The following is a 71,029-nucleotide window of genomic DNA, read 5'->3' on the forward strand; positions in this document are numbered from 1 at the left end:
GGGTGACAGGCCTGAAATTACTAATAGAGCAGATATAAAAATGCTAGATGTTTTTACAAAGTGATATGACGAAAAATAAATGGGAAGTAAAAAATTGCTTCTGCTCAGAGAGCTATAGACAGAAAGTGCAGAGAATACTTGCCCCGACGGTGATGTTTAAATCACGCCCTGCAGGATGATTAGAAGTTTTCCTTGCAAACTTAGTTAAGGGGGAGATGCAGAGACAAGAAAGTGCGTAGTATGTTGGAAGGGTATGTGTAAATAGTCAAAGAAGAGCCTGAGGAAGGATGGTGGGACTAAATTTCCTAACATATACGTTACAAAAAGAAGTAAAGCAGCTACTGTGACTTCCCAGTCCCGCAAATTGCTTAAAATCTGTTGCTACAATAAATGATACGCATTTGCAAAAGTATATCATATCACTACTTAAAATTCTAGAGTTGGCACATATTACTAATATCACAAGAATATTGAATATTGAGTATCATAAGAAACTCCTCTTGTTTTAATTCAAAAGATTTAGGTCATTTTAACAAGAAGATAATTTTGGCGAGGGTAAAATGAAATCTGAAATGCTATGTACGTGTGTGTTTTATATTCCTCATTACTTTGAGAAATTCACTGAATGAGAGTGTTTTTCTTTCCTGATATTTTTAGAGGCAGTTAACCCTACCTGTTGGCTGTTGAAACAAGTCGATGAGCTTTTACAGTGAAAGAAAAATGTACTAAGATGTATAAAAGCCCAATAGATTGCTGAGAAACTGAATGTCCTTAAATTTTTTTTAAATTTCAGTTTTAAATTTGAATTCTTATTATACATGGCAGATATCCACTTGTGCTCGCCTAAGCCCAAAGAGGTAATTTATAATAAGGGTACTCCGGTACGTTGAGAATCCGAGGAGATGTGAACAATCAAGCCTCAGGATGAGTAAAAGCAAGGACTGAGTAAGAGTTCTGTGGTGTCTTCGTTCCAGTTGGCTCTCAGAAAGCCAAACGGCTAAGCCAGCCTGGCAGGGCTTGAGAACCCAGCAGCGGGGGCCCACTGCCCACTCGGCAAACACTCCTGGAAATAGACCATTCGGGAATGATTCTTCCTCCAGATAGATATTCTGAAGAAGTAAACATTTTGTTCTAGACACAGGCGAAGGAGTCTAAGGGTCTTACACACTCTATCTCACTAAATGTACACAACGTCTTTATCGTAGCACTTGGCTATAAAGTGAAAGGCATGCAAAGATAGCACAGGCGGAGTTCAGGCACTTTCTTTGTGTTTTGTTTGGGCAAATGTCTGACATACTGTTTGTCAGAAGCAAAAGGTAGAAGTTTCCAGGGAGCTGCCGTCCAGTGGCTATAAAAAGATTAGCACAAGCACTGTATTCGATGTGAACTCTTAGCCAACTAAAGCGAGTGGCAAATGAGAAGAATGTTCCAGACTAGATTCTGCGGAGGTTATGGTGAAAGTCACCTCTCTGGAGAAACCAAAGTCCCTGTTTGAATTTTAATGCAGGCTTTCTCTTTGGTGGTGTAGCAGAAGGAGAGGGATTTGAGTCACTGAGGGAGGTAGGGCCTCCAGAGTCGCTCTTCTGGCCGGGGAGGTACAGGGAGAGAGAGAGGGAGAGAGAGAGCGGGGGGGAGAACTCGGAGGGGCTGAGGAAACAGCCAAAAGTTGCATGGGGGAAGCGGGCCTGAAGCGCTACCCTAAGTACCGACACAAGAGCGTCCGATGAAAAGGCTCGTGTTTCCCAAGGGCTCTGGAATGCCCAGAGGAGAGAACACTGTACTTCTAACACAGGCTAATAGTAGCTAATGATAACTGACGTTTCACTTATCATGTGCCCGGCCTCACCGAATAACCTCCTGCTTTATTTCACTTAATTTTCAAAATCTCCTAATAAGATCCGTTCACTCAATTTGCAGTTGAAGACATTGAGGCCTCGAGAAATTAAGCAACTCGCTCAAATAAGCGGGAGAATCAGAATTTGAACGTGGAGTCTGTGCTGTCGGGTCCCTGCCCGCCCTGTCACCAGATAGCCTCTCCGGAGCTAGAGAGTGGCAGATGTCCTGTATTAGCTTATAGCTTCTACCTTGGAAGCTGATGGCAGAACAAGGAGCAAGCCACGGACAGGTGGCTCACAGAAAGCCCCAGCTTTGGGACCATTTGAATGGACTCCGATACTCCCTACAAACAGATGTCAGCATAAAGACTAGAAGAGCAAATCCAGTCCCTTCATCGGGAGAGGTTTACGCAGAAGTGTACTAAGTGATGACAGTTTCTCGGGCAGCACCATACCTTGGTGGAGCCCTGATTTGGTGCCATGTTAAAGACGTGGCAGCTTTACCGGGGTTATGAATTCCGATTTCTTCTAAATGGTTGGCAGTTTAGCAGGTCCTGTTTGCCAAAGCCATCGAGGCTTTTCTTGCAGTTAGTTATAAGAAAGAGTGCCCAGCCCTTTTGCAAGTGGGAATATTCTGCATTTGTGTGCCATCTACAATGAGATTAAAGCTATTTGTTCTTATTTCTCCTTTTATATGATAGGCTTAGCAAGGATACTCATTATTCTGAGCATGCATGACAAAATTATTAATTGAAATTAAGTAAGTTAATTTATAATATTTATAGAATTTATGTATTATGACTTTAAACAAATATGGCATTACTGTAAATAATTATTAATTATAATTAACAAACTTAATGATAACAGAAGGTAATTAAAGGTAACTAACACCGTAGAGCTGTGATTTCTCACATCCACGTGTATTTTTTTCTTCTTTTGGGCATTTTTTATTTCCCTACTTGTATTCTGGTTACTTATATATGTCCCCCACTGTATTTTTGGCACCATTAGTCAGGAACTATAACTTCACTGTACATCCAGAATTTGTATCTCAGTGGTATTTTCCCCAGTTATGTCGAGTTCGTTTTTTGTTCCTCAAGCACACCACTTCTAAAGAATTTTGGAGATACTTATTTTATGTGTCTGAGTTTCCCGATCATAGCAATGCCTTCTGTTGCTTGTTTCTATTTCAGGGCCTTGTAAATTTGCTTTAGAGCAGGGTTTCCTAAACCAGACACTGTGCCACCTCCACAATTTTTGCCAAATAGATCCCCTGTACCATTAATATTTTCCTTAAGTAAATTCAGGACTTTATTTTGTTAATATTTTATTTATTTATTTGACACAGAGAGACACAGCGAGAGAGGGAACACAAGCAGGGGGAGCGGGAGAGGGAGGAGCAGGGAGCCCGATGCAGGGCTCGATCCCGGGACCCTGGGATCATGACCAGAGCCGAAGGCGGACGCTTAACGACTGAGCCACCCAGGCGCCCCTAAATTCAGGACTTTTATCTAAAATTTCATTTCTGAAGGAACTATGTAACTATTGCAAATGGGAAACCAGAACCACTTGCTTTAAATTGTAGAAAATTTATACACTGCCAACAAACTCTGGCTTTATAGACTTACCTGCCGCCCTTAAGTGAAATAAGGAGAGAGAGAGGGAGAGAGTAGCAATTACTGGGGAAGCATTAATCTGAGCACCAGATTAATGGCACTGGCACCAATCGGAGACTTTATCCTTGATGTAATAAAATTAATTACAAAGAAGTTTTAGAGGGAATACTTTTCTTATGGTCTAATGCTGTCATTACTTAATGCCACTTTGTTTACTATCCATAATCCTCTCACTTACAGCCATGGACCACTTTGGGAACATTCCTTATAACATGGACCCCAAACAGAACACACCATCAGACCTAAATTCCTAATTGTTTGATTTTTGACAAGTTAGTTAATTCCCTTAAGCTTGATTCCTCCGTGTGAAAAAGGGATAATACATTGATATTCAAGATCACTTTGAGAATTATATGAGGTAATGTTCACAATGTGTCTAATCCTGTGCCTGGAGTTTATTAAAAAACATTAATACCTTAGGGTGCCTGGGTGGCTCAATCAGTTAAGCGTCCAACTCTTGATTTTGGCTCAGGTCATGATCTCAGGGTCATGAGATCAAGCCCTGTGTCGGGCTCCATGCTGAACGTGGAGCCTACTTAAGATTTTCTCTCTCCCTCTCTCTGCCCCTTCCCCCCACGCACATGTGCTTTCTCTCTCTAAACAAAAACAAAAACAAACACAAACCAAAGCATAAATACCTACTGTGTGCCAAGCACACCTCTGGGGGCTCAGGATCTAGAAGAGCACATGACAGAGAAGGACTCTGCTTTCATGGAACTTACATTCTGGTGAGGGACAAATTAACCATGAACAACTGAACAAAAGAGCAAGGTCATTCGAGGCAATATTGAGGAAAGCTCTGAAGTAAATAAAATGAAGCACTATGAAGGACAGTGACTGGTGTTTAGGGAATACTAATTTCCTTCCTAATTCTCAACTCTATATGGTTGGAATTCCATATATGTGGAAAAAGAGGAAGGCTATTGAGAATATGCTTGTCCACTGAGATAAGCAAAGGGCAAAAGACGGAGAATGAATAACAATTGCAGTTTAAAACATAATTAAATACATGGCCCAAATTTTGAATGTCTGTACTGCTCTAAAACTTGCCTTCTTAAATTATGTGCTATAGAACGTATGATCCTCTCTTAGAAACAGAGAACATTTCATTGTTCCATGACATTTCATTGTCATGGAAATGAAATGCAGTTGGGGCTTTATCACTTACTTTTGTCATGGTTGTGCTTTTAAAAAAAACACAACTTCAGGGGCGCCTGGGTGGCTCAGATGGTTGGGTGTCTGCCTTCGGCTCAGGTCGTGATCCCGGGGTCCTGGGATCGGGTCCTGGGATCGGGTCCCGCATCGGGCTCCCTGCTAGGCGGGGAGCCTGCTTCTCCCTCTGCCTCTGCCTCTCTCTCTCTCTGACTCTCATGAATAAATAAAACATTAAAAAAAAAAAAAAACACAACTTCAGAACTTAATGAATTGTGTGTGATGAGTTTGATTTTAGGGAAGTTAAGAACATTCTGCCACAAAGTTCAGGCCCCTAAATATACTTTCAGCCAGCAAATTCTGATTTGGGCAGGGCTCGGAAGTCCGCGAGCTGATGATGACAGAATGGGAATAATTAGGTTTTGAACCTAAAACAAAGGATGGATTTATATGGAGAGAATCCGTTCTGAGATTTCTGAGACCTATTATCTAGCTTGTGAATGATAAATGAACTCATTTGAGGCATTGCAGATTGACTTTGGAGGGCCAGGAAAAAAGTTTTCCTCTTTTCCAATTCCTTCATCTCTTTGCTCCTCTAGTCATTTGCAATGACTTTGAATCCTGTTGCTCTTACTGGACTCTGTTAACATCCTTCCGATGTCTACATGACTTAATTACTGAAATTAAGAATTTGAAGAATCAGTTAAGAGTATCTAGTTGGAGACAGGATACCCAATTAGGAAGTACAGAATGCAGCTACTCTGCTCCTAGCGTCCTTCATTTCAGTCCTAACTGAATTCTGCTTTTCCTTCTCAAGTAACAATAAATCTTTTGATCTCTGTGAAAGAAGCAAAGATCAAGCTGATCCTCAGAATGAATCTCCTCCTTCCTCCACTTCTTCAAAGATCTACTTAAATTTGAGTGGCACGTATTTTTTTTTAATGTTTTCCAATGCAATTACCAGTCACAAAAGAAAATTACTTCCTTTATTATCATAACTGAAAAACACCATTTCTTTTTTCTTCCAGCATTTTCATGTTACATTTTAAATCAATGAAATTCATGTAAACTTAACTTTTTTCTCTGATAATTCATAGTAAGGGGCTTTCACAGTAATGCCACAAGTAGTTGCTTTTTATTTTCCTGTGTAAGAACCCCTACCACTAAAACAAGTCGTTCAGTGCTGTTCATAATCTCCTTTAGAAACATAATGACTTTTATCTCCCAGAACAGCAATTAAGAATGTTTAACAGAGTAGATGATGTAGTGGAAAAAGCTGTGGTCTATCTACTTCTGACCCCAGTATTTACTATTTGTCCTTCAGCAAGTGAAATCGGAATTCTGAATCCCAAATTCCATATCTGTAGAACAATATTTTATCCATCATTCTATTTGTTTTTTTTTTTAAGATTTTATTTATTTATTTGACACAGAGAGAGAGAGAGAGAGAGCACAAGCAGGGGGAGCAGCAGAGGGAGAGGGAGAAGCAGGCTCCCCGCCGAGCAGGGAGCCCAATGCAGGACTCGATCCCAGGACCCCGAGATTATGACCTGAGCCGAAGGCAGATGCTTAACGACTGAGCCATCCAGGCGTTCCCCCCTCCCACCATCATGCTATTTGGAGGGAGAGTCAAATGTGGAAATACAAATGTGCTGCTTTTAAACTGCCAAGACCTCTACAAGTAAGTTTTATTATTACCACGGTGCTAGAAGAAAAACATGCTAGGGCTCATGAAGCCTAGCAGTGGTTAATCTCATTTTTTAGTGCTTACTTTATACAGCTACTTGCATTCATTTGAATGCATTCAAATGTCATTTTGAGAGCTCGAAATGTGCTGTATCAGTTCTGCTCTAAACAAATCCAGGAGATGACCACTGAGATTCCAAATGCAGCAGGAAAGAGCAGTTCAGATCCACCTTTACTTACCCACACTTCATCAGTCTTGACATATGTATCAAGGTACTCCTTTAAAGACTTCATGAAAATTTACTTCTAGAAATAATGACACAAGTGATACACCATCCATAAGGTCAATTCAGGGACAAATCTGTGTTAACATTTTGAGCTCAACCTGCCTCACATAATCCACTTCTTTCACTCATTGTCTCTTCCACCAAACCTACCATGCAGGAAAACCTCTGACACACAAAGCTCCTGGAGATTTGGTCTTTGTGGCTGTGTCATCTAGACAGCTCTCTGAAATCTTGATTAGTTCGGGGATTTCAGGTCTTTAGCAAATTGGAGACCCTTACAAGGCTGAAATCATGTTGCATTTTATTTGGTGGATTAAGGTGAAACTAAGTAGAGCTGAGTGAAGAAAAGATGTCAGAAAACAGAGCCTAATAGGTAATGAGACACTGTGATGGTTAATTTTTTATGTTAACTTGGCTATGCTATGGTGCCCAATAGTTTGGCCAAACACTAGTCTAGATGTTGCTGTGAATGTATTTTTTAGGTGTGATTAACATTTAAATTAGTAGGCTTTGAGTAAAGCAGATTACATTCCTTAGTGTGTGGGGGCCCCATCTAATCAGTTGAAGGCTTTAAGAGCAAAGACCAGTTTTCCATAGGAGAAGAAATACAGCCTCAAGACTGCAAAATAGAAACCTTGCCTAAATTTCTCATTTATCTGACCAGCCTGGAATTTGGGCTCAAGATTGTAACATCAACTCTTACCTGAATTTCAAGCCTGCCAGCGTGCCCTACAGATTTCAGACTTGCCAGCCTCCACAATTGTGTGAGCCCATTACTTTTTTAAGATTTTAATTAATTAATTAATTAATTAATTAATTAATAGAACATGCAAGCAGGGGGAAGGGAGAGAATCTCAAGCAGACTCAACACTGAGCATGGAGCCTGATGTGGGGCTCAATCTCATGACCTGCACCGAAATCAAGAGTTGGATGCTAAACTGACTGAGCCATCCAGGCACCCCAAGTGAGCCAGTTTCTTACAATAAAGTGTATGCTTGTTTTCTCTCTCACCCCCCCCAAATAAAAGGGGGAAAGTAGATAATGTAATTCATTCCCTGTGTAGTCTTTTCAAACTTCACCTACTTCTAGTTTTCCAACATTTGCTTCTTGCATCCAAACTAAGTATATAACTTGAAATTCTGCAGGAACAGAATTCTATGTTCGAGATAACAAGTTCCTAAATAAAAGTTGTGTTTTTTTCCTTCCAAATTCTAATATTATCTTAAGGGTAATACTTTCTGATCTTAAATTATAGCCATTTACAGATTTCCTTAAAACCCATGCATGTGTTTTGGAAAGAAATCTAAAACTTGCTGTGTATAAATACTAGAGCAATAATTCATGTTCATTCTGGGAGGCCTAAGACACCACTTTTTTAAGAAAATTAAGACACAGAAAGAAACTAACATTTAGGAGATTGGCACACAGTTGTTTGAAAAGATTAAGAGGAATGCTCACTGTGGATGTAGTCTGATGTTTGCACACAAACCAATCAAGAACAAGCTGACCCAATTATCTAGCTATAACTGCGCTAGTCCCTTTGGGTGCAGAAGCCTGTGTTCTAATGAGAGAGACAAATCTAAAACATACTACATATTTATACCAATATTTTCAGGTTCACAAAACCTTTTGCCTCAGACCCATAAATAAAATAATAAAGTCAAAAAGTACAAAAAAGAAAGAAAGAAAGAAAGAAAGTAAGAGGTGAGCTGCTTGTTCAAGGTTGTAAGAGTGACCAGAGCAGGGCTCCACTGGTTTACTTAACTTTCCCACTGCGTTAGCCCTGCTCTTGGTGGCTCTGGAAGGTGCCATGGAGGACCACCTGAGAACAATTGCGAAGTCAAGTTTCCTACTTCCTCATTTTCTAGAATCCATGGATTATGCATGTGTTATCCATTTAAAAGCATTTGAGGGCGGACAGAGAATTGCTAAAAAAAAAAAAAACATATATACACAGACAGGGGGGTACTTCAGTTTCAGAAAATGTAAAATTAAAAAAAAAAAAAAAGATGTGCCTTAAAGACTACCTGTCACAAACATTACACGAAAATGATTACAAGGCTATAGAAATTCACAAGAGAAAATGCCAACATGACTGAACAAATCAAGACAGACTTTGTTGGGAAGCTGACACTCTATAGGTTGCATTTGGACAGGAAGAGAACAGGAGGAACCATCTAGGGGCAGCAACAGCATGAGCACATGTGTTAGAGTAGAAATGACAAACTGATTTTGGAAAACTTGAGAATTTTCCACATCTTCAAGTCCTGATTTCCTTTTGCTTAATACCTGCCTCAACTCATTTCTCTCTTCTTGCATTTTACTATGAGCAATCAGGAAGAAACAAACTCCTTTAAAACTTCCCTGAGAAATCTCCTCAGGTAAATACCCAATCTTATAGCTTGCAAGTTCGACCTTCCAGAAAACACTAGAACACTAGTTAAGCCAAGTTCTTTGCTATTTCATAACAAGGATCTCCTTTCTTACAGTTTCCAACAGCATGTTCTTCATTTCCATCTGAGATCTCACCAGAAAGATGTTCAACATCCATATTTCTAACATTCTGTTTCTGATTAGTTACATACTCTCTAAGAAGATAGAGTCTATCCCTGAAGCTCTCGCTTTTATTTCTGAACACTTACCAGAATCACCTTCAACATCTATTATTTCTACCAACAGTCCCTTCACAGCAATGTGGACTTTTCCCAGCATGCCCCTCAAAACTCCTCCAACCTCTACCCCTTCCCCAATTCTAAAGCTGCTTTGACATTTTTAGGTATTTGTCACAGCAGCATCCTCCTTCTTGGTACCAAAATCAGAGAGGAAAATGAATGAAATGATGTTTATTTTTTTTTTAAAGATTATTTATTTATTTATTTGAGAGAGAGAGCCCACGAGTGAGAGAGAGCAGGGAGGAGCAGAGGGAGAGAGAGAGAATCTCAAGCAGACTACCTGCTGAGCGGGGAGCCTCAGTCGGGGATACATCTCAGGATCCTGAGATCATGACCTGAGCCAAAATCAAGAATCGTATCCTCAGCCCGGTGAGCCACCCAGGCGCCCCTGAAATGATCTTTATTGAAAAAATATAAAATTACATGAATAGGAAAAAGATCTGATTAGTAATCCCAGAAAACATATAGGCGTGAAAAAAAGACATGAAACTAAAAGAATTAACTCTAGAATGTCCAAAGTTAAAGAATTAATAAACTGGAAGAAAGAACTGAGAATTTTACTCAGGATGCAGTATAAAGAGAAAAATTGAAAGAGTTGTTTATATGGAGTGTCCTTTGAGAATCACCGTTTCATAAAATTTTAGTGGATTCTAGTAAAAGATAATAGAGGGATAGTGCAGCAAATTAGTCAAAGATATAATAGCTGAGAAATTTTAATATATATAAATAAAAATTGATAGAGAAAATACTAAACTTTAATTATCAATCCAACAAAAATTAGCCTGCATGAATAAACTAGGCAAGCCTCTAGAAAGTTTGATCAAGGTAGATGTGTACACACATAAAAATTAGGAAAGGAAGAAAAAAGAAACCAGGAGAAATCTCTGATGAAAGAAAAATACAAAATAAGGTGGTCAGTGTAACTCAAAGTACATTGTAACGACAATAAATGTAAATAGATTAAATCACTCTATTAAAAATCAGAAATTATCAGCATGGATATAAAAAAATCAGTTATATGCTGCTTATAAGGCACACTGCTATACACACATGCACACAAACACACTCTGAAACAGAAAATATAAAAAGGAAAAAAAAGAAATATACTAAGCATATATGAACCAAAAAAGAGCTGGTGCAACAATATCTGTCAAAATAGAATATGAAGTCAACACATTAATGTGAATAAAGCAAATAAGCTATACTTCATGAAAAGGCTATAGAAGTGATAAATTTGTATTTGCCTAACAATATAGAGTTAAACTCTAAAACACCAAAAGCCAACAACTACAAAAATTCAGAATTACAAAATAAAATTGAAAAGCTCATGTAAGCATAATGGCAAAATTTAACACCTCTTTCAGAAACCACATATTTGGAGAATATACAGAGAATCTGAGGAACGCATAGGACATAATTGTGAATTTACATATGCCTGCACCCAAAAGACAACACAACAGAGGATACACATTCTCCTAAAGCATGCATGCAACACATTAGATATGTATAAAATTAACTGTATACTCTCAGTCACAAAAAGTCATAGTTATTCAAACCATATTATCTAATTACTATGTAATTTATTTAGAAATTAACTACTACCACTAGTAATTAAAATCCTATAGGTTAGAAAATCTGAAAAAAACAAAAGCTTAAACAATGAGTAAGTGAAAAAATACTTCACAAAGAGAATCATAAACTGTAATGGTTTTATCAACAAACTAAAATATGAAAAATTTGTGAGATATAGATAAAGCAGTACTTAGAAGTTATGAATAGTCTTATTAAATATATTTACTAAATTTAAATGAGCTAGCATTTAATCCAAGAAGCTAGATGAAGAAGTGAAAACAGTAAGAAAGTTGAAGCAATAGAATGGTAAAAGCAAAACACAAATTAATAACCTAGGAAAAAACATTAATGGAGATGATTTTTAAAATCTATTTCTTTGAAAGCTAATAAACTAGGCAAGCCTCTAGAAAGTTTGATCAAGGTAGATGTGTACACACATAAATGCATTATCATATAATGGAATACTAGACGGAGTGAACCAGGTCATCCATACAGAGGAATCACAAAACCTATGGTAAAAAGATAAAATTGCTGAATGATAAGAATTTCTGTAGTTTACTTATTCATTTAACAATGTTTTGTATGTTTATATATACAAATTGTGTGTGTGTGTGTGTATGCATGGGTATGTTGTGGATATTTATGTAATAAAGTCACCTCTAACATTTTCTTAAGAAGTGTAAAGCACGTGGTGAAATGTTAGCATTTTTAAATCTTTCAAGAAATTAAATTAATATATGTGTGCTTGGAGTTTCTTTTTACCCCCTTTACTCAATCCCATTCTTTCCTTCCACAGAGGTAATCACTATCCTGAAGACGGTGTTGTTTTGTTTTTTCTTTCCCAACTAGTTTTATATTTTTACATTTTGGAAAAACTCCCATTCTTACAAAGCAGTTTCGCTTTTTCCATTTTAGGAAATTACAACTTTCCTTTGACAGTTTGGTTTTCTAGTTGTTTCTTTTATTTGACAAAGGAATGATACCATTTTTTAAAGATTAAGCCAACTAAATTAATACTGACATTTAGGCCAAGGACCATAAGGAAGCCAATTTTTTCTTAGCACCAATTATGTTGTGGGTAAGTAAAACAAAACAAAACTGGAAAATAGAGTCACCATCCACTATAAATCTTCAGAGTATTACTGGCCCATTCGGCTTAAGCATAGAAAGAATTACAGAAAAATATAAAAGGCATCGTTCAGTGCTCTCTGAAAAGAAGTGGCTTCTTGTACTAATATATATTCCATTCACCAAATTCTTACATGTTGCTTTTGTGGAATAAACATTGAGTGATTATATATATATCCCACTTAATTTATCATGGTAATTAATCCCAACCATCCATGATATTAATTTGCTGATATTGGTAGCCTGTGAGTCGCTTTCTTTCTGGAATAAAATAGGAGAGTCATTCTAAGTACCTTTATTTTACTTCTGGAGATGTTTAACCTTAACTACATCACTAAGTGCAGATTGACTGATGACTACACACATCTTACTCCCAGGTACGGTAAAGGCCAATATCAGAATGTCTAATTGCCTTTTATTCATTCTAGATTAGGCAATTAAGTTCTTTTACAGTTTATCAGAGTTCCTAGGATCTTTTCCTCAAATTTAAGAAATAAATTGTTATTCTCAAGGAGACATTATGCTTGAGTCTCCTGAAGGAAATACTAACATTTATTAACCATTTTCCTAGGTCAGGAATCTCTTGAGTTGCCATTGACAAATAAGTTCAATTTCAGCTTTTCTTTACCTTCTGGTATTTCTAGCTCCTCTTCTTTTCAATTTTTTTTTTTTTTAATATCTTCCTTGGCTTAAAAACTCACAGATGCATTGCCCAGCCATGTTTTTTTGCCCCTTTTATTCTGGATTGTTGATATTTAGAAGAAATTTAATACAAAAATGCAATTATTCCCAAATGCATCACACCGATATCAGATTTTTTACATAATGAATAAAAATAATATATCCCAGAACTTGTGAATAAGGCTGTGAAGTCATATCTAAAAAAATTGGTCAAACTGATGATGTCTTATTGCCACCCATTGAAATTCCATATGTGCTGTATTCTACCTCTTCAGTTTTAAAACTTGCAGTTGCTACCAATGTGTATAAAATCTCTACACCCTTCGAAAATTGAACATATTCATTCATATTTTTTTGAGTAGAAATTTAGCCAGGCATTAAAAGTAATATAAAACTAACACAAGATACAGTTGTTTACCACAGGAATTTGGATTTGCTGAATAATGTATGAACACACTGGCATAATTCCCGACGGTGCAAAGCAGCATACGAGCCAATGTCTAGTAGGGGCAAGCGCTCATGTAAAGAACAATTAATTTGAGATCAGGAAGGCTTTGTGAAATTCTGGGAGTGGAGAACCCAGATGGCTACCTAGTTAGTGGGTGGAAACGTAGAGACCAAGGAGAGGTGAGGATTATAGTTAGAAAAGTGAGTGTGACTTATTCAGGGGCCAGTAACGTTTCTGACCTAGCTAAAGCAAAGGATCTACAATGGGAAAGAGTGAAGACAAAATTGATTACTAGAGCAGGTTGCATTGTGGAGGATCTAAAAAAGGACATTTTTTTCTGAAAAAAAAAAAAATTCAAAGATCTATTGATGGCTTCTTAGCAGGTGAGTGAAATGGTAAAATCTGTGAGTTAAGAAGAAATAAATTCAGAGCGATGTTTATTAATGTATGTTCCCAGGATCATTAATTAATGGGGTTACTCCAAAAGGGCCAAGCAATGTCAAATAAGTGTGGAAAAAACTGGAGCATTTGACTTCAAAAGGAAAATACAGAATTTCCCTAACCTATTTGACCAGGGAACCCTTTCTAGGAAAACTGTGCTTGGATCATATATTCTATATATATTGATACCAACCTCAATGTATACATTGACATATGTAATAAATGTCCAATTCTGTGTTTTTAAATAGCTCGCTTGGTGTCTAGTTTGATTCTCTGTTCCCAGATTGGTAGAAATTCAGGATCTCTTAATTTCCCCCAGGAGTGTGTCTATGTTCTGGAGTCTTCTAGTGCCAGGGAGTTAGAAGGCTATGAAATGGCGAGGTGGCACTTATCTGCTGCTTTGGGTCATTGATGTATACTAGCATCTGCTGAGATGTCCTCACTGTTCTCTGGTCCTGGGGAATTGGTCAGTACTACTGTTGTTGAGACATGTCTTTCAAACCTGGTGGCTCTCTGTAGTTCTTCCATACTATTCTGGAATTGATGGGAATACTTTTCTTACTGATCTGTTCCATGCTGAGGTATAAGAAACTCTATGTGGACCCACAGGGGCCCCGTCTTTCTTAGACAAGTCAATTAGCTATTCTGTGAGGCCTTCCTGCTTTCTTTTGGCTTCTATCCAGGAAAAGGGGCAGATGTCCCATGTACCTAATGATTTTGGGCTTTTCCCATGAGATTTCCACCTAAATCTTCTACTCTATGCCATGAGTAAGTTTTGTTTCCTAGAAAGCTAAATTTTTAAAACTCATAAGCAACAAAGGGCTCCCTTTTCCTCATATTCTCCTATAGCTTCTATTCCCTGAGGAAGTGATTTAGTTGTCCGTAAGACAGCTTAAGACCGGGACAAGGATAGAGGCAAAGAATACCTGAGGTAAAAAATCAGTTACTATTTCAAAGATACTTCCTACCACACTTTGAATGCCTTTTAGGAAATGCTGATTATAATCCACTGAGGATTAAAAGCCGATGAATAAAAGGATGTGTGTAGTAGTGGTGCTGCCTTGAGCTTTGATTATCATGTGTGGTCTTAATAAATAATGAATGCCTCCTTGTCTTGTAAATCACTGTCTTTGGCATGGTGCTTTGCACAGTCCTCTCCCACATTAACTCTTGAAAAGCCTTTCTTGCTTCTGGCAACTCTTCCTCCACCATATGCAGGACAGGCTAGCTCGTTGAAGACATGGGGACCAGCTGAGAGCCAACACCAATAAACAGACTCCTAGGTTAGCTCCAGATGAGCTGCCAGCTGACTGCAGGTGCTCAAGTGACCTCAGCTGAGACCAGAACTGCTCAGATGAGCCTCCACTGAAGTGTTGATATGAATCATAAACAAGTAAAATGGTTGTCTAACCCACTGAGTGATGGAATTACTTTTATTGCATCAGTATAAAAATATGCAATACACTACAATGCAACAAAGTACATAATATGAGATGGTAGGTATTGAAGACAGAGGAGATACTTTGTGGGAAGATTTCCTCAATATGGATAATATGAGATGAGGCAAAAGAAAAATTCTAATGGGATGAGCAAGTTCCTTGGAAGGGGCTCATTTTTCATTCATTGGAAAAACAGTTCATTTTATTTTCTATTTTATAGGAACTAAAGAAAACGGAAGAGTCAAGTGTCATTATGTAGATGGTACTCTTCAGTGACTTAGAAAACTGTAGACAAGTAGCTGGGTGGAACCATGCCAGATGGGGTCTTCGTATCATTCTGCCGTTGTGCCTTTTTGTAAATCACTCTCACTCTCACTGGCTTGGATTCAAGAGGTGGATTTCCTGACACTACTGAAATGAAAAATAAACAGTTGTCTTATATAAGCATATTCTCAGACATTACACTAGATTTATCTTAATTCCTGATGACATGTATTTTCCTAAAGATTTCCTCAAAGCAATGACAAAACCGTCATAAAACCAAGAAATGTCAAAAATATAGAGGGATTGATGAGATGTGTCTCCAAGTTCTGAATCGAAAGTCTATTATAAGGTGGACTGCTACGAGTTAGCTGTGATTAGCTAGGCTCAAATATACTAGCTCTAGTCTCAGGGGCACTTCTCCTAGTCCTATTAATGGCTTTTTTTTGAAATTTATTTTACATCCATCACCTTATTTAATCTTTACAACAATTCTAAGATTTAGACAATATTTTTATCCACAATTTTAGAGAGAAAGAACTGATGCCAGTTCTTTTCAACCCAGTTCAAAGGACACTGGAATCCTGTGGTGCCTCAAGAGCCCCTGAGCCAAAAGAGGAGGGAGGGGAAGAAAGGCCACTTGCTCTGGCTTCAACCAGAGCACATCTAATATACATAACTATACACATTGTGTTTAAAAATTAGATATTCTAAATTTCTAATTATATATTATATATATAACTAAACATATATGTATGATATGACATATATATATGGCACCCATTCAAATTTGGTTAGAGAAATTCCCAAACACTGTAGCATACCATGATGAGTCCTAATGCCCTTATGATCTACACTAGAAACTTCTTGAAGTTAGAGACCTCATCTTATCCTTTCTTTGGTCTCACAACAGTGTGGAACCTCCCTTGACCTGTGAGCCAGCCTTCGGAAGAAGGAGCCCATGGAAATCCTTGCCCTGGCGATGCTCTGGGCTCCAGAACAGCTCTGTCTAAGCATCTCCCATGACCCCTGGCAACCTTGCTGTCTGCTTCTCACTAAAGCCAATTAAATTACTCCCGGTACCTGCAGCCTTCTCGCTGTTACCACGACTCATTGAGTTCTCGCCAAAGAGGGAAGTGATGTCTTCTCCAAATATCCTGAGGCAATTTTCAATGAGAAATTGTACAAGAGAAATCTGTAACACAAAAAGACAAGAATGGGGTGCTCTTTTCCATAGGGCATAGTTATAAATCACATTTTCTATACAGACCTTGGATCTAAGAAAAAATGGGAAGGACTTCCCAGTAAAATTCAGACTTGATAAAAATACGTAGAAACCAGGGGCACCTGGGTGGCTCAGTCGGTAAAGCGTCTGCCTTCGGCTCAGGTCATGAAAGCAGGGTGCTGGGATCAGCCCTACATCACGCTCCCTGCTCAGCGGGAACCCTGCTTCTCCCTCTCCCACTCCCCCTGCTTGTGTTCCCTCTCTCGCTGTGTCTCTCTCAGTCAAGTAAATAAATAAAAGCTTAAGAAAAAACCAAAAAAACAAAAACACATAGAAACCAGAGTTCTCTCAGAAATAACTTAGAAAGAGTGATACTTTCCCGTGTACTTTGGGTATACATTTTAAAATACTGCTCATCCGTGGGCTAAAGTTATAATGCGTGGCCTAGGTTAAGAGCTAACATTTTGGGATCAGTGGTTACATCTTTAAGCCTAGGATAAATTTGGGGGCCCATCAGTTGAGCGTCTGACTCTTGATTTCGGCTCAGATCACAATCTCATGGTGGTGAGATCCAGCTCCACATGGAGCCAACTTTGGGCTCCGTGCTCAGCAGGGAATCGGCTTGGGCTTCTCCCTCTCCCTCTCCCTCTTCTTCTGCCCCTGCCCCTCTCACACTCTCTCTTTCCCTCTCTCAAATAAATACATATCAAAAAAATAAATAAAACTAGGATAATTTTCAAAGTAGCCTACCTTATTAAAGTTTATTTATTTTTTGCTTTTAAATTTTGTTTCCAGTTTTACTGAGCTGTAACTGATGTATACCATCTTATGAAACTTTATAAAGTATGAACGACAACTTAAGAAAACCATTTCTTAAATGAAGAAGTATCATAAAGTTGGGAAGCAGGGATTTTGGTGGTGTTGTGAGGGAAAACCCACACAGCTGGAGAGAAAACGTATCTGTCTGTCTAACTTCAGTCCCTTCTCACGCATTGCTTTGCCTCATGCTGGCTCTCTCTGGGTGAGCTTGGGGAAGACCTGTCATCTTATTAGGATATTCTGGAATCTCTTGCTAGTTTCCATATGACGTAGCAGAGGTGAAATAGTAGCCGAGTACTTTTCTAGATGAGCCACAATTGGCAGAGGAAGGCCAATGTGTTTGGAGGCATGGGGGCTCATATTGCCCAAGCCACCCAGGATGTGCCAGTGATGACCGGAGGAGCTGGCTGTTGTCGCCATTGTGTAGTGAGGAAACCATGGCTTTGCCCAAGGTTACGAGTCCCTCAGGGATTAGGCTGAGAGTTGAACCTTGACTGGTGAAGTTCCAAAGCCCAGGTTCTTTCCTATCGTATCACACGACTCTTCTCTCTCTCGTTTAGTCAGTCTAGTGTTTAGTCTCCTGGAGGGGGAAGAAGTGACTCGACTGCTCCGAGTTTCCCGTTTAACGACACCCCTTCCCAGACCCCGCCAGAGTAGGATAAAGAACTCTGCCACTCCACAGGGGCCTAATGAAAATGTGCACTTCACAAAGTTCCATCCGTCAGAGTTACTACTGCACTTGTCTGGTTCAAAGTAGGGATTCTACCCCCTGGGGGACAAAAATGAGAGCTCTCATTACCTTTCTTATCAAGTTGTCTTCCAATTCCAAGCTGCCGGAATCAGGTGGGTAAAGAACACTTGGGGCTATACAAACGGATAAATTATAAGCTGTCATCTGATTGGATGAGGAATGTAGCTCAATGTTGTATAGCACTCCAAAAAGGTATCGCAAGAGAACAACATTTGCTCTTGGCAGCTGGCCTAAAAGCCTAAGGTCAGAAAAACACACTTTTAAATTAGGCAAGTAATTCCACTTAAGAGGTTGGAAAAACAGAGACAGGGAACAGGATACATCCTTGTATATCTAGCACACAACCCGCTCTAGCAGAGTTCCAGGCATGAAGGTATACAAAATTGTTGCACTGAATTCAGTTCCTGAGCCAGATAACAACTTCTCTGCTTAGTTAAATGTTTCACAGACTTTTAAGGTCATAGCCCTGGAAGTCAATGCTCTAGCATCTGTCTTGGACCAGGGAATTTCGTCTACCAGTTTCATGGATCCAGAAGGGGTAAAATGGCCAAGGAGTCCACATTAATAAGATCAGGAGAAGAACAATAATAGCCCTAAAGCATGCCTCTATTCTGAAGCTGGACCCCATGGGTGTGAAGAATTGAAACTCTTTGGCGTTGGTCATGATTTTAGTAGGCAAAGCTGCAAAACGTAAGCCAATGTTTTCCTGATAGTATGTTGGGTGTATTTTGGAGATGTGACCAGAGTAGAGTAATTATGGCATCATTACCTCTGGGCTGCAGTTATCTTCTCCTCTTTGTTGCCTTGATCAATAACACTGAGCCATTTGTCATAGAGATCGGATAAAAATATACTTCCTTGGATATTTCTAAGAAAGTCCTTATGGAGATAAAAAAATATGTATATATATTATAGAAAATATTTATTGGAAATATTCCAGAGAAAATATGTAGTTAAAAAATTCAGTTCAGCCCCCACTTCCTTCACAGATACCCAAACTGGGACCCACACGGAGCTCGGCTTCGACTTTCCATTGACTTGCTCACGCAGGAGCAGGTGCTTGGATTTTCTCCCGCTAAAACTTAGAGGCATAAAAGCAGAGCTTAGCCTGTGGTGGAAATGAAGATAAAGCTCCCTTCTATCATCTGGAACTTATTTTGTGTGAGTGCTTTTTTTTTTGCAAAGTACCACAAACTGACAGGGTCTGGCTATAGACCATCCTAAATCCTATTAGCTTCCTGGACAGAAATACACATACCCATGTTGCTTGTTTTAGACAAGGTGCTAGCTCTTAATTCTAGCAAGAAAAGTCCTGAAACAATCAAAACACAAACAGGTGGGCTCTTGCACACATATTAGGAAAGAACTAGGTCTTCTCACTCGGGGTAGGTGTGCTCCCTGGAAGAAAGCTACTCTCACAATTGCTTCATTCTTCCTTTTCTTAACTGTCTAAAAGTCGAGAGTCTAATGGCAGACTCACTGTGGTCCTGAGGATAGATTCATTTCTAGTTTAGGACAATTGTCCAGTTAGTTTGCCATGATATTATCAAGGCCAAGGTTGCAGAGTCTGATTCTCCACCAAGATCCGTCAACTTCAGGAAGAGAAAACTTTAGAAATGTCTAAGCACCATACCCACAAGTGCACACCCTCTTCCTAGTTGGTGCTGATAACACAGAATCAGGAAGGAACCTCCTAACTCTTGCTAAAAAATCGATTCCATGTGTGCACCTTACAGAGGGCAACACTCATCTTGCTACCTAGTGTATCATCATTCTTCTCCTGTCTCCCAATGCCTACATGTATATTACTACTGGATATCACTATGGCCCCAGAGTAGGAGTGGTTACCTAAGTCATTTGCTATTTATCACATCTTCGAACATTAACGGGGGACAAGGGAAGACCAAATGTGACTGAGATTCAAAGACTGTACTCATTACTACATTAACATAGGGTTGTTCAGAGCTGTTAATTAGTGCCAAGGTGGATGGATTAAATTTTTTCCCTGCTCCATTTCTTTTGGAAACTTTGCCATCATTAGCAGGGTGGTGAGGATGTCTGTTTCGGTAAACAGTGTGTTTGTGTCAGTGCGTATTTTGAAATTTATTATCATGACTAGTAGTCATTTCAGTATTAGTATTTTGCATGGAGTCTTCAGGAGTGGAGGTGGGGAGGGCGGTGTGTAGTGAAAACAGAAAGTATTTCTAACACATGGGGCTTTTAACTCCTAAAGTAGCTTCCTTAAATTTTGATTTTGTCAAGCATTTTCAGCTTGTCAGGTTCTTAATCTGTTATGTCCATTACAGTTCTTGAGCAGTCATGATGAAGGACACCAATCATAGCTTCAGTTACTCACGTGTGGATAATGCTAGAACCTTCCCCTACCTTGAAGACGGATGCGACCACATGAACAGATTCGCTGTACGGGTTCACTTTGACCCCAGAATTTAGTTTTTTCTTTAGGACTCTGCAGGATTTTATATTGGCTGATTTGCGGAAGACGCCTTCTGTGAGTGGCCCTTTTTGATTAATAAAGGAAAGCATATCCTGTAGGAAGAAAAGAAAAGTATATGGCATCTCATATCCACAAACGCAGAGCACAAGCTTGCCTCCGTTTTGAAAGAGGAGGGGAATGTAATGGTACACTGTTTTTGAGCTGGAAGGACTAAAGTCAATTTAGATTGTTTTTTTTTTTCAGTGTCTCTCTATATACTTTCTACCGAAATATCTATTTTACAGTCATACACTGAAACATTTTAAACACTTCTTTTAATCAGATTTTCCTTTCCACTGAGTTTCCACTTTTAAATCAAACTTCTCTGCTTCAAAGCCTTTGGGGAATCACCATCTGTTTCCTACTTTAGCATTTCTTTCTCATTATTCCCTACATAGATGCTCTTCCCCAAGTATGGAAGTCTATTTAGGAAATACTCATTTCCCATTTGTTTATTTCTCTTTAAGTGACTGTATACTCCTTTCCTACTTGTTCTATTTCCTTCCCTCTTTTAAAGTCAGGCTCAGGAACTCTCTTCTCCTTCTCTGATTACCCTCCCTTCTCATGAGTCTTTCATTGTCTTTTGCTGTATCTTCATGTCCTCTCCCTGCTGTGTAGAATCTTAATAAGGGCTGGACTCAGGGAATCCAACGGATCTGAAGTCTATTATGCTACTTATCTATTGTGTGAGCTGGGGCACACGCATCCTGTACTGAGGCTTTTCTGATTCGTTTAGGCAGTGCGGAGGATGATAATCCTAGCTAGCCCCTAAATTTGCTGTGATGCATGGACCTGGGGTAGTAGCTAGCAGGTAACATGCTAGCTAAGGTGATATATTTCTTCATAGCTAGCGGAACGTTCCCTACATCCTGTACAGTACTTGCAGAGATACCGAATACTCAGTGAATGTACACACTGACAATTCACTACAGCAGTTTGAGATAACACCGGCCAAACTCTGTGGCTTTCATTTGACATACTCTGTTAGGATTAACAGATTCCTATTTGCCAGAGGATGAGTCTATGCTCGTGTCAGATGTTTGCAGTTGTTAGACTGAGTAGACTCTGCTGAAGGAGACTTGAGACTCATGTGAGGAGGAAGGCAATGAAGGGAGAGTGTGAAGATGAGGTGGACTCTCAGAGATTCACATACACAGAGTCCATTTTGACTCATCTGAACAGGCCTCCATGGGTCTTTGTGGAAACAAGACAGAAGTGGAATGGACAAGAATGTCTTTTCCTTTTGTATTTGCCTCATGAGTCTGCTGGACCTAAATCAGATTCTGTTCTTTGAAATAACAGTAACAGAGCTCCTCTTCCAAAGCCAGGGACTATGTAATGACGTCTCCATTTGGGGATAGATTTGGATGAGGACGCTTGGCCTTTCAGTTTCCGCTCCTCAGGAGGGCTATAGAAGACCAAAAGGAGATGACCTACCAGAATTGGAAAGGGCAGGTTGTCTTTATCACAGATATCCATGAGGGAAACTCCAAAGAGCTGTCCTGGCTTTGCGGAAGGTGGGGCTGTGCACTGGGTGAGCTGGCAAGTGCGGGAGCCCCACCAAAAGGCCCTGTCTCTGAAAAAATGGCTTTTCACAGTCTTCCGGCCGGAGTCTAAGAAGAAGAGAGAGTACTAGTAGTAGTAGTTGTTGTGTAATACGCTGAACCTTCTTTTTCCTTTTTTTTTTTTTTTTTTTATAGATTTTATTCATATTTTGACAGAGGGAGAGAGACAACGAGAGAGGGAACACAAGCAGGGGGAGGGGGAGAGGGAGAAGCAGGCTTCCCTCAGAGCAGGGAGCCCAACGCGGGGGTCGATTCCAGGACCCCCGGATCATGACCTGAGCTGAAGGCAGACGCTTAACAACTGAGCCACCCATGTGCTCCAGGCTCATCTTAATTCCTAATGACTTGTATTTTCCTATAGATTTCCTCAAAGCAATGTGGTAAGCATCATAAAACCAAGAAATGTCAGAAATATGGAGGGATTGATGATACGTGTCTCCAGGTTCTGAATCGAAAGTCTACCTTCTAAGGTGGACTGCTGCCAGGTAGCTGTGATTAGCTAGGCTCAAATCATACTACCTCTGGTGTCAGGAGCAGTTCTGCTACTCCTATTAATGGGTTTTTCTTGGATTACATCCATCATCTTATAGAGTGTTTACCACAATTCTAAGATTTAGACATTATTTTTATCTACATTTTAGAGATGAATAAACTGATGCTGAGCTGGAATAACTGGCCAAATATAATATACCTGGTAAATGGGGGCATAGGAATTTACACTCTGGAGAGGTTGTTTGACATCAAGTCAAGTCCTTTTTTCTCAATGATGCCAGTTCTTTTCAACCCGTTTCAAAGGGCACTGGATTCCTGTGGTGCCTCAAGAGCCCCTGAGCCGAAAGAGGAGGGAGGGGAAGAAAGGCCCCTTGCTCTGGCTTCAACCAGAGCACATCTTATATACATAAATATATATATTATGATTATATATTTATATAGAATAAGTATCTAATTATATATTATGTATATATAACTACATATATATGTATGATGTTATATATATATGTGTGTGTATATATATATATATAGAACCCATTTAGAATTTTGTTAGAAAAAATTCCCAAACACTGTAGCATACCATGAAGTGTCCTAATGCCCTTATGATCTACACTAGAAACTTCTTTAAGTCAGACATCTCATCTTGTCCTTTCTTTGGTCTCACAACAGTGTGGAACGTCCCCTGACCAGTGAGCCAGCCTTCGGAAGAAGGAGCACATGGAAATCCTTGCCCTGGCGATGCTCTGGGCTCCAGAACATCTCCCATGACCCCTGGCAACATTGCTGTCTGCTTCTCACTAAAGCCAATTAAATTACTCCCGGTACCTGCAGCCTTCTCGCTGTTACCACGACTCATTGAGTTCTCGCCCAAGAGGGAAGTGATGTCTTCTCCAAATATCCTGAGGCAATTTTCAATGAGAAATTGTACAAGACAAATCTGTAACACAAAAAGACAAGAATGGGGTGCTCTTATCCATAGGGCATAGTTAGAAATCACATTTTGTATACAGACCTTGGATCTAAGAAAAAATGGGAAGGACTTCTCAGAAAAATTCAGAGTTGATAAAAATACGTAGAAACCAGGGGCGCCTGGGTGGCTCAGTCGGTTAAGCGTCTGCGTTCGGCTCAGGTCATAATCCCAGGGTGCTGGGATCAGCCCTACATCGGGCTCCCTGCTCAGCGGGAAGCCTGCTTCTCCCTCTCCCACTCCCCCTGCTTGTGTTCCCTCTCTCGCTGTGACTCTCTCAGTCAAGTAAATAAATAAAAGTTTAAAAAAAACACAAAGAAACAGAAACACATAGAAACCAGAGTTCTCTCAGAAATAACTTAGAAGGAGTGATACTTTCCTGTGTACTTTGGGTACACATTTTAAAATACTGCCCATCCGTGGTCTAAAGTTATAATGCGTGGCCTAGTTTAAGAGCTAACATTTTGGGATCAGTGGTTATGTCTTTAAGCCTAGGATAAATTTCGGGGCCCCTCAGTTGGGCGTCGACTCTTGATTGTGGCGCAGATCACGATCTCATGGTGGTGCGAAGCAGCCCCACATGGAGCCAACTTTGGGCTCCGTGCTCAGCGGGGAATGGGCTTGGGCTTCTCCCTCTCCCTCTCCCTCTTCTTCTGCCCCTGCCCCGCTCACGCTCTCTCTTTCCCTCTCTCAAATAAATACATATCAAAAAATAAATTAAACAAGGATAATTTTCAAAGTAGCCTACCTTATTAAAGTTTACTTATTTTTTGCTTTTAAATTTTGTTTTCAGTTTTACTGAGCTGTAACTGATGTATACCATCTTATGAAACTTTATAAAGTATGAACGACAACTTAAGAAAACCATTTCTTAAATGAAGAAGTATCATAAAGTTGGGAAGCAGGGATTTTGGTGGGGTCGTGAGGGAAAACCCACACAGCAGGAGAGAAAACGTATCTGTCTGTCTAACTTCAGTCCCTTCTCACGCATTGCTTTGCCTCATGCTGGCTCTCTCTGGGTGAGCTTGGGGAAGACCTGTCATCTTATTAGGATATTCTGGAATCTCTTGCTAGTTTCCATATGACGGAGCAGAGGTGAAATAGTAGCCGAGTACTTTTCTAGATGAGCCACAATTGGCAGAGGAAGGCCAATGTGTTTGGAGGCATGGGGGCTCATATTGCCCAAGCCACCCAGGATGTGCCAGTGATGACCGGAGGAGCTGGCTGTTGTCGCCATTGTGTAGTGAGGAAACCATGGCTTTGCCCAAGGTTACGAGTCCTCAGGGATTAGGCTGAGAGTTGAACCTTGACTGGTGAAGCTCCAAAACCCAGGTTCTTTCCTATCGTATTACATGACTCTTCTCTCTCTCGTTTAGTCAGTCTAGTGTTTAGTCTCCTGGAGGGGGAAGAAGTGACTCGACTGCTCCGAGTTTCCCGTTTAACGACACCCCTTCCCAGACCCCGCCAGAGTAGGATAAAGAACTCTGCCACTCCACAGGGGCCTAATGAAAATCTGCACTTCACAAAGTTCCATCCGTCAGAGTTACTACTGCACATGTCCGGTTCAAAGTAGGGATTCTACCCCCTGGGGGACAAAAATGAGAGCTTTCATTACCTTTTTTATCAAGTTGTCTTCCAATTCCAAGGTGCCGGAATCAGGTGGGTAAAGAACGCTTGGGGCTATAGAAACGGATAAATTATAAGCTGTCATCTGATTGGATGAGGAATGTTGCTCAATGTTGTATAGCACTCCAAAAAGGTATCGCAAGAGAACAACATTTGCTCTTGGCAGCTGGGCTAAAAGCCTAAGGTCAGAAAAACACACTTTTAAATTAGGCAAGTGATTCCACTTAGGAGGTTGGAAAAACAGAGACAGGGAACAGGATACATCCTTGTATATCTAGCACACAACCCGCTCTAGCAGAGTTCCAGGCATGAATGTAGACAAAATTGTTTCACTGAATTCAGTCCCTGAGCCAGATAAACACTTCTCTGGTTAGTTAAATGTTTGACAGACTTTTAAGGTCATAGCCCTGGCAGTTGATGCTCTTGCATGTGTCTTGAACCAGGGAATTTTGTCTACCAGTTTCAAGGATCCAGAAGGTGTCAAATGGCCAAGGAGTCCAGATTAATAAGATCAGGAGAAGAACAATCATAGCCCTAAAGCGTGCCTCTATTCTGAAGTTGGGCCCCATGGGTGTGAAGAATTGAAATTCTTTGGCGTTGGTCATGATTATAGTGGGCAAAGCTGCAAAACGTAAGCCAATGTTTTCCTAATAGTATGTTGGGTGTATTTTGGAGATGTGACCAGAGTAGAGTAATTATGGCATCATTACCTCTGGGCTGCAGTTATCTTCTCCTCTTTGTTGCCTTGATCAATAACACCGAGCCATTTGTCATAGAGTTCAGATAAAAATATACTTCCGTGGATATTTCTAAGAAAATCCTTAGGGAGATAAAAAAAAAATATATATATATACATAAATATAAACTATAGAAAGTATGTATTGGAAATATTCCAGAGAAAATATGTAGTTAAAAAATTCAGTTCAGCCCCCACTTCCTTCACAGATACCCAAACTGGGACCCACGCAGAGTTCGGCTCTGACTCTCCATTGACTTGCACATGCAGGAGCAGGTGCTTGGATTTTCTCCCGCTAAAACTTAGAGGCATAAAAGCAGAGCTTAGCCTGTGGTGGAAATGAAGATAAAGCTCCCTTCTATCATCTGGAACTTATTTTGTGTGAGTGCTTTTTTTTTTGCAAAGTACCACAAACTGACAGGGTCTGGCTATAGACCATCCTAAATCCTATTAGCTTCCTGGACAGAAATACACATACCCATGTTGCTTGTTTTAGACAAGGTGCTAGCTCTTAACTCTAGCAAGAAAAGGCCTGAAACAATCAAAACACAAACAGGTGGGCTCTTGCACACATATTAGGAAAGAACTAGGTCTTCTCACTCGGGGTATGTGTGCTCCCTGGAAGAAAGCTACTCGCACAATTGCTTCATTCTTCCTTTTCTTAACTGTCTAAAAGTCGAGAGTCTAATGGCAGACTCACTGTGGTCCTGAGGATAGATTCATTTCTAGTTTAGGACAATTGTCCAGTTAGTTTGCCATGATATTATCAAGGCCAAGGTTGCAGAGTCTGATTCTCCACCAAGATCCGTCAACTTCAGGAAGAGAAAACTTTAGAAATGTCTAAGCACTCTCCCCACAAGTGCTCACCCTCTCCCTAGTCAGTGCTTATAACACGGAATCAGGAAAGAACCTCCTAACTCTTGCTAGAAAATCGATTCCATGTGTGCACCTTACAGAGGGCAACACTCATCTTGCTACCTAGTGTAGCATCATTCTTCTCCTGTCTCCTGATGCCTGTATGTATATTACTACTGGATATCACTATGGCCCCAGTGTAGGAGTGGTTACCTAAGTCATTTCTGGACCTTGCTATTGATCACATCTTCGAACATTAACGGGGGACAAGGGAAGACCATATGCGACTGACATTCTATGACTGTAGTAATTACTATGTTAACATAGGGTTGTTCAGAGCTGTTCATAAGTGCCAAGGTGGATGGATTAAATTCTTTCCCTGTTGTATTTCTTTTGGAAAGTTTGCCTTCATTAGGAGGGTGGTGAGGATGTTTTCATGGGTAAACTGTGTATGTATCGGTGTGTATTTTGAAATTTATTATCATGACTAATAGTCATTTCAGTATTAGTATTTTGCATGGAGTCTTTAGGAGTGAAGGTGGGGAGGGCGGTGTGTAGTGAAAACAGAAAGTATTTCTAACACATGGGGCTTTTAACTCCTAAAGTCGCTTCCTTAAATTTTAATTTTGTTAAGCGTTTTTCAGCTTGTCAGGTTCTTAATCTATTATGCCCATTATTGTTCTTGAGCAGGCTTGATGAAGGACTCCAGTCATAGCTTCAGTTACTCGTGTGTAGACACTGCTAGAACCTTCCCTACCTTTAAGACGGATGCGACCACATGAACAGATTCGCTGTATGGGTTCACTTTGACCCCAGAATTCAGTTTTTCCTTTAGGACATGGCAGGATTTTATATTGGCTGAGTTTCTGAATATGCCTTCTGTGAGGGGCCCTTTTTCATTAATAAAGGAAAGCATACCCTGTAGGAAGAAAAGAAAAGTATATGGCATTTCATATCCACAAACGCAGAGCACAAGCTTGCCTCCGTTTTGAAAGAGGAGGGGAATGTACTGGTACACTGTTTTAGAGCGGGAAGGACCAAAGTCAATTTAGATTATTTTTTTTTCAGTGTCTCTCTATATACTTTCTACCGAAATATCCATTTTACAGTCATACACTGAAACAATTTAAACAGTTCTTTTAATCAGATTTTCCTTTCCATTGAGTTTCCACTCTTAAATCAAACTTCTATGCTTCAAGGCCTTTGCGGAATCACCGTCTGTTTCCTACTTTACCATTCTTTTCTCATTATTCCCTTATGTAGATGCTCTTCCCCAAATATGGAAGTCTATTTAGCGAATACTCATTTCCCATTTGTTTATTTTTCTTTAAGTGACTCTATACTCCTTTCCTACTTGTTCTATTTCCTTCCCTCTTTTAAAGTCAGGCCCAGAAACTCTCTTCTCTTTCTCTGATTACCCTCCCTTCTCATGAGTCTTAAATTCTCTTTTGCTCTATCTTCATGTCCTCTCTCTGCTGTGTAGAATCTTAATAAGGGCTGGACTCAGGGAATAAAATGGATCTGAAGTCTATTATGCTACTTATCTATTGTGTGAGCTGGGGCACATACATCCTGTACTGAGGCTTTTCTGAATCGGTTAGGAAGTGTGGAGGATGATAATCCTAGCTAGCTCCTAAATTTGCTGTGATGCATGGACCTGGGGTAGTAGCTAGCAGGTAACAAAGTAGCTAATATGATACATTTCTTCTTAGCTAGCAGAACGTTCCCTACATCCCGTACAGTGCTTGCAGAGACACCGAATACTCAGTGAAGGTCCACACTGACAATTCACTACAGCAGTTTGAGATAACACAGGCCAAACTCTGTGGCTTTCATTTGACATATTCTGTTAGGATTAACAGATTCCTATTTGCCAGAGGATGAGTCCATGCTCATGTCAGATGTTTGCAGTTGTTAGACTGAGTAGACTCCACTGAAGGAGACTTGAGACTCATGTGAGTGCAGGAAGGCAATGAAGGGAGAGTGTGAAGATGAGGTGGACTCTCAGAGACTCACATACACAGAGTCCTTTTTGACTGATCTGAACAGGCTTCGTTGGGTCTTTGTGGAAACAAGACCCATGTGGAATGGATAAGAAAGACTTTTCCTGTTGTATTAGCCTCACGACTCTGCTGGACCTAAGTCAGATTCTGTTCCTTGAAATAACGGTAACAGAGCTTCTCAGCCAAAGCCAAGGGCTGTCTAATGACTTCTCCATTTGGGGATAGATTTGGATGAGGACACGTGGCCTCTCAGAGTTCCCCCTCCTCAGGAGGGCTGTAGAAGACCAAAAGGAGATGACCTACCAGAATTGGGAAGGGCAAGTTGTCTTTATCACACACATCCATGAGGGAAACTCCAAAGAGCTGTCCTGGCTTTGCGGAAGGTGGGGCTGTGCACTGGGTGTGCTGGGAAGTGCCGGAGCCCCACCAAAAGGCCCTGTCTCTGAAAAAATGGTTTTTCACAGTCTTCCGACCGGAGTCTAAAGAAGAAGAGAGAGTACTAGTAGTAGTAGTTGTTTTAATACGCTGAACCTTCTTTTTCCTTTTTTTTTTTTTTTTACACATTTTATTTATATTTTGACAGAGGGAGAGAGACAGCGAGAGAGGGAACACAAACAGGGGGAGGGGCAGAGGGAGAAGCAGGCTTCCCTCGGAGCAGGGAGGGAAGCCACCCAGGCGCCCCAGACTCATCTTAATTCCTGATGACTTGTATTTTCGTAAAGATTTCCTCAAAGCAATGTGGTAAGCATCATAAAACCAAGAAATGTCAGAAATATGGAGGGATTGATGATACGTGTCTCCAGGTTCTGAATCGAAAGTCTACCTTCTAAGGTGGACTGCTGCCAGGTAGCTGTGATTAGCTAGGCTCAAATCGTACTAGCTCTAGTCTCAGGGGCACTTCTCCTAGTCCTATTAATGGCTTTTTTTGGATTCCATCCATCATCTTATTTAGTCTTTACCACAATTCTAAGATTTAGACATTATTTTATCTACATTTTAGAGATCAATAAACTGATGCTGAGCCAAAAAACTGATCAAAGGTAATATAGCTGGTAAATGGGGGCACAGGAATTTACACTCTGGAGAGGTTTTTTGACATCAAGTCAAGTCCTTTTTTCTCAATGATGCCAGTTCTTTTCAACCTGTTTCAAAGGGCACTGGAATCCTGTGGTGCCTCAAGAGCCCCTGAGCCAAAAGAGGAGGGAGGGGAAGAAAGGCCCCTTGCTCTGGCTTCAACCAGAGCACATCTAATATACATAAATATATATATTATTGTTATATTTATATAGTATAAGTATCTAATTATATATTATATATATATATATAACTACATATATATGTATGGTGTTGTATATATATATATAGATATATAGCACCCATTTAAAATTTTGTTAGAAAAAATTCCCAAACACTGTAGCATACCATGATGAGTCCTAATGCCCTTATGATCTACACTAGAAACTTCTTGAAGTCAGACACCTCATCTTATCCTTTCTTTGGTCTCACAACAGTGTGGAACCTCCCTTGAACTGTGAGCCAGCCTTCGGAAGAAGGAGCCCATGGAAATCCTTGCCCTGGCGATGCTCTGGGCTCCAGAACAGCTGTGTCTAAGCATCTCCCATGACCCCTGGCAACCTTGCTGTCTGCTTCTCACTAAAGCCAATTAAATTACTCCCGGTACCTGCAGCCTTCTCGCTGTTACCACGACTCATTGAGTTCTCGCCCAAGAGGGAAGTGATGTCTTCTCCAAATATCCTGAGGCAATTTTCAATGAGAAATTGTACAAGACAAATCTGTAACACAAAAAGACAAGAATGGGGTGCTCTTTTCCATAGGGCATAGTTATAAATCGCATTTTCTATACAGACCTTGGATCTAAGAAAAAATGGGAAGGACTTCTCAGAAAAATTCAGAGTTGATAAAAATATGTAGAAACCAGGGGCGCCTGGGTGGCTCAGTCGGTTAAGCGTCTGCGTTCGGCTCAGGTCATGATACCAGGGTGCTGGGATCAGCCGTACATCAGGCTCCCTGCTCAGCGTGAAGCCTGCTTCTCCGTCTCCCACTCCCCCTGCTTGTGTTCCGTTTCTCGCTGTGTCTCTCTCAGTCAAGTAAATAAATAAAAGTTTAAAGAAAAAACAAAAAAACCCCAAAACACATAGAAACCAGAGTTCTCTCTGAAATAACTTAGAAAGAGTGATACTTTCCCGTGTACTTTGGATACACATTTTAAAATACTGCTCATCAGTGGGCTAAAGTTATAATGCGTGGCCTAGTTTAAGAGCTAACATTTTGGGATCAGTGGTTACATCTTTAAGCCTAGGATAAATTTCTGGGCCCCTCAGTTGGGCGTCTGACTCTTGATTTCGGCGCAGATCACGATGTCATGGTGGTGAGATCCAGCCGCACATGGAGCTAACTTTGGGCTCCGTGTTCAGCGGGGAATCGGCTTGGGCTTCTCCCTCTCCCTCTTCCTCTGCCCCTGCCCCACTCATGCTCTCTCTTTCCATCTCTTAAATAAATACATATCAAAAAATAAATAAAACTGGGATAATTTTCAAAGTAGCCTACCTTATTAAAGTTTACTTATTTTTTGTTTTTAAATTTTGTTTCCAGTTTTATTGAGCTGTAACTGATGTATAACATCTTATGAAACTTAATGAAGTATGAACAAAAACTTAAAACCATTTCTTAAATGAAGAAGTATCTTAAAGTTGGGAAGCAGGGATTTCGGTGCGGTTGTGAGGGAAAACCCACACAGCTGGAGAGAAAATGTATCTGTCTGTCTAACGTCAGTCCATTCTCACGCATTGCTTTGCCTCATACTGTCTCTCTTGGTGAGCTTGGGGAAAACCTGTCATCTTATTAGGATATTCTGGAATCTCTTGCTAGTTTCCGTATGATGTAGCAGAGGTGAAATAGTATCCGAGTACTTTTCTAGATGAGCCACAATTGGCAGAGGAAGGCCAATGTGTTTGGAGGCATGGGGGCTCATATTGCCCAAGCCACCCAGGATGTGCCAGTGATGACCAGAGGAGCTGGCTGTTGTCGCCATTGTGCAGTGAGGAAACCATGGCTTTGCCCAAGGTTACGAGTCCCTCAGGGATTAGGCTGAGAGTTGAACCTTGACTGGTGAAGCTCCAAAGCCCAGGTTCTTTTCTATCGTATCACACGACTCTTCTATCTCTTTTTTAGTCAGTCTAGGTTTAGTCTCCTGGAGCGGGAAGAAGTGACTCGACCACTCTGAGTTTCCCGTTTAACGACACCCCTTTCCAGACCCTGCCAGAGTAGCATAAAGAACTCTGCCATTCCACAGGGGCCTAATGAAAATGTGCACTTCACAAAGTTCCATCCGTCAGAGTTACTACTGCACATGTCCGGTTCAAAGTAGGGATTCTACCCCCTGGGGGACAAGAATGAGACCTCTCATTACCTTTTTTATCAAGTTGTCTTCCAATTCCAAGCTTTCGGAATCAGGTGGGTAAAGAACGCATGGGGCTATACAAACGGATAAATTATAAGCTTTCATCTGATTGGATGACGAATGTTGCTCAATGTTGTATAGCACTCCAAAAAGGTATCGCAAGAGAACAACATTTGCTCTTGGCAGCTGGGCTAAAAGCCTAAGGTCAGAAAAACACACTTTTAAATTAGGCAAGTGATTCCACTTAGGAGGTTGGAAAAACAGAGACAGGGAACAGGATACATCCTTGTATATCTAGCACACAACCCGCTCTAGCAGCGTTCCAGGCATGGATGTACACAAAATTGTTGCACTGAATTCAGTTCCTGAGCCAGATACACACTTGCCTGGTTGGTTAAATGTCTGACAGACTTTTAAGGTCATAGCCCTGGCAGTTGTTGCTCTTGATCTGTCTTGGACCAGGGAATTTTGTCTACCAGTTTCATGGATCCAGAAGGTGTAAAACGGCCAAGGAGTCCAGATTAATAAGATCAGGAGAAGAACAATAATAGCCCTAAAGTGTGCCTCTATTCTGAGCTGGCCCCCTTGGGCGTGAAGAATTGAAACTCTTTGGCGTTGGTCATGATTATAGTGGGCAAAGCTGCAAAATGTAAGCCAATGTTTTCCTCATAGTATGTTGGGTGTTATTTCGAGATGTGACCAGAGTAGAGTAATTATGCATCGTTACCTCCGGGCTGCCGTTATCATCTCCTCTTTGTTGCCTTGATCAATAACACCGAGCCATTTGTCATAGAGATCAGATAAAAATATACTTCCTTGGATATTTCTCAGAAAGTCCTTAGGGAGATAAAAAAAAAACATGTGTATATATTATAGAAAATATGTATTGGAAATATTCTAGAGAAAATATGTAGTTAAAAAATTCAGTTCAGCCCCCACCTCCTTCACAGATACCCAAACTGGGACCCACACGGAGCTCGGCTCTGACTCTCCATTGACTTGCACACGCAGGAGCAGGTGCTTGGATTTTCTCCCGCTAAAACTTAGAGGCATAAAAGCAGAGCTTAGCCTGTGGTGGAAATGAAGATAAAGCTCCCTTGTATCATCTGGAACTTATTTTGTATGTGTGCTTTTTTTGCAAAGTACCACAAACTGACAGGGTCTGGCTATAGACCATCCTAAATCCTATTAGCTTTTTGGACAGAAATACACATACCCATGTTGCTTGTTTTAGGCACAGTGCTAGCTCTTAATTCTAGCAAGAAAAGGCCTGAAACAATCAAAACACAAACAGGTGGGCTCTTGCACACATATTAGGAAAGAACTAGGTCTTCTCACTCGGGGTATGCGTGCTCCCTGGAAGAAAGCTACTCTCACAATTGCTTCATTCTTCCTTTTCTTAACTGTCTAAAAGTCGAGAGTCTAATGGCAGACTCACTGTGGTCCTGAGGATAGATTCATTTCTAGTTTAGGACAATTGTCCAGTTAGTTTGCCATGATATTTTCAAGGCCAAGGTTGCAGAGTCTCATTCTCCACCAAGATCCGTCAACTTCAAGAAGAGAAAAGTTTAGAAATGTCTAAGCACTCTCCCCACAAGTGCTCACCCTCTTCCTAGTCGGTGCTTATAACACGGAATCAGGAAAGAACCTCCTAACTCTTGCTAGAAAATGGATTCCATGTGTACACCTTACAGAGGGCAACACTCATCTTGCTACCTAGTGTATTATCATTCCTCTCCTGTCTCCTGATGCCTATATGTATATTACTACTGGATATCACTATGACCGCAGTGTAGGAGTGGTTACCTAAGTCATTTCTGGACTTTGCTATTGATCACATCTTCGAACATTAACGGGGGACAAGGGAAGACCAAATGTGATTGAGATTCTACGACTGTAGTCATTACTACGTTAACATAGGGTTGTTCAGAGCTGTACATAAGTGCCAAGGTGGATGGATTAAATTCTTTCCCTGTTCTATTTCTTTTGGAAAGTTTGCCTTCATTAGGAGGGTGGTGAGGATGTTTGCATGGGTAAACTGTGTGTATGTATCGGTGCGTATTTTGAAATTTATTATCATGACTAGTAGTCATTTCAGTATTAGTATTTTGCATGGAGTCTTTAGGAGTGAAAGTGGGGAGGGCGGTGTGTAGTGAAAACAAAGTATTTCTAATACATGAGGCTTTTAACTCCTAAAGTAGCTTCGTTAAATTTTGATTTTCTCAAGGGTTTATTAGCTTGTCAGGTTCTTAATCTATTATGCCCTTTATGGTTCTTGAGGAGTCTCGTTGAAGGACTAAAGTGTGCCTCATAGCTTCAGTTACTCGTGTGTGGATAATGGTAGAACCTTCCCTACCTTTAAGACGGATGCGACCACATAAACAGATTCGCTGTACGGGTTCACTTTGACCCCAGAATTTAGTTTCTCCTTTAGGACCATGCAGGATTTTATATTGGCTGATTTGCTGAATATGCCTTCTGTGAGGGGCCCTTTTTGATTAATAAAGGAAAGCATATCCTGTAGGAAGAAAAGAAAAGTATATGGCATCTCATATCCACAAACGCAGAGCACAAGCTTGCCTGCATTTTGAAAGAGCACGGGAATATAATGGTACACTGTTTTAGAGTGGGAAGGAGTAAAGTCAATTTAGATTGGTTTCTTTTTTTCAGTGTCTTTCTATATAGTTTTCACCCAAATATCCATTTTACAATCATACAGTGAAACAGTTTAAAAACTTCTTTTAATCAGATTTTCCTGTCCACTGAGTTTCCACTTTTAAATCAAACTTCTCCGCTTCAAGGCCTTTGGGGAATCACGGTCTGTTTCCTAATTTAGCATTTCTTTCTCATTATTCCCTACATAGATGCTCTTCCCCAAGTATGGAAGTCTATTTAGGGAATACTCATTTCCCATTTGTTTATTTCTCTTTAAGTGACTGTATACTCCTTTCCTACTTGTTCTATTTCCTTCCCTCTTTTAAAGTCAGGCTCAGAAACTCTCTTCTCCTTCTCTGATTACCCTCCCTTCTCATGAGTCTTTCATTGTCTTTTGCTGTAACTTCATGTCCTTTCCCTGCTGTGTAGAAACTTAATAAGGGCTGGACTCAGGGAATCCAATGGATCTGAAGTCTATTATGCTACTTATCTATTGTGTGAGCTGGGGCACATGCATCCTGTACTGAGGCTTTTCTGATTCCTTTAGGCAGTGCGGAGGATGATAATCCTAGCTAGCCCCTAAATTTCCTGTGATGCAAGGACCTGGGGTAGTAGCTAGCAGGTAACATGCTAGCTAAAATGATACATTTCTTCATAGCTAGCAGAACGTTCCCTACATCCCGCACAGTGCTTGCAGAGACACCGAATACTCAGTGAAGGTCCACAATGACAATTCACTACAGCAGTTTGAGATAACACAGGCCAAACTCTGTGGCTTTCATTTGACATACTCTGTTAGGATTAACAGATTCCTATTTGCCAGAGGATGAGTCTATGCTTGTGTCAGATGTTTGCAGTTGTTAGACTGAGTAGACTCCGCTGAAGGAGACTTGAGACTCATGTGAGTGCAGGAAGGCAATGAAGGGAGAGTGTGAAGATGAGGTGGACTCTCAGAGACTCACATACACAGAGTCCATTTTGACTGATCTGAATAAGCCTCGGTGGGTCTTTGTGAAAACAAGACCCAGGTGGAATGGACAAGAATGTCTTTTCCTGTTGTATTTGCCTCATGACTCTGCTGGAACTAAGTCAGATTCTGTTCCTTGAAATAACAGTAACAGAGCTTCTCAGCCAAAACCAGGGGCTGTCTAATGACTACTCCATTTGAGGATAGATTTGGATGAGGACACGTGGCCTCTCAGAGTGTTCCCTCCTCAGGAGGGCTATAGAAGACCAAAGGAGATGACCTACCAGAATTGGGAAGGGAAGGTTGTCTTTATAACACATATCCATGAGCGAAACTCCAAAGAGCTGTACTGGCTTTGCGGAAGGTGGGGCTGTGCACTGGGTGTGCCTGCAAGTGCTGCAACCCCGACAAAAGGCCCTGGCTCTGAAAGAACGGCTTGTCACAGTCTTAGGGCCGGAGTCTAAGGAAGAAGAGAGAGTACTAGTAGTAGTTGTTGTTTAATACGCTGAGCCTTCATTTTCCTTTTTTTTTTTTTTTTACAGATTTTATTTACATTTTGACAGAGGGAGAGAGACAGCGAGAGAGGGAACACAAGCAGGGGGAGGGGCAGAGGGAGAAGCAGGCTTCCCTCGGAGCTGGGATCCCGTTGCGGGGCTCGATCCCAGGACCCCGGGATCAGGACCTGAGCTGAAGGCAGACGCTTAATGACTGAGCCACCCAGGCGCCCCAGACTCATCTTAATTCCTGATGACTTGTATTTTCCTAAAGATTTCCTCAAAGCAATGTGGTAAGCATCATAAAACCAAGAAATGTCAGAAATATGGAGGGATTGATGATACGTGTCTCCAGGTTCTGAATCAAAAGTCTACCTTCTACGGTGGACTGCTGCCAGGTAGCTGTGATTAGCTAGGCTCAAATCGTACTAGCTCTAGTCTCAGGGGCACTATTCCTAGTCCTATTAATGGCTTTTTGTGGATTCCATCCATCATCTTATTTAGTGTTTACCACAATTCTAATATTTAGACATTATTTTTATCCACATTTTAGAGATGTATAAACTGATGCAGAGCTGGAATAACTGGCGAAAGATAATATAGCTGGTAAATGGGGCACAGGACTTTACACTCTGGAGAGGTTTTTTGACATCAAGTCAAGTCCTTTTTTCTCAATGATGCCAGTTCTTTTCAACCCGCTTCAAAGGGCACTGGAATCCTGTGGTGCCTCAAGAGCCCCTGAGTCAAAAGAGGAGGGAGTGGAAGAAAGGCCCCTTGCTCTGGCTTCAACCAGAGCACATCTTATATACATAAATATATATATATCTTGATTACATATTTATATAGTATAAGTATCTAATTATATATATATAACTATATATATATGTATGATGTTATACCCATTTAGAATTTTGTTAGAAAAAATTCCCAAACACTGTAGCATACCATGATGAGTCCTAATGCCCTTATGATCTACACTAGAAACTTCTTGAAGTCAGACACCTCATCTTATCCTTTCTTTGGTCTCACAACAGTGTGGAACCTCCCTTGACCTGTGAGCCAGCCTTCGGAAGAAGGAGCCCATGGAAATCCTTGCCCTGGCGATGCTCTGGGCTCCAGAACAGCTCTGTCTAAGCATCTCCCATGACCCCTGGCAACCTTGCTGTCTGCTTCTCACTAAAGCCAATTAAATTACTCCCGGTACCTGCAGCCTTCTCGCTGTTACCACGACTCATTGAGTTCTCGCCCAAGAGGGAAGTGATGTCTTCTCCAAATATCCTGAGGCAATTTTCAATGAGAAATTGTACAAGACAAATCTGTAACACAAAAAGACGAGAATGGGGTGCTCTTTTCCATAGGGCATAGTTATAAATCACATTTTCTATACAGACCTTGGATCTAAGAAAAAATGGGAAGGACTTCTCAGAAAACTTCAGAGTTGATAAAAATATGTAGAAACCAGGGGCGCCTGGGTGGCTCAGTCGGTTAAGCGTCTGCGTTCGGCTCAGGTCATAATCCCAGGGTGCTGGGATCAGCCCTACATCGGGCTCCCTGCTCAGCGGGAAGCCTGCTTCTCCCTCTCCCACTCCCCCTGCTTGTGTTCCCTCTCTCGCTGTGACTCTCTCAGTCAAGTAAATAAATAAAAGTTAAAAAAAAAAAAAAAACAAAAAAACAGAAACACATAGAAACCAGAGTTCTCTCAGTAATAACTTAGAAAGAGTGATACTTTCCCGTGTACTTTGGGTACACATTTTAAAATACTGCCCATCCGTGGGCTAAAGTTATAATGCGTGGCCTACTTTAAGAGCTAACATTTTGGGATCAGTGGTTACGTCTTTAAGACTAGGATAAATTTCGGGGCCCCTCTGTTGGGCGTCTGACTCTTGATTTCGGCGCAGATCACGATCTCATGGTGGTGAGATCCAGCCCCACATGGAGCCAACTTTGGGCTCCGTGCTCAGCGGGGAATGGGCTTGGGCTTCTCCCTCTCCCTCTCCCTCTTCTTCTGCCCCTGCCCCGCTCACGCTCTCTCTTTCCCTCTCTCAAATAAATACATATCAAAATATAAATAAAACAAGGATAATTTTCAAAGTAGCCTACCTTATTAAAGTTTACTTATTTTTTGCTTTTAAATTTTGTTTCCAGTTTTACTGAGCTGTAACTGATGTATACCATCTTATGAAACTTTATAAAGTATGAACGACAACTTAAGAAAACCATTTCTTAAATGAAGAAGTATCATAAAGTTGGGAAGCAGGGATTTTGGTGGGGTTGTGAGGGAAAACCCACACAGCTGGAGAGAAAACGTATCTGTCTGTCTAACTTCAGTCCCTTCTCACGCATTGCTTTGCCTCATGCTGGCTCTCTCTGGGTGAGCTTGGGGAAGACCTGTCATCTTATTAGGATATTCTGGAATGTCTTGCTAGTTTCTATATGACGTAGCAGAGGTGAAATAGTAGCCGAGTACTTTTCTAGATGAGCCACAATTGGCAGAGGAAGGCCAATGTGTTTGGAGGCATGGGGGCTCATATTGCCCAAGCCACCCAGGATGTGCCAGTGATGACCGGAGGAGCTGGCTCTTGTCGCCATTGTGTAGTGAGGAAACCATGGCTTTGCCCAAGGTTACGAGTCCCTCAGGGATTAGGCTGAGAGTTGAACCTTGACTGGTGAAGCTCCAAAGCCCAGGTTCTTTTCTATCGTTATCACATGACTCTTCTCTCTCTCGTTTAGTCAGTCTAGTGTTTAGTCTCCTGGAGGGGGAAGAAGTGACTCGACTGCTCGGAGTTTCCCGTTTAACGACACCCCTTCCCAGACCCCGCCAGAGTAGGATAAAGAACTCTGCCACTCCACAGGGGCCTAATGAAAATGTGCACTTCACAAAGTTCCATCCGTCAGAGTTACTACTGCACATGTCCGGTTCAAAGTAGGGATTCTACACCCTGGGGGACAAAAATGAGAGCTCTCATTACCTTTCTTATCAAGTTGTCTTCCAATTCCAAGGTGCCGGAATCAGGTGGGTAAAGAATGTTTGGGGCCATACAAACGGATAAATTATAAGCTGTCATCTGATTGGATGAGGAATGTTGCTCAATGTTGTATAGCACTCCAAAAAGGTATCGCAAGAGAACAACATTTGCTCTTGGCAGCTGGGCTAAAAGCCTAAGGTCAGAAAACCACAGTTTTAAATTAGGAAAGTGATTCCACTTAGGAGGTTGGAAAAACAGAGACAGGGAACAGGATACATCCTTGTATATCTAGCACACAACCCGCTGTAGCAGAGTTCCAGGCATGAATGTAGACAAAATTGTTGCACTGAATTCAGTTCCTGAGCCAGATAAACACTTCTCTGGTTAGTTAAATGTTTGACAGACTTTTAAGGTCATACCCCTGGCAGTTGATGCTCTTGCATGTGTCTTGAACCAGGGAATTTCGTCTACAAGTTTCATGGATCCAGAAGGTGTCAAACGGCCAAGGAGTCCACATTAATAAGATCAGGAGAAGAACAATAATAGCCCTAAAGCGTGCCTCTATTCTGAAGTTGGGCCCCATGGGTGTGAAGAATTGAAACTCTTTGGCGTTGGTCATGATTATAGTGGGCAAAGCTGCAAAACGTAAGCCAATGTTTTCCTAATAGTATGTTGGGTGTATTTTGGAGATGTGACCAGAGTAGAGTAATTATGGCACCATTACCTCTGGGCTGCAGTTATCTTTTCCTCTTTGTTGCCTTGATCAATAACACCGAGCCATTTGTCATAGAGGTCAGATAAAAATATACTTCCTTGGATATTTCTTAGAAAGTCCTTAGGGAGATAAAAAAAATATATATATATCTGTATATACTATAGAAACTATGTATTGGAAATATTCCAGAGAAAATATGTAGTTAAAAAATTCAGTTCAGCCCCCACTTCCTTCACAGATACCCAAACTGGGACCCACACGGAGCTCGGCTCTGACTCTCCATTGACTTGCACACGCAGGAGCAGGTGCTTGGATTTTCTCCCGCTAAAACTTAGAGACAAAAAGCAGAGCTTAGCCTGTAGTGGAAATGAAGATAAAGCTCCCTTCTATCATCTCGAATTTATTTTGTGCGTGTGCTTTTTTTTTGCAAAGTACCACAAACTGACAGGGTCTGGCTATAGACCATCCTAAATCCTATTAGCTTCCTGGACAGAAATACACATACCCATGTTGCTTGTTTTAGACAAGGTGCTAGCTCTTAACTCTAGCAAGAAAAGGCCTGAAACAATCAAAACACAAACAGGTGGGCTCTTGCACACATATTAGGAAAGAACTAGGTCTTCTCACTCGGGGTATGCGTGCTCCCTGGAAGAAAGCTACTCTCACAATTGCTTCATTCTTCCTTTTCTTAACTGTCTAAAAGTCGAGAGTCTAATGGCAGACTCACTGTGGTCCTGAGGATAGATTCATTTCTAGTTTAGGACAATTGTCCAGTTAGGTTGCCATGATATTATCAAGGCCAAGGTTGCAGAGTCTGATTCTCCACCAAGATCCGTCAACTTCAGGAAGAGAAAACTTTAGAAATGTCTAAGCACTCTCCCCACAAGTGCTCACCCTCTTCCTAGTCGGTGCTTATAACACGGAATCAGGAAAGAACCTCCTAACTCTTGCTAGAAAATCGATTCCATGTGTGCACCTTACAGAGGGCAACACTCATCTTGCTACCTAGTGTATCATCATTCTTCTCCTGTCTCCTGATGCCTGTATGTATATTACTACTGGATATCACTATGGCCCCAGTGTAGGAGTGGTTACCTAAGTCATTTCTGGACCTTGCTATTGATCACATCTTCAAACATTAACGGGGGACAAGGGAAGAGCAAATGAGACTGAGATTCTACGACCGTAGTCATTACTACGTTAACATAGGGTTGTTCAGACCTGTACATAAGTGCCAAGGTGGATGGATTAAATTCTTTCCCTGTTCTATTTCTTTTGGAAAGTTTGCCTTCATTAGGAGGGTGGTGAGGATGTTTTCATGGGTAAACTGTGTGTATGTATCGGTGCGTATTTTGAAATTTATTATCATGACTAGTAGTCATTTCAGTATTAGTATTTTGCATGGAGTCTTCAGGAGTGAAGGTGGGGAGGGCGGTGTGTAGTCAAAACAGAAAGTATTTCTAACACATGGGGCTTTTAACTCCAAAAGTAGCTTCCTTAAATTTTGATTTTGTCAAACGTTTTTCAGCTTGTCAGGTTCTTAATCTATTATGCCCGTTATGGTTCTTGAGCAGTCATGATGAAGGACACCAATCATAGCTTCAGTTACTCGTGTGTGGATAATGCTAGGACCTTCCCTACCTTTAAGACGGATGCGACCACATGAACAGATTCGCTGTACGGGTTCACTTTGACCCCAGAATTTAGTTTCTCCTTTAGGACATGGCAGGATTTTATATTGGCTGAGTTTCTGAATATGCCTTCTGTGAGGGGCCCTTTTTGATTAATAAAGGAAAGCATAGCCTGTAGGAAGAAAAGAAAAGTATATGGCATCTCATATCCACAAACGCAGAGCATAAGCTTGCCTCCGTTTTGAAAGAGGAGGGGAATGTAATGGTACACTGTTTTAGAGCGGGAAGGACCAAAGTCAATTTAGAATGTTTTTTGTTTTTTTTTTTCAGTGTCTCTCTATATACTTTCTACCGAAATATCCATTTTACAGTCATACACTGAAACATTTTAAACACTTCTTTTAATCAGATTTTCCTTTCCATTGAGTTTCCACTCTTAAATCAAACTTCTCTGCTTCAAGGCCTTTGCGGAATCACCGTCTGTTTCCTACTTTACCATTCTTTTCTCATTATTCCCCTACGTAGATGCTCTTCCCCAAGTATGGAAGTCTATTTAGGGAATACTCATTTCCCATTTGTTTATTTCTCTTTAAGTGACTGTATACTCCTTTCCTACTTGTTCTATTTCCTTCCCTCTTTTAAAGTCAGGCTCAGAAACTCTCTTCTCCTTCTCTGATTACCCTCCCTTCTCATGAGTCTTAAATTGTCTTTTGCTCTATCTTCATGTCCTCTCTCTGCTGTGTAGAATCTTTATAAGGGCTGGACTCAGGGAATCCAACGGATCTGAAGTCTATTATGTTACTTATCTATTGTGTGAGCTGGGTCACTTACATCCTGTACTGAGGCTTCTCTGATTCGGTTAGGAAGTGTGGAGGATGATAATCCTAGCTAGCCCCTAAATTTGCTGCGATGCAAGGACCTGGGGTAGTAGCTAGCAGGTAACAAAGTAGCTAATATGATACATTTCTTCATAGCTAGGAGAACGTTCCCTACATCCCGTACAGTGCTTGCAGAGACACCGAATACTCAGTGAAGGTCCACGCTGACAATTCACTACAGCAGTTTGAGATAACACAGGCCAAACTCTGTGGCTTTCATTTGACATATTCTGTTAGGATTAACAGATTCCTATTTGCCAGAGGATGAGTCTATGCTCGTGTCAGATGTTTGCAGTTGTTAGACTGAGTAGACTCCGTTGAAGGAGACTTGAGACTCATGTGAGTGCAGGAAGGCAATGAAGGGAGAGTGTGAAGATGAGGTGGACTCTCAGAGACTCACATACACAGAGTCATTTTGACTGATCTGAACAGGCCTCGGTGGGTCTTTGCGGAAACAAAACCCAAGTGGAATGGACAAGAATGTCTTTTCCTGTTGTATTTGCCTCATGACTCTGCTGGACCTAAGTCAGATTCTGTTCCTTGAAATAACAGTAACAGAGCTTCTCAGCCAAAGCCAGGGGCCGTCTAATGACTTCTCCATTTGGGGATACATTTGGATGAGGACACGTGGCCTCTCAGAGTTTCCCCTCCTCAGGAGGGCTGTAGAAGACCAAAAGGAGATGACCTACCAGAATTGGGAAGGGCAAGTTGTCTTTATCACACACATCCATGAGGGGAACTCCAAAGAGCTGTCCTGGCTCTGCGGAAGGTGGGGCTGTGCACTGGTTGTGCTGACAAGTGCTGGAACCCTGACAAAAGGCCCTGTCACTGAGAGAACGGCTTGTCACAGTCTTACGGCCGGAGTCTAAGGAAGAAGAGAGCGTACTAGTACTAGTAGTTGTTGTTTAATACGCGGAACCTTCATTTTCCTTTTTTTTTTTTTTTTTTTTTTTACAGATTTTATTTATATTTTGAAAGAGGGAGAGAGACAGCGAGAGAGGGAACACAAGCAGGGGGAGGGGGAGAGGGAGAAGCAGGCTTCCCTCGGAGCAGGGAGCCCGATGCGGGGCTCGATCCCAGGACCCCGGCATCATGACCTGAGCTGAAGGCAGACGCTTAATGACTGAGCCACCCAGGCGTCCCAGACACATCTTAATTCCTGATGACTTGTATTTTCCTAAAGATTTCCTCAAAGCAATGTGGTAAGCATCATAAAACCAAGAAATGTCAGAAATATGGAGGGATTGATGATACGTGTCTCCAGGTTCTGAATCAAAAGTCTACCTTCTAAGGTGGACTGCTGCCAGGTAGCTGTGATTAGCTAGGCTCAAATCGTACTAGCTCTAGTCTCAGGGGCACTTCTCCTAGTCCTATTAATGGCTTTTTTTGGATTCCATCCATCATCTTATTTAGTGTTTACCACAATTCTAAGATTTAGACATTATTTTTATCCACATTTATAGATGAATAAACTGATGCTGAGCTAGAAAAACTGATCAAAGGTAATATAGCTGGTAAATGGGGGCACAGGACTTTACACTCTGGAGAGGTTTTTTGACATCAAGTCAAGTCCTTTTTTCTCAATGATGCCAGTTCTTTTCAACCTGTTTCAAAGGGCACTGGAATCCTGTGGTGCCTCAAGAGCCCCTGAGCCAAAAGAGGAGGGAGGGGAAGAAAGGCCCCTTGCTCTGGCTTCAACCAGAGCACATCTAATATACATAAATATATATACTATGGTTATATTTATATAGTATAAGTATCTAATTATATATTATATATCTATATAACTACATATATATGTATGATGTTGTATATATATATAGATATATAGCACCCACTTAGAATTTTGTTAGAAAAAATTCCCAAACACTGTAGCATACCATGATGAGTCCTAATGCCCTTATGATCTACACTAGAAACTTCTTGAAGTCAGACACCTCATCTTATCCTTTCTTTGGTCTCACAACAGTGTGGAACCTCCCTTGACCTGTGAGCCAGCCTTCGGAAGAAGGAGCCCATGGAAATCCTTGCCCTGGCGATGCTCTGGGCTCCAGAACAGCTCTGTCTAAGCATCTCCCATGACCCCTGGCAACCTTGCTGTCTGCTTCTCACTAAAGCCAATTAAATTACTCCCGGTACCTGCAGCCTTCTCGCTGTTACCACGACTCATTGAGTTCTCGCCCAAGAGGGAAGTGATGTCTTCTCCAAATATCCTGAGGCAATTTTCAATGAGAAATTGTACAAGACAAATCTGTAACACAAAAAGACGAGAATGGGGTGCTGTTTTCCATAGGGCATAGTTATAAATCACATTTTGTATACAGACCTTGGATCTAAGAAAAAATGGGAAGGACTTCCCAGTAAAATTCAGACTTGATAAAAATACGTAGAAACCAGGGGCGCCTGGGTGGCTCAGTCGGTTAAGCGTCTGCGTTCGGCTCAGGTCATAATCCCAGGGTGCTGGGATCAGCCCTACATCGGGCTCCCTGCTCAGCGGGAAGCCTGCTTCTCCCTCTCCCACTCCCCCTGCTTGTGTTCCCTCTCTCGCTGTGACTCTCTCAGTCAAGTAAATAAATAAAAGTTTTAAAAAAAAACACAAAAAAACAGAAACACATAGAAACCAGAGTTCCCTCAGTAATAACTTAGAAAGAGTGATACTTTCCCGTGTACTTTGGGTACACATTTTAAAATACTGCCCATCCGTGGGCTAAAGTTATAATGCGTGGCCTACTTTAAGAGCTAACATTTTGGGATCAGTGGTTACGTCTTTAAGACTAGGATAAATTTCGGGGCCCCTCTGTTGGGCGTCTGACTCTTGATTTCGGCGCAGATCACGATCTCATGGTGGTGAGATCCAGCCCCACATGGAGCCAACTTTGGGCTCCGTGCTCAGCGGGGAATGGGCTTGGGCTTCTCCCTCTCCCTCTCCCTCTTCTTCTGCCCCTGCCCCGCTCACGCTCTCTCTTTCCCTCTCTCAAATAAATACATATCAAAATATAAATAAAACAAGGATAATTTTCAAAGTAGCCTACCTTATTAAAGTTTACTTATTTTTTGCTTTTAAATTTTGTTTCCAGTTTTACTGAGCTGTAACTGATGTATACCATCTTATGAAACTTTATAAAGTATGAACGACAACTTAAGAAAACCATTTCTTAAATGAAGAAGTATCATAAAGTTGGGAAGCAGGGATTTTGGTGGGGTTGTGAGGGAAAACCCACACAGCTGGAGAGAAAACGTATCTGTCTGTCTAACTTCAGTCCCTTCTCACGCATTGCTTTGCCTCATGCTGGCTCTCTCTGGGTGAGCTTGGGGAAGACCTGTCATCTTATTAGGATATTCTGGAATCTCTTGTTAGTTTCCATATGATGTAGCAGAGGTGAAATAGTAGCCGAGTACTTTTCTAGATGAGCCACAATTGGCAGAGGAAGGCCAATGTGTTTGGAGGCATGGGGGCTCATATTGCCCAAGCCACCCAGGATGTGCCAGTGATGACCGGAGGAGCTGGCTGTTGTCGCCATTGTGTAGTGAGGAAACCATGGCTTTGCCCAAGGTTACGAGTCCCTCAGGGATTAGGCTGAGAGTTGAACCTTGACTGGTGAAGCTCCAAAACCCAGGTTCTTTCCTATCGTATCACACGACTCTTCTCTCTCTCGTTTAGTCAGTCTAGTGTTTAGTCTCCTGGAGGGGGAAGAAGTGACTCGACTGCTCCGAGTTTCCCGTTTAACGACAGCCCTTCCCAGACCCCGCCAGAGTAGCATAAAGAACTCTGCCACTCCACAGGGGCCTAATGAAAATGTGCACTTCACAAAGTTCCTTCTGTCAGAGTTACTACTGCACATGTCCGGGTCAAAGTAGGGATTCTACCCCCTGGGGGACAAAAATGAGAGCTCTCATTACCTTTCTTATCAAGTTGTCTTCCAATTCCAAGCTGCCGGAATCAGGTGGGTAAAGAACGCTTGGGGCTATACAAACGGATAAATTATAAGGTTTCATCTGATTGGATGAGGAATGTTGCTCAATGTTGTATAGCACTCCAAAAAGGTATCGCAAGAGAACAACATTTGCTCTTGGCAGCTGGGCTAAAAGCCTAAAGTCAAAAAAACACACTTTTAAATTAGGCAAGTGATTCCACTTAGGAGGTTGGAAAAACAGAGACAGGGAACAGGATACATCCTTGTATATCTAGCACACCACCCGCTGTAGCAGAGTTCCATGCATGAATGTAGACAAAATTGTTGCACTGAATTCAGTTCCTGAGCCAGATAAACACTTCTCTGGTTAGTTAAATGTCTGACAGACTTTTAAGGTCATAGCCCTGGCAGTTGTTGCTCTTGATCTGTCTCGGACCAGGGAATTTTGTCTACCAGTTTCAAGGATCCAGAAGGTGTAAAACGGCCAAGGAGTCCACATTAATAAGATCAGGAGAAGAACAATAATAGCCCTAAAGTGTGCCTCTATTCTGAAGCTGGGCCCCATGGGTGTGAAGACTCGAAATTCTTTGGTGTTGGTCATGATTATAGTGGGCAAAGCTGGAAAACGTAAGCCAATGTTTTCCTGATAGTATGTTGGGTGTATTTTGGAGATGTGACCAGAGTAGAGTAATTATTGCATCGTTACCTCCGAGCTGCAGTTATCATCTCCTCTTTGTTGCCTTGATCAATAACACCGAGCCATTTGTCATAGAGATCAGATAAAAATACACTTCCTGGGATGTTTCTTAGAAAGTCCTTAGGGAGATAAAAAAATATGTGTATATATTATAGAAAATATGTAGTGGAAATATTCCAGAGAAAATATATAGTTAAAAAATTCAGTTCAGCCCCCACTTCCTTCACAGATACCCAAACTGGGACCCACACGGAGCTCAGCTCTGACTCTCCATTGACTTGCACACGCAGGAGCAGGTGCTTGGATTTTCTCCCGCTAAAACTTAGAGGCAAAAAGCAGAGCTTAGCCTGTGGTGGAAATGAAGATAAAGCTCCTTTCTATCATCTGGAACTTATTTTGTGTGTGTGCTTTTTTTTTGCAAAGTACCATAAACTGACAGGGTCTGGCTATAGACCATCCTAAATCCTATTAGCTTCCTGGACAGAAATACACATACCCATGTTGCTTGTTTTAGACAAGGTGCTAGCTCTTAACTCTAGCAAGAAAAGGCCTGAAACAATCAAAACACAAACAGGTGGGCTCTTGCACACATATTAGGAAAGAACTAGGTCTTCTCACTCGGGGTATGCGTGCTCCCTGGAAGAAAGCTACTCTCACAATTGCTTCATTCTTCCTTTTCTTAACTGTCTAAAAGTCGAGAGTCTAATGGCAGACTCACTGTGGTCCTGAGGATAGATTCATTTCTAGTTTAGGACAATTGTCCAGTTAGTTTGCCATGATATTATCAAGGCCAAGGTTGCAGAGTCTGATTCTCCACCAAGATCCGTCAACTTCAGGAAGAGAAAACTTTAGAAATGTCTAAGCACTCTCCCCACAAGTGCTCACCCTCTTCCTAGTCGGTGCTTATAACACGGAATCAGGAAAGAACCTCCTAACTCTTGCTAGAAAATCGATTCCATGTGTGCACCTTACAGAGGGCAACACTCATCTTGCTACCTAGTGTATCATCATTCTTCTCCTGTCTCCTGATGCCTGTATGTATATTACTACTGGATATCACTATGGCCCCAGTGTAGGAGTGGTTACCTAAGTCATTTCTGGACCTTGCTATTGATCACATCTTCAAACATTAACGGGGGACAAGGGAAGAGCAAATGAGACTGAGATTCTACGACCGTAGTCATTACTACGTTAACATAGGGTTGTTCAGACCTGTTCATAAGTGCCAAGGTGGATGGATTAAATTCTTTCCCTGTTCTATTTCTTTTGGAAAGTTTGCCTTCATTAGGAGGGTGGTGAGGATGTTTTCATGGGTAAACTGTGTGTATGTATCGGTGCGTATTTTGAAATTTATTATCATGACTAGTAGTCATTTCAGTATTAGTATTTTGCATGGAGTCTTCAGGAGTGAAGGTGGGGAGGGCGGTGTGTAGTCAAAACAGAAAGTATTTCTAACACATGGGGCTTTTAACTCCAAAAGTAGCTTCCTTAAATTTTGATTTTGTCAAGCGTTTTTCAGCTTGTCAGGTTCTTAATCTATTATGCCCGTTATGGTTCTTGAGCAGTCATGATGAAGGACACCAATCATAGCTTCAGTTACTCGTGTGTGGATAATGCTAGGACCTTCCCTACCTTTAAGACGGATGCGACCACATGAACAGATTCGCTGTACGGGTTCACTTTGACCCCAGAATTTAGTTTCTCCTTTAGGACATGGCAGGATTTTATATTGGCTGAGTTTCTGAATATGCCTTCTGTGAGGGGCCCTTTTTGATTAATAAAGGAAAGCATAGCCTGTAGGAAGAAAAGAAAAGTATATGGCATCTCATATCCACACACGCAGAGCATAAGCTTGCCTCCGTTTTGAAAGAGGAGGGGAATGTAATGGTACACTGTTTTAGAGCGGGAAGGACCAAAGTCAATTTAGAATGTTTTTTGTTTTTTTTTTCAGTGTCTCTCTATATACTTTCTACCGAAATATCCATTTTACAGTCATACACTGAAACATTTTAAACACTTCTTTTAATCAGATTTTCCTTTCCATTGAGTTTCCACTCTTAAATCAAACTTCTCTGCTTCAAGGCCTTTGCGGAATCACCGTCTGTTTCCTACTTTACCATTCTTTTCTCATTATTCCCCTACGTAGATGCTCTTCCCCAAGTATGGAAGTCTATTTAGGGAATACTCATTTCCCATTTGTTTATTTCTCTTTAAGTGACTGTATACTCCTTTCCTACTTGTTCTATTTCCTTCCCTCTTTTAAAGTCAGGCTCAGAAACTCTCTTCTCCTTCTCTGATTACCCTCCCTTCTCATGAGTCTTAAATTGTCTTTTGCTCTATCTTCATGTCCTCTCTCTGCTGTGTAGAATCTTTATAAGGGCTGGACTCAGGGAATCCAACGGATCTGAAGTCTATTATGCTACTTATCTATTGTGTGAGCTGGGTCACTTACATCCTGTATTGAGGCTTCTCTGATTCGGTTAGGAAGTGTGGAGGATGATAATCCTAGCTAGCCCCTAAATTTGCTGCGATGCAAGGACCTGGGGTAGTAGCTAGCAGGTAACAAAGTAGCTAATATGATACATTTCTTCATAGATAGGAGAACGTTCCCTACATCCCGTACAGTGCTTGCAGAGACACCGAATACTCAGTGAAGGTCCACACTGACAATTCACTACAGCAGTTTGAGATAACACAGGCCAAACTCTGTGGCTTTCATTTGACATATTCTGTTAGGATTAACAGATTCCTATTTGCCAGAGGATGAGTCTATGCTCGTGTCAGATGTTTGCAGTTGTTAGACTGAGTAGACTCCGTTGAAGGAGACTTGAGACTCATGTGAGTGCAGGAAGGCAATGAAGGGAGAGTGTGAAGATGAGGTGGACTCTCAGAGACTCACATACACAGAGTCATTTTGACTGATCTGAACAGGCCTCGGTGGGTCTTTGCGGAAACAAAACCCAAGTGGAATGGACAAGAATGTCTTTTCCTGTTGTATTTGCCTCATGACTCTGCTGGACCTAAGTCAGATTCTGTTCCTTGAAATAACAGTAACAGAGCTTCTCAGCCAAAGCCAGGGGCCGTCTAATGACTTCTCCATTTGGGGATACATTTGGATGAGGACACGTGGCCTCTCAGAGTTTCCCCTCCTCAGGAGGGCTGTAGAAGACCAAAAGGAGATGACCTACCAGAATTGGGAAGGGCAAGTTGTCTTTATCACACACATCCATGAGGGGAACTCCAAAGAGCTGTCCTGGCTCTGCGGAAGGTGGGGCTGTGCACTGGTTGTGCTGACAAGTGCTGGAACCCTGACAAAAGGCCCTGTCACTGAGAGAACGGCTTGTCACAGTCTTACGGCCGGAGTCTAAGGAAGAAGAGAGCGTACTAGTAGTAGTAGTTGTTGTTTAATACGCGGAACCTTCATTTTCCTTTTTTTTTTTTTTTTTTTTTTTTTACAGATTTTATTTATATTTTGAAAGAGGGAGAGAGACAGCGAGAGAGGGAACACAAGCAGGGGGAGGGGGAGAGGGAGAAGCAGGCTTCCCTCGGAGCAGGGAGCCCGATGCGGGGCTCGATCCCAGGACCCCGGCATCATGACCTGAGCTGAAGGCAGACGCTTAATGACTGAGCCACCCAGGCGTCCCAGACACATCTTAATTCCTGATGACTTGTATTTTCCTAAAGATTTCCTCAAAGCAATGTGGTAAGCATCATAAAACCAAGAAATGTCAGAAATATGGAGGGATTGATGATACGTGTCTCCAGGTTCTGAATCAAAAGTCTACCTTCTAAGGTGGACTGCTGCCAGGTAGCTGTGATTAGCTAGGCTCAAATCGTACTAGCTCTAGTCTCAGGGGCACTTCTCCTAGTCCTATTAATGGCTTTTTTTGGATTCCATCCATCATCTTATTTAGTGTTTACCACAATTCTAAGATTTAGACATTATTTTTATCCACATTTATAGATGAATAAACTGATGCTGAGCTAGAAAAACTGATCAAAGGTAATATAGCTGGTAAATGGGGGCACAGGACTTTACACTCTGGAGAGGTTTTTTGACATCAAGTCAAGTCCTTTTTTCTCAATGATGCCAGTTCTTTTCAACCTGTTTCAAAGGGCACTGGAATCCTGTGGTGCCTCAAGAGCCCCTGAGCCAAAAGAGGAGGGAGGGGAAGAAAGGCCCCTTGCTCTGGCTTCAACCAGAGCACATCTAATATACATAAATATATATACTATGGTTATATTTATATAGTATAAGTATCTAATTATATATTATATATCTATATAACTACATATATATGTATGATGTTGTATATATATATAGATATATAGCACCCACTTAGAATTTTGTTAGAAAAAATTCCCAAACACTGTAGCATACCATGATGAGTCCTAATGCCCTTATGATCTACACTAGAAACTTCTTGAAGTCAGACACCTCATCTTATCCTTTCTTTGGTCTCACAACAGTGTGGAACCTCCCTTGACCTGTGAGCCAGCCTTCGGAAGAAGGAGCCCATGGAAATCCTTGCCCTGGCGATGCTCTGGGCTCCAGAACAGCTCTGTCTAAGCATCTCCCATGACCCCTGGCAACCTTGCTGTCTGCTTCTCACTAAAGCCAATTAAATTACTCCCGGTACCTGCAGCCTTCTCGCTGTTACCACGACTCATTGAGTTCTCGCCCAAGAGGGAAGTGATGTCTTCTCCAAATATCCTGAGGCAATTTTCAATGAGAAATTGTACAAGACAAATCTGTAACACAAAAAGACGAGAATGGGGTGCTGTTTTCCATAGGGCATAGTTATAAATCACATTTTGTATACAGACCTTGGATCTAAGAAAAAATGGGAAGGACTTCCCAGTAAAATTCAGACTTGATAAAAATACGTAGAAACCAGGGGCGCCTGGGTGGCTCAGTCGGTTAAGCGTCTGCGTTCGGCTCAGGTCATAATCCCAGGGTGCTGGGATCAGCCCTACATCGGGCTCCCTGCTCAGCGGGAAGCCTGCTTCTCCCTCTCCCACTCCCCCTGCTTGTGTTCCCTCTCTCGCTGTGACTCTCTCAGTCAAGTAAATAAATAAAAGTTTAAAAAAAAAAACACAAAAAAACAGAAACACATAGAAACCAGAGTTCTCTCAGTAATACCTTAGAAAGAGTGATACTTTCCCGTGTACTTTGGGTACACATTTTAAAATACTGCCCATCCGTGGGCTAAAGTTATAATGCGTGGCCTACTTTAAGAGCTAACATTTTGGGATCAGTGGTTACGTCTTTAAGACTAGGATAAATTTCGGGGCCCCTCTGTTGGGCGTCTGACTCTTGATTTCGGCGCAGATCACGATCTCATGGTGGTGAGATCCAGCCCCACATGGAGCCAACTTTGGGCTCCGTGCTCAGCGGGGAATGGGCTTGGGCTTCTCCCTCTCCCTCTCCCTCTTCTTCTGCCCCTGCCCCGCTCACGCTCTCTCTTTCCCTCTCTCAAATAAATACATATCAAAATATAAATAAAACAAGGATAATTTTCAAAGTAGCCTACCTTATTAAAGTTTACTTATTTTTTGCTTTTAAATTTTGTTTCCAGTTTTACTGAGCTGTAACTGATGTATACCATCTTATGAAACTTTATAAAGTATGAACGACAACTTAAGAAAACCATTTCTTAAATGAAGAAGTATCATAAAGTTGGGAAGCAGGGATTTTGGTGGGGTTGTGAGGGAAAACCCACACAGCTGGAGAGAAAACGTATCTGTCTGTCTAACTTCAGTCCCTTCTCACGCATTGCTTTGCCTCATGCTGGCTCTCTCTGGGTGAGCTTGGGGAAGACCTGTCATCTTATTAGGATATTCTGGAATCTCTTGCTAGTTTCCATATGATGTAGCAGAGGTGAAATAGTAGCCGAGTACTTTTCTAGATGAGCCACAATTGGCAGAGGAAGGCCAATGTGTTTGGAGGCATGGGGGCTCATATTGCCCAAGCCACCCAGGATGTGCCAGTGATGACCGGAGGAGCTGGCTGTTGTCGCCATTGTGTAGTGAGGAAACCATGGCTTTGCCCAAGGTTACGAGTCCCTCAGGGATTAGGCTGAGAGTTGAACCTTGACTGGTGAAGCTCCAAAACCCAGGTTCTTTCCTATCGTATCACACGACTCTTCTCTCTCTCGTTTAGTCAGTCTAGTGTTTAGTCTCCTGGAGGGGGAAGAAGTGACTCGACTGCTCCGAGTTTCCCGTTTAACGACAGCCCTTCCCAGACCCCGCCAGAGTAGCATAAAGAACTCTGCCACTCCACAGGGGCCTAATGAAAATGTGCACTTCACAAAGTTCCTTCTGTCAGAGTTACTACTGCACATGTCCGGGTCAAAGTAGGGATTCTACCCCCTGGGGGACAAAAATGAGAGCTCTCATTACCTTTCTTATCAAGTTGTCTTCCAATTCCAAGCTGCCGGAATCAGGTGGGTAAAGAACGCTTGGGGCTATACAAACGGATAAATTATAAGGTTTCATCTGATTGGATGAGGAATGTTGCTCAATGTTGTATAGCACTCCAAAAAGGTATCGCAAGAGAACAACATTTGCTCTTGGCAGCTGGGCTAAAAGCCTAAAGTCAAAAAAACACACTTTTAAATTAGGCAAGTGATTCCACTTAGGAGGTTGGAAAAACAGAGACAGGGAACAGGATACATCCTTGTATATCTAGCACACCACCCGCTGTAGCAGAGTTCCATGCATGAATGTAGACAAAATTGTTGCACTGAATTCAGTTCCTGAGCCAGATAAACACTTCTCTGGTTAGTTAAATGTCTGACAGACTTTTAAGGTCATAGCCCTGGCAGTTGTTGCTCTTGATCTGTCTCGGACCAGGGAATTTTGTCTACCAGTTTCAAGGATCCAGAAGGTGTAAAACGGCCAAGGAGTCCACATTAATAAGATCAGGAGAAGAACAATAACAGCCCTAAAGTGTGCCTCTATTCTGAAGCTGGGCCCCATGGGTGTGAAGACTCGAAATTCTTTGGTGTTGGTCATGATTATAGTGGGCAAAGCTGGAAAACGTAAGCCAATGTTTTCCTGATAGTATGTTGGGTGTATTTTGGAGATGTGACCAGAGTAGAGTAATTATTGCATCGTTACCTCCGAGCTGCAGTTATCATCTCCTCTTTGTTGCCTTGATCAATAACACCGAGCCATTTGTCATAGAGATCAGATAAAAATACACTTCCTGGGATGTTTCTTAGAAAGTCCTTAGGGAGATAAAAAAATATGTGTATATATTATAGAAAATATGTAGTGGAAATATTCCAGAGAAAATATATAGTTAAAAAATTCAGTTCAGCCCCCACTTCCTTCACAGATACCCAAACTGGGACCCACACGGAGCTCAGCTCTGACTCTCCATTGACTTGCACACGCAGGAGCAGGTGCTTGGATTTTCTCCCGCTAAAACTTAGAGGCAAAAATCAGAGCTTAGCCTGTGGTGGAAATGAAGATAAAGCTCCTTTCTATCATCTGGAACTTATTTTGTGTGTGTGCTTTTTTTTTGCAAAGTACCATAAACTGACAGGGTCTGGCTATAGACCATCCTAAATCCTATTAGCTTCCTGGACAGAAATACACATACCCATGTTGCTTGTTTTACACAAGGTGCTAGCTCTTAACTCTAGCAAGAAAAGGCCTGAAACAATCAAAACACAAACAGGTGGGCTCTTGCACACATATTAGGAAAGAACTAGGTCTTCTCACTCGGGGTATGCGTGCTCCCTGGAAGAAAGCTACTCTCACAATTGCTTCATTCTTCCTTTTCTTAACTGTCTAAAAGTCGAGAGTCTAATGGCAGACTCACTGTGGTCCTGAGGATAGATTCATTTCTAGTTTAGGACAATTGTCCAGTTAGTTTGCCATGATATTATCAAGGCCAAGGTTGCAGAGTCTGATTCTCCACCAAATTCCGTCAACTTCAGGAAGAGAAAACTTTAGAAATGTCTAAGCACTCTCCCCACAAGTGCTCACCCTCTTCCTAGTCGGTGCTTATAACACGGAATCAGGAAAGAACCTCCTAACTCTTGCTAGAAAATCGATTCCATGTGTGCACCTTACAGAGGGCAACACTCATCTCGCTACCTAGTGTATCATCATTCTTCTCCTGTCTCCTGATGCCTGTATGTATATTACTACTGGATATCACTATGGCCCCAGTGTAGGAGTGGTTACCTAAGTCATTTCTGGACCTTGCTATTGATCACATCTTCAAACATTAACGGGGGACAAGGGAAGAGCAAATGAGACTGAGATTCTACGACCGTAGTCATTACTACGTTAACATAGGGTTGTTCAGACCTGTTCATAAGTGCCAAGGTGGATGGATTAAATTCTTTCCCTGTTCTATTTCTTTTGGAAAGTTTGCCTTCATTAGGAGGGTGGTGAGGATGTTTTCATGGGTAAACTGTGTGTATGTATCGGTGCGTATTTTGAAATTTATTATCATGACTAGTAGTCATTTCAGTATTAGTATTTTGCATGGAGTCTTCAGGAGTGAAGGTGGGGAGGGCGGTGTGTAGTCAAAACAGAAAGTATTTCTAACACATGGGGCTTTTAACTCCAAAAGTAGCTTCCTTAAATTTTGATTTTGTCAAGCGTTTTTCAGCTTGTCAGGTTCTTAATCTATTACGCCCGTTATGGTTCTTGAGCAGTCATGATGAAGGACACCAATCATAGCTTCAGTTACTCGTGTGTGGATAATGCTAGGACCTTCCCTACCTTTAAGACGGATGCGACCACATGAACAGATTCGCTGTACGGGTTCACTTTGACCCCAGAATTTAGTTTCTCCTTTAGGACATGGCAGGATTTTATATTGGCTGAGTTTCTGAATATGCCTTCTGTGATGGGCCCTTTTTGATTAATAAAGGAAAGCATAGCCTGTAGGAAGAAAAGAAAAGTATATGGCATCTCATATCCACACACGCAGAGCACAAGCTTGCCTCCGTTTTGAAAGAGGAGGGGAATGTAATGGTACACTGTTTTAGAGCAGGAAGGACCAAAGTCAATTTAGAATGTTTTTTGTTTTTTTTTTTCAGTGTCTCTCTATATACTTTCTACCCAAATATCCATTTTACAGTCATACACTGAAACATTTTAAACACTTCTTTTAATCAGATTTTCCTTTCCATTGAGTTTCCACTCTTAAATCAAACTTCTCTGCTTCAAGGCCTTTGTGCAATCACCATGTGTTTCCTACTTTACCATTCTTTTCTCATTATTCCCTTACGTAGATGCTCTTCCCGAAGTATGGAAGTCTATTTAGGAAATACTCATTTCCCATTTGTTTATTTCTCTTTAAGTGACTGTATACTCCATTCCTACTTGTTCTATTTCCTTCCCTTCATTTAAAGTCAGGCTCAGAAACTCTCTTCCCCTTCTCTGATTACCCTCCCTTCTCATGAGTCTTTCATTGTCTTTTGCTCTATCTTCATGTCCTCTCTCTGCTGTGTAGAATCTTAATAAGGGCTGGACTCAGGGAATCCAACGGATCTGAAGTCTATTATGCTACTTATCTATTGTGTGAGCTGGGGCACATACATCCTGTACTGAGGCTTTTCTGATTCGTTTAGGCAGTGCGGAGGATGATAATCCTAGCTAGCCCCTAAATTTGCTGTGATGCAAGGACCTGGGGTAGTAGGTAGCAGGTAACATGCTAGCTAATACGATACATTTCTTCATAGCTAGCACAACGTTCCCTACATCCCATACAGTGCTTGCAGAGACACCAAATACTCAGTGAATGTCCACACTGACAATTCACTAGAGCAGTTTGAGATAACACAGGCCAAACTCTGTGGCTTTCATTTGACATATTCTGTTAGGATTAACAGATTCCTATTTGCCAGAGGATGAGTCTATGCTCGTGTCAGATGTTTGCAGTTGTTAGACTGAGTAGACTCCGTTGAAGGAGACTTGAGACTCATGTGAGTGCAGGAAGGCAGTGAAGGGAGAGTGTGAAGATGAAGTGGACTCTCAGAGACTCACATACACAGAGTCATTTTGACTCATCTGAACAGGCCTCGGTGGGTTTTTGCAGAAAGAAGACCCAAGTAGAATGGACAAGAATGTCTTTTCCTGTTGTATTTGCCTCATGACTCTGCTGGACCTTAGTCAGATTCTGTTCCTTGAAATAACAGTAACAGAGCTTCTGAGCCAAAACCAGGGCTGTCTAAGGACTTCTCTATTTCGGGATAGATTTGGATGAGGACACATGGCCTCTCAGTGTTTCCGCACCTCAGAAGAGCTATAGAAGACCAAAATGAGATGACCTACCAGAATTGGGAAGGCCAGGTTGTCTTTATAACACACAACCATGAGGCAAACTCCAAAGAGCTCTCCTGGCTTTGCAGAATGTGGGGCTGTGCACTGGTTTTGCTGGCAAGTGCTGGAGCCCCACCAAAAGGCCCTGTCTCTGAAGGAACAGCTTTTCACAGTTTTCTGGCCGGAGTCTAAGGAAGAAGAGAGAGTACTAGTGGTAGTAGTTGTTCTTTAATCCGCTGAAACTTCTTCTTCCTTTTTTTTTTTTTTTTTTTACAGATTTTATTTATATTTTGATAGAGGGAGAGAGACAGCGAGAGAGGGAACACAAGCAGGGGGACGGGGAGAGGGAGAAGCAGGCTTCCCTCGGAGCAGGGAGCCCGATGCGGGGCTCGATCCCAGGACCCCGAGATCATGACCTGAGCTGAAGGCAGTTACTTAACGACTGAGCCACCCAAGTGCCCCAGACTCATCTTAATTCCTGATGACTTGTATTTTCCTAAAGATTTCCTCAAATCAATGTCGTAAGCATCATAAAACCAAGAAATGTCAGAAATATGGAGGGATTGATGATACGTGTCTACAGGTTCTGAATCGAAAGTCTACCTTCCAAGGTGGACTGCTGACAGCTGTTATTAGCTAGGCTCAAAACATACTAGCTTTAGTCTCAGGGGCACTTCTCCTAGTCATATTAATGGCTTTTTTTGGATTACATCCATCATCTTATTTATTCTACACAACAATTCTAAGATTTAGACATTATTTTTATCCATATTTAGAGATGAATTAACTGATGCTGAGGTGGTATAACTGGGCAAAGATAATATAGCTGGTAAATGCGGGCACAGGAATTTACACTCTGGAGAGGTAGTTTGACATCAAGTCAAGTCCTTTTTTCTCAATGATGCCAGTTCTTTTCAACCCATTTTAAAGCCACTGGAATCCTGTGGTGCCTCAAGAGCCCCTGAGCCAAAAGAGGACGGAGGGGAAGAAAGGCCCCTTCTCTGGCTTCAACCAGAGCACTTCTAATATACATAAATATATATATTATGATAATATATTTATATAGTATAAGTATCTAATTATATATTATATATAACTACATACATATGTTTGATGTGTTTTACATATATATATGCATATACAAATATATACATACATATACATACATCCTGTACTGAGGCTTTTCTGATTCGTTATTACATATATACATATATATACAAATATATATGTATATATATGTATAGCACCCTATTAGAATTTTGTTAGAAAAAATTCCCAAACACTATGGCATACCATGATGAGTCCTAATGCCTTTATGATCTACCCTAGGAACTTCTTGAAGTCAGAGACTTCATCTTATCCTTTCTTTGGTCTCACAACAGTGTGGAACCTCCCTTGACCTGTGAGCCAGCCTTTGGAAGAAGGAGCACATGGAAATCATTGCCCTGGCGATGCTCTGGGCTCCAGAACAGCACTGTCTATGCATCTCCCATGACCCTTGGCAGCCTTGCTGTCTGCTTCTCACTAAAGCCAATTAAATTATTCCCGGTAGCTGCAGTCTTCTCGCTCTTACCACGACTCATTGACTTCTCTCCCAAGAAGGAAGTGATGTCTTCGCCAAATATCCTGAGGCAATTTTCAAGGAGAAATTGTACAAGAGCAATCTGTAACACAAAAAGACAAAAATGGGGTGTTCTTTTCCATAGGCCATAGTTAGAAAACACATTTTGTATATAGACCTTGGATCTAAGAAAAAACGTGAAGGACTTATCAGAAAAATTCAGAGTTGATAAAAATACGTAGAAACCAGGGGCACCTGGGTAGCTCAGTCAGTTACGCGTCTCCCTTCGGCTCAGCTTATGATCCCAGGGTGCTGGGATCAGCCCTATATCTGGCTCCCTGCTCAGCGGGAAGCCTGCTTCTTCCTCTCCCACTCTCCCTGCTTGAGTTCCCTCTCTGTCAAGTAAATAAATAAAATCTTAAAAAAAAAAACCAAAAAAAAATAGAGACCAGAGTTCTCTAGGAAATAACTTAGAATGACTGATGCTTTCCCGTGTACTTTGGGTACACATTTTGAAATACTGCTCATCAGTGGGCTAAAGTTTTAATGTGTGGCCTAGTTTCATAGCTAACATTTTGGGATCAGTGGTTACATCTTTAAGCCTAGGATAAATTTCGGGGCCCCTCAGTTGAGCGTCTGACTCTTGATTTCGGCTCAGATCACAATCTCATAGTGGTGAGATCCAGCCCCACATGGAGCCAACTTTCAGCTCTGGGCTCAGCAGGGAATTGGCTTGGTCTTCTCCCTCTCCCTCTTCTACTGCCCCTGCCCCGCTCACGCTCTCTTTCCCTCTCTCAAAAAAATAAATATCAAAAAATAAATAAAACTAGGATAATTTTCAAAGTAGCCTACCTTATTAAAGTTTACCTGTTTTTTGTTTTTAAATTTTGTTCCCAGTTTTATTGAGCTGTAACTGATGTATAACATCTTATGAAACTTTATAAAGTATGAACGAAAACTTAAGAAACCATTTCTTAAATGAAGAAGAATCTTAAAGTTGAGAAGCAGAGATTTTGGTGGGGTTGTGAGGGAAAACCCACACAGCTGGAGAGAAAATGTATCTGTCTGTCTAAATTCAGTACCTTCTCACGCATTGGTTTGCCTCATGCTGGCTCTCTCTGTGTGAGCTTGGGGAAGACCTGTCATCTTGTTAGGATGGTCTGGAATCTTTTGCTAGTTTCCATAAGATGTAGCAGGGGTGAAATAGTAGTTGAGTACTTTTCTAGATGAGCCACAATTGGCAGAGGAAGGCCAATGTGGTTGGACCCATGGGGGCTCATATTGCCCAAGCCACCCAGGATGTGCCAGTGATGACCGGAGGAGCTGGCTGTTGTCGCCATTGTGTAGTGAGGAAACCATGGCTTTGCCCAAGGTTACGAGTCCCTCAGGGATTAGGCTGAGAGTTGAACCTTGACTGGTGAAGCTCCAAAACCCAGGTTCTTTCCTATCGTATCACATGACTCTTCTCCCTCTCGTTTAGTCAGTCTAGTGTTTAGTCTCCTGGAGGGGGAAGAAGTGACTCGACTGCTCCGAGTTTCCCGTTTAACGACACCCCTTCCCAGACCCCGCCAGAGTAGCATAAAGAACTCTGCCACTCCACAGGGGCCTAATGAAAATGTGCACTTCACATAGTTCCATCCGTCAGAGTTACAACTGCACATATCCGGTTCAAAGTAGGGATTCTACCCCATGGGGGCAAAAATGAGAGCTCTCATTACCTTTTTTATCAAGTTGTCTTCCAATTCCAAGCTGCCGGAATCAGGTGGGTAAAGAACGCTTGGGGCTATACAAACGGATAAATTATAAGCTGTCATCTGATTGGATGAGGAATGTTGCTCAATGTTGTATAGCACTCCAAAAAGGTATCGCAAGACAATGACATTTGCTCTTGGCAGCTGGGGTAAAAGCCTAAGGTCAGAAAAATACACTAAATTAGGCAAGTGATTCCACTTAGGAGGTTGAAAAAAAAGACAGGGAACAGGATACATCCTTGTATATCTAGCACACAACCCGCTGTAGCAGAGTTCCAGGCATGAATGTATACAAAATTGTTGCCCTGACTTCAGTTCCTGCGCCAGATAAAATCTTCTCTGGTTAGTTAAATGTTTGACAGACCTTTAAGGTCATAGCCCTGGCAATTGATGTTCTTGCATCTGTCTTGGACCAGGGGATTTCCCCTAACAGTTTCATGTATCCAAAAGATGTAAAACGGCCAAGGATTCCACATTAATAAGATCAGGAGAAGAACGATAATGGCCCTAAAGTGTGTCTCCATTATGAACCTGGCCCCCATGGGTGTGAAGAATTGAAACTCTTTGGCATTGGTCATGATTATAGTGAGCAAAGCTGCAAAACGTAAGCCAATGTTTTCCTAATAGTATGTGGGCTGTATTTTGGAGATGTGACCAGAGTAATTATTGCATCATTACCTCTGGGCTGCAGTTATCTTCTCCTCTTCGTTGCCTTGATCAATAACACCGAGCCATTTGTCATAGAGATCAGATAAAAATATACTTCCGTGTATATTTCTAAGAAAATCCTTAGGGAGATAAAAAAAAAAAACTATATATATATGTTATAGAAAATATGTAATGGAAATATTCCAGAGAAAATATGTAGTTAAAAAATTCAGTTCAGCCCCCACTTCCTTCACAGATACTCAAACTGTGACCCACACGGTGCTCGGCTCTGACTCTCCATTGACTTGCACACGCAGCAGCAGATGCTTGGATTTTCTCCCACTAAAACTTAGAGGCATAAAGCAGAGCTTAGTCTGTGGTGGAAATGAAGATAAAGCTCCCTTCTATCATCTGGAACTTATTTTGTGTGTGTGCTTTTTTTGCAAAGTACCACAAACTGACAGGGTCTGGCTATAGACCATCCTAAATCCTATTAGCTTCCTGGACAGAAATACACATACTCATGTTGCTTGTTTTAGACACAGCGCCAGCTCTTAATTCTAGCAAGAAAAGGCCTGAAACAATCAAAACACAAACAGGTGGGCTCTTGCACACACATTAGGCAAGAAATAGGTCTTCTCATTCGGGGTATGTGTGCTCCCTGGAAGAAAGCTACTCTCACAATTGCTTCATTCTTCCTTTTCTTAACTGTCTAAAAGTCGAGAGTCTAATGGCAGACTCACTATGGTCCTGAGGATAGATTCATTTCTAGTTTAGGACAATTGTCCAGTTAGTTTGCCATGATATTATCAAGGCCAAGGTTGCAGAGTCTGATTCTCCACCAAGATCCGTCAACTTCAGGAAGAGAAAACTTTAGAAATGTCTAAGCACTATACCCACAAGTGCTCATGCTCCTCCTAGTCAGTGCTTATAACACAGAATCAGAAAAGAACCTACCAACTCTTGCTAGAAAATCGATTCCATGTGTGCACCTTACAGAGGGCAACACTCATCTTGCTACCTAGTGTATCATCATTCTTCTCCTGTCTCCTGATGCCTATATGTATATTACTACTGGATATCACTATGGCCCCAGTGTAGGAGTGGTTACCTAAGTCATTTCTGGACTTTGCTATTGATCACATCTTCGAACATTAATGGGGGACAAGGGAAGACCAAATGTGACTGAGATTCTAAGACTGTAGTCAGTACTACATTAACATAGGGTTGTTCAGAGCTGTTCATATGTGCCAAGCTGCATGGATTAAATTCTTTCCCTGTTCTATTTCTTCTTTTTTTTTTTTTTTCTTATTCATTTGAGACACAGAGATAGAGAGGGAGAGAGCATGAGGAGGGAGAGAGGCAGAGGGAGAGGGAGAAGAAGGCTCCCCGCTGAGCAGGAAGCCCGATGCGGGGCTCGATCCCAGGACACTGGGATCATGACCTGAGCCGAAGGCAGACGCTTAACCATCTGAGCCACCCAGGCGCCCCTCCCTGTTCTATTTCTTTTGGAAAGTTTGCCTTCATTAGGAGGGTGGTGAGGATGTCTGCTTCGGTAAACAGTGTGTTTGTGTCAGTGCGTATTTTGAAATTTAGTATCATGACTGTAGTCATTTCAGTATTAGTATTTTGCATGGAGTCTTCAGGAGTGAAGGTGCGGAGGGCCGTGTGTGGTGAAAACAGAAAGTATTTCTAACACATGGGGCTTTTAACTCCTAAAGTAGCTTCCTTAAATTTTGATTTTGTCAAGCGTTTTTTAGCTTGTCAGGTTCTTAATCTACTATGCCCGTTATGGTTCTTGAGCAGTCATGATGAAGGACACCCATCATCGCTTCAGTTACTCACATGTGGATAATGCTAGAACCTTCCCTACCTTTAAGACGGATGCGAACACATGAATAGATTCCCTGTACGGGTTCACTTTGATCCCAGAATTTAGTTTCTCCGTTAGGACTCTGCGGGATTTTATATTGGCTGAGTTTCTGAAGATGCCTTCTGCGAGTGGCCCTTTTTGATTAATAAAGGAAAGCATACCGTGTAGGAAGAAAAGAAAAGTATATGGCATCTCATATACCATGCCTGCCTCCGTTTTGAAAGAAAAGGGGAATGTAATGGTACAATGTTTTAGAGCGGGAAGGACTAAAGTCAATTTAGATTGCTGTTTTTTCAGTGTCTCTCTATATACTTTCTACCCATATATCCATTTTACAGTCATACACTGAAACATTTTCAACACTTCTTTTAATCAGATTTTCCACTAAGTTTACACTTTTAAATCAAACTTCTCTGTCTCAAGGCCTTTGCGGAATCACCGTCTGTTTCCTACTTTCCCATTCTTTTCACATTTTTCCCTTACATACATGCTTTTCCGCAAGTATGGAAGTCTATTTAGGAAATACTCATTTCCAATTTGTTTATTTCTCTTTAAGTGACTGTATACTCCATTCCTACTTGTTCTATTTCCTTCCCTCTTTTAAAGTCAGGCTCAGAAACTCTCTTCTCCTTCTCTGATTACCCTCCCTTCTCAAGAGTCCTTCATTGTCTTTTGCTGTATCTTCCTGTCCTCTCCCTGCTGTGTAGAAATTTAATAAGGGCTGGACTCAGGGAATCCAACGGATCTGAAGTCTATTATGCTACTTATCTATTGTGTGAGCTGGGGCACACGCATCCTGTACTGAGGCTTTTCTGATTCGGTTAGGCAGTGCGGAGGATGATAATCCTAGCTAGCCCCTAAATTTGCTGTGAAGCAAGGATCTGGGGTAGTAGCTAGCAGGTAACATGCTAGCTAAGATGATACATTTCTTCATAGCTAGCGGAACGTTCCCTACATCCCGTACAATGCTTGCAGAGACACCGAATACTCAGTGAATGTCCACACTGACAATTCACTACAGCAGTTTGAGATAACACAGACCAAACTCTGTGGCTTTCATTTGACATATTCTGTTAGGATTAACAGATTCCTATTTGCCAGAGGATGAGTCTATGCTTGTGTCAGATGTTTACAATTGTTAGACTGAGTAGACTCCGCTGAAGGAGACTTGAGACTCATGTGAGATCAGGAAGGCAATGAAGGGAGAGTGTGAAGATGAGGTGGACTCTCAGAGACTCACATACACAGAGTCCATTTTGACTGATCTGAACAAGCCTCCGCATGTCTTTGTGGAAACAAGACCCAAGTGGAATGGAGAAGAATGACTTTTCCTTTTGTATTTGCCTCATGACTCTGCAGGACCGAAATCAGATTCTATTCTTTGAAATAACAGTAACAGAGCTTCTCAACCAAAGCCAGGGGCTGTCTAATGACATCTTCATTTGGGGATAGATTTGGATGAGGACGCTTGGCCTCTCAGAGTTTCCCCTTCTCAGGAGGGCTATTGAAGACCAAAATGAGATGACCTACCAGAATTGGGAAGGAGAAGTTGTCTTTATCACACACATCCATGAGGGGAACTCCAAAGAGCTGTCCTGGCTTTGCGGAAGGTGGGGCTGTGCACTGGTTGTGCTGGGAAGTGCTGGAACCCCGACAAAACGCCCTATCTCTGAAAGAACGGGTTTTCACAGTCTTCAGGCTGGAGTCTAAGGAAGAAGTGAGAGTACTCGTAGTAGTAGTTGTTGTTTAATATGTTGAACCTTCTTTTTCCTTTTTTTTTTTTTTTTACAGATTTTATTTATTTTTTGACAGAGAGAGAGAGACAGCAAGAGAGGGAACACAAGTAGGGGGTGGGGGAGAGGGAGAAGCAGGCTTCCCTCGGAGCAGGGAGCCCGACTCGGGGCTCGGTACCAGGACCCCAGGATCATGACCTGAGCTGAAGGCAGATGTTTAACGACTGAGCCACCCAGGTGCCTCAGACTCATCTTAATTCCTGATGACTTGTATTTTCCTAAAACTTTCCTCAAAGTATGTGGTACGTGTCATGAAAACAAGAAATGTCAAAAATATGGAGGGATTGATGATACGTGTCTCCAGGTTCTGAATCGAAAGTCTACCTTCTAAGGTGGACTGCTGCCAGTTAGGTCTGATTAGCTAGGCTCAAATCATACTACCTCTAGTGTCAGGGGCACTTCTCCTAGTGCTATTAATGGCTTTTTTTGGATTACATCCATCATCTTATTTATTCTACACCACAATTCTAAGATTTAGACATTATTTTTATCCACATTTTAGAGATGAATAAACTGATGCTTAGCTGCTATAACGGGCCAAAGATAATATAGCTGGTAAATGGGGGTACAGGAATTTACACTCTGGAGAGGTTGTTTGACATCAAGTCAAGTTCTTTTTTCTCAAAGATGCCAATTCTTTTCAACCCATTTCAAAGGGCACTGGAATCCTGTGGTGCCTCAAGAGCCCCTGAGCCAAAAGAGGAGGGAGGGGAAGAAAGGCCCCTTTCTCTGGCTTCAACCAGCGCACATGTAATATACATAAATATATACATTATGTTTATATATTTATATAGTATCAGTATATAATTATGTAATATATATAACTACATAGATATATATATAGCACCCATTTAAATTTTGTGAGAAAAAGTTCCCAAACACTGTGGCATACCATGATGAGTCCTAATTCTGTTATGATCTACACAAGAAACTTCTTGAAGTCAGAGACCTCATCTTATCCTTTCTTTGGTCTCACAACAGTGTGGAACCTCCCTTGACCTGTGAGCCAGCCTTCGGAAGAAGGAGCCCATGGAAATCCTTGCCCTGGCGATGCTCTGGGCTCCAGAACAGCTCTGTCTAAGCATCTCCCATGACCCCTGGCAGCCTTGCTGTCTGCTTCTCACTAAAGCCAATAAAATTATTCCCGGTACCTGCAGCCTGCTCGCTGTTACCAGGACTCATTGAGTTCTCTCCCAAGAGGGAAGTGATGTCTTCTCCAAATATTTTAAGGCAATTTTCAATGAGAAATTGTACAAGAGAAATCTGTAACACAAAAAGACAAGAATGGGGTGCTCTTTTCCATAGGGCATAGTTATAAATCACATTATGTATATAGACCTTGGATCTAAGAAAGAATGTGAAAGATTTCCCAGAAAAATTCAGAACTGATAAAAATACATAGAGACCAGGAGCGCCTGGGTGGCTCAATCGGTCAAGAGTCTGCCTTCAGCTCAGCTCATGATCCCAGGGTGATGCGATCAGCCTTATATCGGGCTCCCTGCTCAGTGGGAAGCCTGATTCTCCCTCTCCCACTCCCCCTGCTTGTGTTCCCTCTCTCGCTGTGTCTGCCTCTGTCAAGAAAATAAATATAATCTTAAAAAAAATAATAAAATAAAAAACAGAGACCAGAATTCTCTAAGAAATAACTTAGGAAGAGTGATACTTTTCCGTGTATTTTGGGTACACATTTTAAAATACTGCTAATCAGTAGGCTAAAGTTTTAGTATGTGGCCTAGTTTAATAGCCAACATTTTGGTATCAGTGGTTACATCATTAAGCCTAGGATAATTTTGGGGCCCCTCAGTTGAGCATCTGACTCTTGATTCTGGCTCAGATCACTATCTCATGATGGTGAGATCCAGCCCCACATGGAGCCAACTTTGGGCTCCGTGCTCAGCGGGGAATGGGCTTGGGCTTCTCCCTCTCCCTCTCCCTCTTCTTCTGCCCCTGCCCCGCTCACGCTCTCTCTTTCCCTCTCTCAAATAAATACATATCAAAATATAAATAAAACAAGGATAATTTTCAAAGTAGCCTACCTTATTAAAGTTTACTTATTTTTTGTTTTTAAATTTTGTTTCCAGTTTTATTGAGCTGCAACTGATGTATAACATCTTATGAAACTTTATAAAGTATGAACAAAAACTTAAGAAAACCATTTCTTAAATGAAGAAGTATCTTAAAGTTGGGAAGCAGAGATTTTGGTGGGGTTGTGAGGGAAAACCCACACAGCTGGAGAGAAAATGTATCTGTCTGTCTAACTTCAGTCCCTTCTCACGCATTGCTTTGCCTCATGCTGGCTCTCTCTGTGTGAGCTTGGGGAAGACCTGTCATCTTATTAGGATATTCTGGAATCTCTTGCTAGTTTCCAAATGACGTAGCAGAGGTGAAATAGTAGCCGAGTACTTTTCTAGATGAGCCACAATTGGCAGAGGAAGGCCAATGTGTTTGGAGGCATGGGGGCTCATATTGCCCAAGCCACCCAGGATGTGCCAGTGATGACCGGAGGAGCTGGCTGTTGTCGCCATTGTGTAGTGAGGAAACCATGGCTTTGCCCAAGGTTACGAGTCCCTCAGGGATTAGGCTGAGATTTGAACCTTGACTGGTGAAGCTCCAAAGCCCAGGTTCTTTCCTATCGTATCACACGACTCTTCTCTCTCTCGTTTAGTCACTCTAGTGTTTAGTCTCCTGGAGGGTGAAGAAGTGACTCGACTGCTCCGAGTTTCCCGTTTAACGACACCCCTTCCCAGACCCTGCCAGAGTAGGATAAAGAACTCTGCCACTCCACAGGGGCCTAATGAAAATGTGCACTTCACAAAGTTCCATCCGTCAGAGTTACTACTGCACATGTCCGGTTCAAAGTAGGGATTCTACCCCTTGGGCGACAAAAATGAGAGCTCTCATTACCTTTTTTATCAAGTTGTCTTCCAATTCCAAGGTGCCGGAATCAGGTGGGTAAAGAACGCTTGGGGTTATACAAACGGATAAGTTATAAGCTGTCATCTGATTGGATGAGGAATGTTGCTCAATGTTGTATAGCACTCCAAAAAGGTATCGCAAGAGAACAATATTTGCTCTTGGCAGCTGGGCTAAAAGCCTAAGGTCAGAAAAACACACTTTAAATTAGGTAAATGATTCCACTTAGGAGGTTGGAAAAACAGAGACAGGGAAAAGGATACATCCTTGTATATCTAGCACACAACCCCTCTCTAGCAGAGTTCCAGGCATGAATGTAGACAAAATTGTTGCACTGAATTTAGTTCCTGAGCCAGATAAACACTTCTCTGGTTAGTTAAATGTTTGACAGACTTTTAAGGTCATAGCCCTGGCAGGTGATGCTCTTGCATGTGTCTTGAACCAGGGAATTTCGTCTACAAGTTTCATGGATCCAGAAGGTGTCAAACGGCCAAGGAGTCCACATTAATAAGATCAGGAGAAGAACAATAATAGCCCTAAAGCGTGCCTCTATTCTGAAGCTGACCCCCATGGGTGTGAAGAATTGAAAGTCTTTGGCGTTGGTCATGATTATAGTGGGCAAAGCTGCAAAACGTAAGCCAATGTTTTCCTAATAGTATGTTGGCTGTATTTTGGAGATATGACCAGAGTAGAGTAATTATTGCATCATTACCTCCGCGCTGCAGTCATCTTCTCCTCTTCGTTCCCTTGATCAATAACACCGAGCCATTTGTCATAGAGATCAGCCAAAAATAAACTTCCTGGGATATTTCTTAGGAAATCCTTGTGGAGATAAAAATAAATATGTATATATATTACAGAAAATATGTATTGGAAATATTACAGGGAAAATATGTAGTTAAAAAATTCAGTTCAGCCCCCAATTCCTTCACAGATACCCAAACTGCGACCCACACGGAGCTCGGCTCTGACTCTCCATTGACTTGCACACGCAGGAGCAGGTGCTTGGATTTTCTCCCGCTAAAACTTAGAGGCATAAAAGCAGAGCTTAGGCTGTGGTGGAAATGAAGATAAAGCTCCCTACTATCATCTGGAACTTATTTTTTGTGAGTGCTTTTTTTGCAAAGTGCCACAAACTGACAGGGTCTGGCTATAGACCATCCTAAATCCTATTAGCTTCTTGGACAGAAATACGCTTACCCATGTTGCTTGTTTTAGACACAGTGCTAGCTCTTAACTCTAGCAAGAAAAGGCCTGAAACAATCAAAACAGAAACAGGTGGGCTCTTGCACACATATTAGGAAAGAACTAGGTCTTCTCACTCGGGGTAGGTGTGCTCCCTGGAAGAAAGCTACTCTCATAATTCCTTCATTCTTCCTTTTCTTAACTGTCTAAAAGTCGAGAGTCTAATAGTAGACTCACTGAGGTCCTGAGGATAGATTCATTTCTAGATTAGGTCCATTCCCAGTTTTTTGACATGATATTATCAAGGCCAAAGTTGCAGAGTCTGTTTCTCCACCAAGATCCATCAACTTCAGGAAGAGAAAACTTTAGAAATGTCTAAGCACTATACCCACATGTGCATACCTTCTTCCTAGTCGGTGCTTATAACACCGAATCAGGAAGGAACCTCCTAACTCTTTTTTTTTTAATGATTTTTTTTTAAAGATTTTATTTATTTATTTATTTAAGAGAGAGAGAGAGAGAAACAGCATGAGATGGGATAGGGTCAGAGGGAGAATCAGGCTCCCTGCTGAGCCGGGAGCCCGATGTGGGACTCGATCCCAGGACTCCGGGATCATGACCTGAGCCGAAGGCAGTCGCTTAACCAACTGAGCCACCCAGGCGCCCGGAACCTCCTAACTCTTGCTAGAAAATCGATTCCATGTGCTCACCTTACAGAGGGCAACACTCATCTTGCTACGTAATGTATCAGCATTCTTCTATATGTATATTACTACTGGATATCACTAGAGCCCCAGTGTAGGAGTGGTTACCTAAGTCATTTCTGGACTTTGCTATTGATCACATCTTCAAACATTAATGGGGGACAAGGGAAAACCAAATGTGACTGAGATTCTAAGACTGTAGTCATTACTACGTTAACATAGGGTTGTTCAGAGCTGTTCATAAGTGCCAAGGTGGATGGATTAAATTCTTTCCCTGTTCTATTTCTTTTGGAAACTTTGCCTTCACTAGGAGGGTGGTGAGAATGTTTGCATGGGTAAACAGTGTGTATGTGTCAGTGCGTATTTTGAAATTTATTATCATGACTAGTAGTCCTTTCAGTATTAGTATTTTGCATGGCGACTTCAGGAGTGAAGGCAGGGTAGGCGGTGTGTGGTGAAAACAGAAAGAATTTCTAACATATGGGGCTTTTAACTCCTAAAGTAGCTTCCTTAAATTTTGATTTTGTCAAGCGTTTTTCAGCTTGTCAGGTTCTTAATCTATTATGCCCATTATGGTTCTTGAGCAGTCATGATGAAAGACACCAATCATAGCTTCAGTTACTCGTGTGTGGATAATGCTAGAACCTTCCCTACCTTTAAGACGGATGCGACCACATGAACAGATTCGCTGTACAGGTCCACTTTGACCCCAGAATTTAGTTTCTCCTTTAGGACCCTGGTTGATTTTATATTGGGTGATTTGCTGAAGATGCATTCTGTGAGTGACCCTTTTTGATTAATAAAGGAAAGCATATCCTGTAGGAAGAAAAGAAAATTATATCGCATCTCATACCCCAAACGCAGAGCTCAAGCTTGCCTCCGTTTTGAAAGAGGAGGGGAATGCAATGGTACACTGTTTTTGAGCTGAAAGGACTAAAGTCAATTTAGATTGTTTTTTTTTTTCAGTGTCTCTCTATATACTTTCTACCCATATATCCATTTTACAGTCATACACTGAAACATTTTAAACACTTCTTTTAAGCAGATTTTCCTTTCCATTGAGTTTCCACTCTTAAATCAACTTCTCTGCTTCAAGGCCTTTGCACAATCACCGTCTGTTTCCTACTTTACCATTCTTTTCTCATTATTCCCTTACACAGAT

The 71,029-nt window shown here is 41.5% G+C and overlaps 4 protein-coding genes across 5 annotated transcripts in view; all 4 read right to left on the reverse strand.

Annotated features, from left to right (window-relative positions):
- Nucleotides 1–11,124: 11,124 nt before the first annotated feature.
- Nucleotides 11,125–23,551, reverse strand: LOC135363364 (rho GTPase-activating protein 20-like). Its single transcript, XM_064583913.1, has 6 exons — nt 22,005–23,551; nt 20,459–20,620; nt 18,843–18,952; nt 18,122–18,311; nt 16,362–16,473; nt 11,125–15,428 (listed from the first exon to the last, which is right to left on the reverse strand). The coding sequence occupies exons 1-6, from the start codon at nt 22,044–22,046 to the stop codon at nt 15,295–15,297; spliced, it is 750 nt and encodes a 249-aa protein (XP_064439983.1). The 5' UTR covers nt 22,047–23,551; the 3' UTR covers nt 11,125–15,294.
- Nucleotides 23,552–32,587: 9,036 nt separating this feature from the next.
- LOC135363367 (rho GTPase-activating protein 20-like) lies at nt 32,588–37,640 on the reverse strand. Its single transcript, XM_064583919.1, has 4 exons — nt 37,553–37,640; nt 36,139–36,314; nt 34,589–34,750; nt 32,588–33,069 (listed from the first exon to the last, which is right to left on the reverse strand). The coding sequence occupies exons 1-4, from the start codon at nt 37,581–37,583 to the stop codon at nt 32,956–32,958; spliced, it is 483 nt and encodes a 160-aa protein (XP_064439989.1). The 5' UTR covers nt 37,584–37,640; the 3' UTR covers nt 32,588–32,955.
- An 11,014-nt stretch (nt 37,641–48,654) lies between these two features.
- On the reverse strand, nt 48,655–66,411 carry LOC135363365 (rho GTPase-activating protein 20-like). 2 transcript variants are annotated; one of them, XM_064583915.1, is made up of 7 exons: nt 66,217–66,411; nt 64,803–64,978; nt 61,430–61,539; nt 60,719–60,908; nt 59,013–59,103; nt 57,452–57,627; nt 48,655–48,943 (listed from the first exon to the last, which is right to left on the reverse strand). In XM_064583915.1, exons 1-7 carry the CDS (start codon nt 66,245–66,247, stop codon nt 48,746–48,748), a joined length of 972 nt encoding a protein of 323 aa, XP_064439985.1. In that variant the 5' UTR covers nt 66,248–66,411; the 3' UTR covers nt 48,655–48,745. The 2 variants fall into 2 exon arrangements, with proteins under 2 accessions (XP_064439985.1, XP_064439984.1); XM_064583914.1 differs by lacking the exon at nt 48,655–48,943 and adding an exon at nt 53,410–54,381 and having other exon boundaries at nt 66,217–66,324.
- A 2,260-nt stretch (nt 66,412–68,671) lies between these two features.
- LOC135363368 (rho GTPase-activating protein 20-like) overlaps nt 68,672–71,029 on the reverse strand; it is a 27,114-nt gene continuing 24,756 nt past the window's right edge. The window contains exons 10-11 of the mRNA XM_064583920.1: nt 70,522–70,683; nt 68,672–68,800 (exon numbers count right to left, since the gene is read on the reverse strand). Of these exons, the coding sequence (XP_064439990.1) occupies nt 68,687–68,800; nt 70,522–70,683 (276 nt within the window). The 3' untranslated portion in view covers nt 68,672–68,686. The remainder of the gene's footprint in view (nt 68,801–70,521; nt 70,684–71,029) is intronic.

Source organism: Mirounga angustirostris, unplaced genomic scaffold, assembly GCF_029215605.1.
Source record: "Mirounga angustirostris isolate CCGP_5_RB_7025 unplaced genomic scaffold, mMirAng1.0.hap1 SCAF_137, whole genome shotgun sequence".
Taxonomy (NCBI): domain Eukaryota; kingdom Metazoa; phylum Chordata; class Mammalia; order Carnivora; family Phocidae; genus Mirounga; species Mirounga angustirostris.

Coding starts and splice junctions, on each gene's coding strand:
- LOC135363364 (XM_064583913.1), bottom strand. CDS start 22,046: ATGGATATCTGTGATAAAGACAACCTGCCCTTTCCAATTCTG. Junction 18,312..18,842: donor AAGATAACTGCAGCCCAGAG/GTAATGATGCCA, acceptor TTCTGACCTTAG/GCTTTTAGGCCAGCTGCCAA. Junction 16,474..18,121: donor AAGACAACTTGATAAGAAAG/GTAATGAGAGCT, acceptor TTTGTGTTACAG/ATTTCTCTTGTACAATTTCT.
- LOC135363367 (XM_064583919.1), bottom strand. CDS start 37,583: ATGAGTCGTGGTAACAGCGAGAAGGCTGCAG. Junction 36,315..37,552: donor TAACAGCGAGAAGGCTGCAG/GTACCGGGAGTA, acceptor CTTCTTCCTTAG/ACTCCGGCCCTAAGACTGTG. Junction 33,070..34,588: donor TGGTCGCATCCGTCTTAAAG/GTAGGGAAGGTT, acceptor TATCTCCCTAAG/GACTTTCTGAGAAATATCCA.
- LOC135363365 (XM_064583915.1), bottom strand. CDS start 66,247: ATGAGTCCTGGTAACAGCGAGCAGGCTGCAG. Junction 59,104..60,718: donor AAGACAACTTGATAAAAAAG/GTAATGAGAGCT, acceptor TTTGTGTTACAG/ATTGCTCTTGTACAATTTCT. Junction 57,628..59,012: donor AGAGAAGTCAATGAGTCGTG/GTAAGAGCGAGA, acceptor CTTCTTCCTTAG/ACTCCGGCCAGAAAACTGTG.